At 34.2% G+C, this 72,089-nt stretch overlaps 6 protein-coding genes and 3 pseudogenes across 6 annotated transcripts in view; 5 read left to right on the forward strand and 4 right to left on the reverse strand.

Annotated features, from left to right (window-relative positions):
- The first annotated feature begins 4,829 nt into the window (after positions 1-4,829).
- Positions 4,830-6,955, forward strand: LOC11427334 (probable disease resistance protein At1g61190; annotated as a pseudogene).
- Positions 6,956-24,079: 17,124 nt separating this feature from the next.
- On the forward strand, positions 24,080-25,793 carry LOC11426778 (TMV resistance protein N-like; annotated as a pseudogene).
- A 647-nt stretch (positions 25,794-26,440) lies between these two features.
- On the forward strand, positions 26,441-29,094 carry LOC11432475 (disease resistance protein RPV1-like; annotated as a pseudogene).
- Positions 29,095-30,558: 1,464 nt separating this feature from the next.
- Positions 30,559-39,287, forward strand: LOC11427335 (60S ribosomal export protein NMD3). The gene is made up of 3 exons (XM_003617474.3): positions 30,559-31,012; positions 36,775-38,349; positions 38,737-39,287. The coding sequence occupies exons 1-2, from the start codon at positions 30,834-30,836 to the stop codon at positions 37,616-37,618; spliced, it is 1,023 nt and encodes a 340-aa protein (XP_003617522.2). The 5' UTR covers positions 30,559-30,833; the 3' UTR covers positions 37,619-38,349; positions 38,737-39,287.
- A 1,386-nt stretch (positions 39,288-40,673) lies between these two features.
- LOC11425860 (DEAD-box ATP-dependent RNA helicase 32) lies at positions 40,674-46,945 on the reverse strand. Its single transcript, XM_003617476.4, has 8 exons — positions 46,405-46,945; positions 44,968-45,243; positions 43,865-44,188; positions 43,293-43,487; positions 43,017-43,172; positions 42,453-42,874; positions 42,004-42,158; positions 40,674-41,375 (listed from the first exon to the last, which is right to left on the reverse strand). Exons 1-8 carry the CDS (start codon positions 46,798-46,800, stop codon positions 41,056-41,058), a joined length of 2,244 nt encoding a protein of 747 aa, XP_003617524.1. The 5' UTR covers positions 46,801-46,945; the 3' UTR covers positions 40,674-41,055.
- A 1,039-nt stretch (positions 46,946-47,984) lies between these two features.
- Positions 47,985-53,123, forward strand: LOC11435456 (heat shock 70 kDa protein 16). Its single transcript, XM_003617477.4, has 10 exons — positions 47,985-48,121; positions 48,359-49,625; positions 49,894-50,106; positions 50,460-50,555; positions 50,649-50,795; positions 51,078-51,278; positions 51,852-51,998; positions 52,071-52,199; positions 52,281-52,411; positions 52,779-53,123. Exons 2-10 carry the CDS (start codon positions 48,456-48,458, stop codon positions 52,867-52,869), a joined length of 2,325 nt encoding a protein of 774 aa, XP_003617525.2. The 5' UTR covers positions 47,985-48,121; positions 48,359-48,455; the 3' UTR covers positions 52,870-53,123.
- Positions 53,124-54,347: 1,224 nt separating this feature from the next.
- On the reverse strand, positions 54,348-58,756 carry LOC11442273 (uncharacterized). Its single transcript, XM_003617478.4, has 5 exons — positions 58,232-58,756; positions 56,509-57,490; positions 56,036-56,408; positions 55,146-55,208; positions 54,348-55,064 (listed from the first exon to the last, which is right to left on the reverse strand). Exons 1-5 carry the CDS (start codon positions 58,500-58,502, stop codon positions 54,990-54,992), a joined length of 1,764 nt encoding a protein of 587 aa, XP_003617526.1. The 5' UTR covers positions 58,503-58,756; the 3' UTR covers positions 54,348-54,989.
- Positions 58,757-62,857: 4,101 nt separating this feature from the next.
- Positions 62,858-64,825, reverse strand: LOC11431528 (bidirectional sugar transporter NEC1). Its single transcript, XM_003617480.1, has 6 exons — positions 64,777-64,825; positions 64,365-64,398; positions 64,047-64,257; positions 63,413-63,574; positions 63,151-63,270; positions 62,858-63,040 (listed from the first exon to the last, which is right to left on the reverse strand). Exons 1-6 carry the CDS (start codon positions 64,823-64,825, stop codon positions 62,858-62,860), a joined length of 759 nt encoding a protein of 252 aa, XP_003617528.1.
- A 2,963-nt stretch (positions 64,826-67,788) lies between these two features.
- Positions 67,789-72,089, reverse strand: part of LOC11432489 (uncharacterized) — a 4,631-nt gene continuing 330 nt past the window's right edge. Inside the window, exons 1-3 of the mRNA XM_003617481.4 lie at positions 71,847-72,089; positions 70,499-70,627; positions 67,789-69,761 (exon numbers count right to left, since the gene is read on the reverse strand). The exon at positions 71,847-72,089 is cut by the window's right edge and continues 330 nt beyond it. Coding sequence (XP_003617529.1) covers positions 68,202-69,761; positions 70,499-70,627; positions 71,847-72,089 — 1,932 coding nt within the window. The 3' untranslated portion in view covers positions 67,789-68,201. The remainder of the gene's footprint in view (positions 69,762-70,498; positions 70,628-71,846) is intronic.

Here is a 72,089-nt window from a genome sequence, read left to right on the forward strand (position 1 = left end):
GCAAAGAAGGCACTGTCACCTTGGAAGAAGTTCAAGCGGCTTTAAGAACCAAGGAGTTGACCAAGTCCAAGGACTTGAGAGCGGATGAAAACAGTGAAGGCCTTAGTGTGTCAAAAGGAAATGGTGGAGGTAGAGGCAGCCGAGGAAGCTCAAAGAGCGGAAACAAGGATAAGTATAAGTGTTTTAAGTGTCACAAGTTGGGACACTTCAAGAGGGATTGTCCGGAGGAAGATGATAGCTCCGCGCAAGTTGTGTCCGAGGAGTATGGAGATGCGGGTGCTTTGATGGTGAGTTGTTGGGAGGAAGGTGAAGGTGAGGGTTCTCACCTTGGAGTTGATTCCTTGTAGACGGTATGGTTCGTCTGGAGAGACGTTAAACACTCAACGTCAGCCTGGAGAGGCGGTGGTGAGAATACTCATGGTTAGTTTGGAGAGGCGGTGATAACAATACTCGTGATCAACCTTTGAGGTGGAGTGGCAAGGCGGAAGCATAGTGGAAGTACGCATTTGGAAGTTGAGGCAGAGAAAGCTCAACTTGAGGTGGAGTTGGTAACTCCGGGAATGTTACGGCTATGGAGGCTTTGGGAGTTTATGCTCTAGTGGTGAGCATGTGGATTCTTCATGAGGACGGAAGGTATTCCGGGGTTTGAAGAATGTATGGGGTGACTTGTGTGATTGCCTAAAAGACCAAGGGTGATCGGATGCAAGGTGATCTTCGAGGAGGCGGGAGACGTTCCGTAGTTGAAGATGGTTTGGTGAAGACTTGTGGAGCAACTTGGTGTAGAGTTGGATGCAAGGGAAAAGAAAGGGGTGGTTGATGGTTAAAGTGGCATCATCACCAAATTAGAAGTCAAGGTGGAGAAATGTTGAGATTGTCTTCAAATTTGTGGTCTGAAAGAACAGGGAAATCGTGCCACGATTTTGGAATCGTGACACGATTGGAGGTGCCGTGAGCTAGGGTTGCAGGGTGCAAATTCGTGACACGATTTGGGAAAATCGTGACACGATCGTGAAACTTGCTCGTTAAGTATCCTTGATAAGGACTGGTCGTTCCTTGGGACGGACGCAAATCGTGACACGATTGGGAAAATCGTGACACGATTGGAACAGAGGAAGACTAGTACTTAAGTGTTCTTGTGCAGATTTGAAGAGAGAGGTTGGAAGAGAGAGACTTGGGAAATCAAAGGGGAAGCTCTAGGGTTTAGGGTTCTTTGATTAGAGTATCTCTCGGGTTGAAAACATGGGAAACACCTTGTAGAGAGAATCATTGAGTGTCTTGGTGAGATTGGGAAAGGGGTAGAAGTTAGGGTTTGTTCATAGTGAACTTGTCAAGCTAATTTCTTGTAACCTCTTGTATCCCTTTTGTAAAGAACTCATTTGATAGTGGATTGGAGAGTTCAAACTCTCCTCCAGAGTAGGTCAAGTTTGGACCGAACTGGGTGAACAATCTCTTTGTGTTTATTGTTTTCTTCTTCCCTCCTTGTTTATCTTGTGATTGTTGCTTTGTGTTTCACACTTGGTTCCTAGATTAGATCTAGGTGGTGTTTTGTTGTTTCTTGCTTGCACAATAAACTTTGTTTGGTGGTTACCACTCTCCGCCGCTCCACACATCATTATTCTTTGTATTGGTGTGGTTCGATCCGGCCTTGGAGGCTCGGGGATTCACAACAGGAATCATCTTCGTCATCAGAAACTGGATCAAAATCGCTATCTCCATAGCGCTCTGATACCATGATATGAATCAAAGGATTACATTGTTCTAGGTCAAATGCAATGGAAAGATAAATTGTGTAATTCTCTCTAGGAATCATTACTAAGAAACAATTGTAAAAAAGATAATGAAATAGTATATAGGTGTAGCTTATTTATAGTGACTTGGAGTACCTAACTCCCTAACTAACTTTCTACATAGATAACTTACTCTCCAAGATATCTTCTTCACTATACTCTAATATCTACTACTAAACTACAAAAAAATCGTACTCTAAATTTTTATTTTTTTATAACTATCTTCGATTAAACTCAAAATCTTCTTAATTTTTATGGGTCCAATCACCATTTTCCAAAATAAAAAAATAACTTATTTATTTTTTGAAAATTTATTTCATGGGATGCAATGTTAGAATTTTTTTTATTACCTAAATGAAAGTGATACGTACTTGCAACTTTCTATTGTGATTTTTTGGTAATGCTATTTGGATTTGTTATTCTAATAATAAACAACTCTGCATTGTTTGGGTTGACTTCTATAGTATACTATAAAAAAATGGTACTCCACCAAAATTTTATAATCATCTTCGGTTAAACTCATAATCTTGTTAATTTTATGGGTCCAATCGTCATTTTTCAATATAATAAACTAACTTATATATTTTTTGAAAATTTATTTTATAAGATGGGATGCAATGTCAAAACTTTTTTTATTTCCCAAATGAATGTGATATGTACGATCCCAACTTGCAACTTTTTATTGTTTAATGCTACTTGGATTTGTTATTCAAATAAAAAATAACCCAAGGAATTGCTTGGGTTGACTTTATTTAAAAAATTAAAATTATGAGAGGGGATGTGGTTGACTTTTTTTCACACGTGAAATGACCTTCTATTTTCTTAATGCCTCTAATTAGATCACAAACCTGCGTTACATAAACGAATTGACTTATTTTACACACATATATATGTTGCTAACTTAGACCAACCTAAAAACATTAAGGACTAAGTTAGCAAGTGTGTATTTTTTATTTAGACAAAAACACTCATTTGTTACTTGTGTGAGGAAGCAAGATAGGGCCACCGACGATTTTTCAATAACATTATGATCGCACCAATGATCAACATTAAACCATTATCTTTTTACTTTAGTCTTGGATGTACTTACATAACATATTCAAGAGCTAGCACTGAGATGTATGCTTTTATACAGATCATGTAATCATACTTGAAGAGTTGAGGGAGGAATTGAACGGAAGATTGGAGACATAGAGACAAGCCTTAAAAGCGTATAGCTTCTACCTAAGACAAAGTACATGAAATGTAATTTCAACAAATGACAATATTTCTACTTTAGAAGTAAAAGTTGGAGATCTAATTATCATCCCACAAGTTACACAATGTAAATACTATGGGTCCATGGTACAAATCGACGAAGAAAGAGAAACATATGTAAATCATTGAATTCGAGTTGGGTGGTTGAAAATAAAATGTGCATTGATAATAAAAAGTCGTTTGTCCCCGTGAGCATAGCTCAGAGACATGCATTATTATATGCAGCGGCTGGGGTTCGAACTCCGGACACCCCACTTATTCACCTTAAAAAAGGTGAATTCTAGCCACTAAACTACTTAATAAAATAAAAAATGGTTTTGAATTTTTACCAAAATAATATACCAGTTTAGAAATTTTCATATTTGTGGCTTTATAATCCAGTTCATGATTTTTTTAGGGGAATTCAGTTCGTAATTTTTTTTTTTTACGGGATTCGGTTCATAAGCATAAAATTAGACAAAATTTGTATTTATATCTATAACTATAGTATTAATAAGAGGATACAATAATGTCAAAATAAAATAAAAATGATGATGATAAATAATTTTTTTTTCAAGTAGTTTAATGGTTAGAATTTCACCACTTAAGGTGAATAAGTGAAAAATACAGAGTTCAAAACTTTCACATATATAACATAATATCCCTATCGACTGAGTTATATTCATGATAATAATTCCTTTTTTAAAACTATAAGAATCTTAATATTATAAATTATCAAATAAAATTTTACAATTGTTTTTTATCTATAAAAGTGGAAAGACAGACATGTTAATACATATATATTGAAGCTAGTTTGAATAATAAAAATGCAAATTAAGTTATTGTCAACTTGTTATTGTCAACATGGTATTTCCTAGCTTCCATATCTTTGATGAAAATCCAACATGTATCATTAATTTAATTTTTAATGAAAAGATATAAGTTATTTTTCCTAAAAGAAAAACTTAGTATTTGAATTCAAATACTAAGTTGATAGGGTTCGAATCCCGGTCACCCCAATAAAAAAACTGTATGCAGCTAATATATGCAAAGTTTCTGACCACCACAAAAAAGCTAATACTCCCTCCGATCCTTTATACAAGAAACAAAAGACATAAAACATCAAGACCAAAGATATACATTGAAAATAGTCATCTTCATTTAATACACTTCTACATTTAAAAAATAATCCATGAATACCCCTAAATTAATTCCTCTTTATTCCACTAACTTATTTACTTTTAATTTTCTCTCTCATAATAAATAAGGGCACAAATGAAATTTAGCTTCAAACATACTTGAAACTTGGTCAATCTTCTTCTTATAAAAAGGACCAAAAAAATTCTCACTTTTGTTTCTAATAAAAAGGACCGGAGGAAGTACATTTGAATCGTTTAAAATTGAACAATTTAGAATTTAAGCATTTGGTTTGCTTTTAATTCTGAAATTCAAAATTAAAACCTAAAATGTTCAATCATGATCGAACGATTCTGATGTACTCCTAGTTAACAAGTAACAACATTGTACTCACGTGCTCCCAGCTGGACACGACAAACTCAATCCGTCAACTAGGCTTGTTTGGTCATTAAAGAATGGTACTCCTCGTAGTACTTATATATATATAATTCAGCTCATCATAATGTATACAAAGCACTTAGCCACTTTTTATATTTAAAACCAAATGGAGTAGTAGTTGATGTAGTTAATGCAAGGGAACAATTGAATTGTTCAACTTATCGTAATGTTTAAGAACCACTTGGCCACTTTTTAACCAAAACTTACGTTGACCTTATGATATTCTCAAGTATATATATAGATGTATAAAGTAAACTACGATCTCAAGCAAATAGACAATCATTCAAACTTCACTCCTTTTTGGTTTCAACCTAATTCTTTCTGCTTGCTGCAAATATGTGTGAGTTCAATTTCTTTCACTTAAACTCTCTTCTTTATTTGTTTCATATAATGCTCAACAAAAGTAAAATCATAACTCTGAATTTTATTTTGTCATAAGTTAATCTATAAACAAAGCTGAAACTATGCTGATTTATATGTTTCTATTAATAAAATTTTGCAGCTGGAAGAAAACCCTATGCTGTTGCTCAGTATGGCTGTCTTCTTGTAACTCATGCGGTAAAGAAGACGGTAGAGGAAGTTGATGGAAATAAATGTGTATCTGATTGGTTTGGCAAAGGCTATATGAAAGTTGAAAGACAAAAGAAGAAACTCATTTCAAATCGTGATCGTGTGCGTGCACAAGTTGAAGCAATTGACAGTAAAACTGAAAAGGTTAGAGATGTTGTGTTTGAGTGGCTAAAAGAAGCAGAAATAGTCATGCAAAAAATGGAGAATCTTAAATTACAATCAAAACCACCATCATGGATTGAATTTAATAAATTGCAGGAAAAAATTACAGCACTAAATAAGAAATGTAATTTTGAGCCATTTTCAACTACAATTCCAAGTTTAGAACACTTCTCTTTAGGAAATAATTTCGAGTGTTTCAAGTCGACGGAGAAGGCTTCAGATGAACTTTTGGAGGCACTGCAAGATGATAATTGTTGTATGATAGGATTGTACGGTAGGCGTGACTCTGGTAAAACTACGTTGGTGAAAGTAATGGAACAGAAAGTCCAATATTTGAATATTTTTGATGAGATTTTATTTGTCAATGTGACCAAAAACCCAAATATCACAGCAATGCAAGATGAAATTGCTGACTCCTTGAATATAAGATTTGATAGAAACAGTGAAGCTGGAAGAGCAAGAAGAATATTATCCACAATAGAAGATATGGATCGTCCAATACTTGTTATCTTTGATGATGTTCGGGCAAAATTTGACCTACGGGATGTAGGAATTCCTTCTAATAGTAATCGATGCAAGGTACTTTTGACCGCACGTCGCCAAAAATATTGTGACTTAGTTTACTGTCAAAGGAAGATTCTACTTGATCCCTTATCTACAGAGGAAGCTTCGACGTTGTTTGAAAAATATTCAGGCATTCTCGAAGAGGATCACTCCTCCTCATTTGACTTATTGAATGTGGCACGTGAAATTGCTTTTGAATGTGATGGGTTACCAGGAAAAATCATTAAGGCAGGGTCTTCCGTAAGAAGTAAACCAATGGAGGAATGGGAAAAATCACTAGACAATTTGAGACATTCAACTGCTCAATGGGAGATGTTTCTCAGTTTTAGAGGGGAAGATACTCGCTACTCTTTTACAGGTAGTCTTTTTCAAGCTTTATCCCAAGGGGGATTCAAGACTTTCATGGATGATGAAGGACTGCACACTGGGGACCGAGTTTCACCTTGTCTTAGAAATGCAATTGAAGCATCAAGACTTTCGATTATTGTTTTGTCTGAAAACTATGCAAATTCCACATGGTGTCTTGATGAACTTGTGAAGATTCTTGAATGTAAGAAATGGAATAATCAATTAGTTTGGCCAATCTTTTACAAAGTAGAGCCATCAGACATAAGGCATTTGAGAAATGGTTATGGCAAAGACATGGCTCAACATGAAAAAAAATTCGGAATTGACTCGGAGAGAGTACAAAAATGGAAGTCAGCATTGCTTGAAGTTTCTAATTTGTCCGGAATGACTTACACGACTGGGTATGAATATGAATTTATCCAAAAGATTGTAGAAGATGCCAATAATATTAAAAGTCGTTTGCAAATACGAAGCGTATAGACTATAGATTTGTCCTAGTGAGATGCCAATAATCTTATGTCAAGGATCTAACGGTGGTCCTTATTTTGGATGTAAATTTGCTTTGTAAATTGTATATTTTTCCTTTATAGTCTCTCTTGTAACTAGATTGAATTGCCTCTTTTATTACAGGATTGAATTACCTCTTGTAAGTTAACAGATTTACCAAATTGTACATTGAGAAAGAATATATTGACCCTTAATAGTTATATGGACTCATCATTATCATTCCTATGCCAACTCCAGAAGGCATGAGTAGAGTTACAATCTTCAGCTCACCGTGACCGAAAATGGTTTCACGGAATTCTGACCACTTTGGTCGTGGATTTATGTACCTGTAAACAACAATGATGTAAGAATACAGGCTGCGTGCATACCAATAAACAACCTTAATAGTTATATGGACAGATTTCAGACAGTAACCAATTCAGATAACACATTTTTATAATGTGTCTGGCAGATATTATTTACCTATGAGCTAAGCCTTCTCGGTTTCCACCATCACCAATAGTTATCTGGACGGCGCCACCAGGATCCAATCTTCCATTAAATTTCCATTAAATCGTGCTTAGAAATTAAAATAAAGGCTAAACTATAAAAGGTGTATCGAACGTTCATAAGCATGAACATGACCAGCAAGAACTAAATCAACACTAGCAGCATAAAGCAATTGTTGTTTTGTCTGAAAACTTTGGATATTCGACATGGTGTCTTGATGAACTTGTCAATATTATGGAGTGCAAAAAGACCCGTAATCAATTAGTTTAGCCAATATTTTACAATATAGAACAATCAGATGTAAGAAATGAAACAAAAAGTTATGGTAAAGCCATGGCAGCACATGAAGATAGAGTTGGAAAGAAATGTGAGAATGTGCAAAGGTGGAGATCGGCTTTGTCAGAAGTTTGCCTTACTTGAAGGAAGATTTAAGTTCATGTTACATTGATGCATTGTCAAATAAGGAACTAATTTGTCAATTCTCTGCAGAAGAAGCTTAATTTCTACTATAAGAATATGCTGAACTTGCCATTTGAGGAATACTTAATTGATCCGTTAACTATGATAAAAACTAATTAAAATAAATTTTAATGTTTACTGACCTTCCTTTTGCATTGGATCTCATGAGCGTTTTAGTTGTCACTTTTACAATCTCTACTTTCAACACTTACTAAAGTGGAATGACTTTTATTTTCAACCATCATTGCCCTGATATATTAAACAGGTTTAACTCTATTATTAATTGGTTTCTAAGTTACTTGCTACAAATTTATTTCTACATTGATCTATACCTGTTACAAGTGTTTGCTACAAATCATAATGCCTTGCTTTATCTGGCAAATATTAACTATAGAAAAATTAAATGCATAAACATCACTTACAAGCTGTTAATGTAAGGTTCAGTATTCTCTTAATACCGAAGTACTAAATTGACACTAGAAAAATGTTATAATCTAATGGTAGAAACAATATCATTTATGCAATGTACGTCATAAGCAGTAATTATGGCTGTCAATTTTTTTTGTTGACTAATTTATCTAAGTTAGTCTTAAAAAATCGAAGTTCTCTCAATTGTTAGCGTCTAATCTATATGTTTAGCAAAATCAAGAACCTTCATTCATTCAACAAAAGAAGAATATAGTGGTCGTTCGACACTCCGTCTCTTCAACTGCTGTCATCTTATCAACTGCAGGGTCATCCCTAAGAATTCGGAGGCTCGGCTCTGGGAATGAAAAGATGTCAGTGATAAAATCAATTTTTTTTTTTTTTTAAAGCAATGTTCTATTTATATTTTTTAAAAGATAAATATAAGGTGTCGTATATATGCGGTACATCCAAAGGTGAAAATGACTACCGTATTTATGAGGAACCCCCACCTAACACTAAAAGCAAGAGGACCTAATTCTAATAGGCCTAAAAGGCTAAAACAAGGGGACAGAAAATGGCTGGGGGTATTAAAAACAATTGGATGGCAATAGTACTAGTGGGTATTAAAAAAAATTGAGGTCCATGACTGAGGGAGGCCCAGGTCTGTTGAGCTGTTTGCACCCGCTCAGGGCCGGGCCTGTCTACCTCTCTTACAGATAATCTGGTTTTTCTAATTTCAATATGTAACATTTTTTTGCTGGATTCACAATTTTTAGTCCATAGACAACTTTGCGACACTTTTTACAACTTCACAATTTATAAAAATCTGACATTTTTTTAATGTTACTGGTAATACAAAAAATGTTACAAAAATATAAATATGTAACAGTTTTTGAATGTTACTGTGTTGGAACAAAATGTGTTTCACAATGAACCTTATTAAGTTTTGATGATAACAAGGTATTAAAAATTGTCAATTGGTTATTACTAATAATTGTTCAATTGTATAGGACCAAAGGCTACTCAAGTTATTTCAATAGGTCTTGGAAGAACAATGGAAAGAAAAAGAAATTCTGAGCATCTGAAGAAAACTGCTCCTGAAGCTGAAGTGCTTCTGAAGTGATGACGTCATCAGAAGCAGAAAGTCATCAGAAGCAAAAGTTTTCATCAGAAGCAATATCGTCACCAGAAGCTACGTTTGATCCTTTAATCAAACTGAAGATTCAAAGTAGCTGATTCTCAATTTAGTCTTATCCAAGAAGAACGAAGAATTGAAAGGGAGGTATCAACGGATATATGGATAGCACTAAGCAATTGTCTCTCGTAAATAGAGTTGACAAAGTACAAGTGTACAACCACTACCTCCACTACTCTGTTTTCTGTCTACGCTACAAGACAAAACAACAGCCATGCCTGCAGAATTTGTACGTTCAAGATGGGAATGAATTTGAAGCTTATTCTTCAAAGGACTACACCCAAATCAGGCAAAGGATCACTGGTGGATAATCAAAGGATTTCAAACGACTCTTTAGACGTGCTGATTATCTCAACGTCTCTTTCACGCCTCTATATAAAGGAGTGAAGACTTGAAGATTGAAGATAGAGATACATAAGTTCAAAAGCGCCAAAACTCTGTCAATTTGATTCTACAAAGCACACTGAATTTCTGCACTGATTTGATACATCTTAGAAATTCAAAGTCTAGAGTCTTTACTGTATTGTATTGTGAACACCACTGATTGTATATCAAGTGTTCAACTCAAACTCAATTCTCTGTATTTTTGTTTGATTAGAAGTCTCTTGCCTGCGTGCTTGAGCATTAGAAGTCTCTTGCTTAGTGCTTGAGCATTGGAAGACTCTTGCGTGTGTGCTTGAGCATTTTTGTGAAGTCTCATACTTAGATAGTATTGAGCATTTGTAATCTTTGTGATTATAGTGAAATCTCCTTGGAAGTGCAAGGGGGACTGGACTACTTCCGTGTTGTGGAAGGAACCAGGATAACTGCTTGTGTCTTTGTCTTTCTTTTCTCTGCTCTGTTCTTTTCCGCTGCAATCTGACTCTGATCATTTCATCAGAAGCAATCAAACTGCTTCTGAAGTTTTATCAGAAGAAGTATTTTTTAAGAGAAAAAGAAAACACAATTCAACCCCCCCCCCCCCTTCTTGTGTTTTTCACCTTCAATTGGTATCAGAGCTTGCTCTGTTATCACAGCACTTAACCGTGTTACAGTTTAAGATCTATTAGAAAAACATGTCTGGAGATGAGGAATCAGTTACTACAAAATACACAAGTGTCAAGCATGACTATGATACTGCTGACAAGAAAACAGACTCTGGAAAAGCTCCAAAGTTTAATGGAGATCCAGAAGAGTTTTCATGGTGGAAAACAAATATGTACAGCTTTATCATGGGATTGGATGAAGAGTTATGGGACATACTGGAAGATGGAGTTGATGATCTGGATTTGGATGAAGAAGGAGCTGCTATAGACAGAAGAATACATACTCCTGCTCAGAAGAAGCTTTATACGAAACACCACAAGATAAGAGGAATCATTGTGGCTTCTATACCTCGCACCGAATACATGAAGATGAGTGACAAATCTACTGCGAAGGCTATGTTTGCTTCTCTATGTGCAAACTTTGAAGGCAGCAAGAAAGTGAAAGAGGCTAAAGCTTTGATGCTAGTTCATCAGTATGAACTTTTCAGAATGAAGGATGATGAGAGTATAGAAGAAATGTACTCAAGATTTCAAACTTTAGTTTCTGGATTGCAAATACTGAAGAAAAGCTATGTTGCTTCTGATCATGTTAGTAAGATTTTGAGAAGCTTACCTTCAAGATGGAGACCCAAAGTAACTGCTATTGAGGAAGCTAAGGATCTAAATACTTTAAGTGTTGAAGATCTTGTTAGCTCACTCAAAGTGCATGAAATGAGTTTAAATGAGCATGAAACCTCTAAGAAGAGTAAATCCATTGCTTTACCATCTAAAGGAAAGACCTCAAAATCTTCCAAAGCCTACAAAGCCAGTGAATCTGAAGAAGAATCACCTGATGGAGATTCTGATGAAGATCAATCTGTAAAGATGGCTATGCTGTCCAACAAGCTTGAGTATCTGGCAAGGAAGCAGAAGAAATTTTTGAGCAAGAGAGGTAGCTACAAGAACTCCAAGAAAGAAGATCAGAAGGGATGCTTCAATTGTAAGAAGCCTGGTCATTTCATTGCTGATTGCCCTGATCTTCAGAAGGAGAAGTTTAAAGGCAAATCCAAGAAATCAAGCTTCAGCTCCAGTAAATTCAGAAAGCAAATCAAAAAGAGTTTGATGGCGACCTGGGAAGATTTGGATAGTGAATCTGGTTCTGATAAAGAAGAAGCTGATGATGATGCTAAGGCAGCCATGGGGTTAGTGGCAACAGTATCATCAGAAGCAGTATCAGAAGCTGAATCAGATTCAGAAGATGAAAATGAGGTATATTCCAAAATTCCTAGACAAGAACTTGTTGATTCTCTAAAAGAACTTTTATCACTGTTTGAACACAGAACCAATGAGTTGACAGATTTAAAAGAAAAATATGTTGATTTGATGAAACAACAAAAGACAACTCTATTGGAACTGAAAGCTTCTGAAGAAGAACTCAAAGGGTTTAACCTCATATCAACAACATATGAAGATAGACTCAAGATTCTTTGTCAGAAGCTACAAGAAAAATGTGATAAAGGTTCAGGCAATAAACATGAGATTGCCTTGGATGATTTTATTATGGCTGGAATAGACAAAAAGCAAAGTTGCTTCTATGATCTACAGCACATACAAGAACAAAGGCAAAGGGATTGGATATACTGAGGAGAAATCCAAAGAATACAATCTCAAGAGCTACTGTGATTGTATCAAGGATGGATTGAAATCCACCTTTGTGCCTGAAGGTACAAATGCTGTAACTGCTGTTCAGTCAAAACCTGAAGCTTCTGGTTCACAGGCTAAGATCACATCAAAGCTAGAAAACCTTAAGTTCAAGGTTATGACAAAATCTGATCCTAAGAGTCAAAAGATTAAAATTCTGAAAAGATCAGAACCTGTTCATCAGAATCTGATTAAACTAGAATCTAAAATCCCAAAACAAAAGGATCAGAAGAACAAAGCAGCTACTGCTTCTGAGAAAACAATACCCAAAGGTGTTAAACCTAAAGTATTGAATGATCAGAAGCCACTCAGCGTTCACCCTAAGGTACAAGGGAGGAAAAGTAAAACCTCCAAAACTAACCCAAAAGGACCCATGAAGATATGGGTACCTAAATCTGAATTGGCTAAAACTGCAGGTGTGCCTAAGGGCAAGAGAGAAACAAAGGTCATGGTACCTAGACAACGGATGTTCAAGGCACATGACTGGAGAGAAAGCTTTGTTCCTTACCCTTACAATGAAAGATGGAGGAGAAGTGAAGTTTGGTGGCAACCAAACTGGAAAGATCATTGGTACAGGTACTATTGGTAATTCCTCCATCTCAATTAATAATAATGTGTGGCTAGTAGATGGTCTGAAGCATAACCTATTGAGCATTAGTCAATTTTGTGACAATGGGTATGATGTAATGTTCAGTAAGACCAACTGCACACTAGTCAACAAGGATGACAAATCCATTACATTCAAGGGAAAGAGAGTTGAGAATGTCTATAAAATAAATTTCTCTGATCTGGCTGATCAGAAGGTAGTTTGCCTTCTGTCAATGAATGATAAAAAATGGGTATGGCATAAAAGGTTGGGACATGCTAATTGGAGATTAATTTCTAAAATTAGCAAGTTACAACTGGTCAAAGGATTGCCTAACATTGATTATCATTCAGATGCACTTTGTGGTGCATGTCAGAAAGGGAAAATTGTGAAAAATTCTTTCAAATCTAAAGACATTGTATCAACCTCCAGACCCTTAGAATTACTCCATATTGATCTTTTTGGTCCAGTTAACACTGCATCTTTATATGGAAGTAAATATGGATTAGTCATTGTTGATGATTACAGCAGATGGACTTGGGTAAAATTCATTAAAAGTAAAGACTATGCATGTGAAGTGTTTAGCAGCTTCTGCACTCAAATACAATCTGAAAAAGAATTGAAAATTTTGAAAGTCAGAAGTGATCATGGTGGAGAATTTGAAAATGAGCCATTTGAACTTTTTTGTGAAAAACATGGGATTCTCCATGAATTTTCTTCTCCTAGAACTCCACAACAAAATGGGGTTGTAGAGAGAAAGAACAGAACCTTACAAGAAATGGCCAGAACCATGATCCATGAAAACAACTTAGCTAAACATTTCTGGGCAGAAGCAGTTAATACTTCATGTTATATTCAAAATAGGATCTATATCAGACCTATGTTGGAGAAAACAGCATATGAACTCTTTAAAGGAAGAAGACCCAATATCTCTTACTTTCATCAGTTTGGATGTACTTGTTACATCTTAAACACTAAAGACTATCTGAAGAAATTTGATGTCAAGGCTCAAAGAGGAATCTTTTTAGGTTACTCTAAAAGGTCAAAGGCGTACAGAGTGTATAATTCAGAAACACATTGTGTTGAAGAATCTATGCACGTAAAATTTGATGATAGAGAGCCTGGAAGTAAAACTTCAGAGCAAAGTGAAAGTAATGCAGGTACAACTGATTCTGAAGATGCATCAGAATCTGATCAACCTTCTGATTCTAAAAAGTATACAGAAGTTGAATCTAGTCCAGAAGCTGAAATCACTCAAGAAGCTGAGTCTAATTCAGAAGCAGAACCTAGTCCAATAGTACAGAATGAAAGTGCTTCTGAGGATTTTCAAGATAACACTCAGCAGGTTATTCAACCTAAATTCAAGCACAAATCTTCACATCCTGAGGAGCTAATCATTGGAAGCAAAGATAGTCCTAGAAGAACAAGATCATATTTCAGACAAGAAGAGTCATTAATAGGATTGCTTTCAATAATTGAGCCTAAAACTGTTGAAGAAGCTCTCTCAGATGATGGATGGATATTAGCTATGCAAGAAGAGCTAAATCAATTCCAAAGGAATGATGTGTGGGATCTGGTACCCAAACCTTTTCAGAAGAACATTATTGGAACAAAATGGGTATTCAGAAACAAGCTGAATGAACAAGGAGAAGTAACCAGAAACAAAGCCAGACTTGTTGCTCAAGGCTACAGTCAACAAGAAGGCATTGATTACACTGAAACATTTGCTCCAGTTGCAAGATTGGAAGCAATCAGGTTACTTCTATCCTACGCAATTAATCATGGCATAATATTATATCAAATGGATGTTAAAAGTGTCTTTCTTAATGGTGTCATTGAAGAAGAAGTGTATGTTAAACAACCTCCTGGGTTTGAGGATCTTAAGCATCCTGACCATGTCTATAAACTTAAGAAATCACTATATGGCTTGAAACAAGCTCCCAGAGCTTGGTATGATAGACTAAGTAATTTCTTAATTAAAAATGATTTTGAAAGAGGACAAGTTGACACAACACTCTTCAGAAGGACTCTTAAGAAAGACATTTTGATTGTACAAATATATGTTGATGATATAATATTTGGTTCTACTAATGCATCTCTTTGCAAAGAATTTTCTAAGTTAATGCAGGATGAATTTGAAATGAGTATGATGGGAGAATTGAAGTTCTTTCTTGGAATTCAAATCAACCAAAGTAAAGAAGGAGTATATGTTCATCAAACAAAATATACAAAGGAGCTTCTGAAGAAGTTCAAGCTAGAAGATTGTAAAGTGATGAACACTCCAATGCATCCAACCTGCACCTTAAGCAAAGAAGATACTGGAACAGTAGTAGACCAGAAGCTATACAGAGGTATGATTGGTTCTCTGTTATACCTCACTGCATCTAGACCTGATATTTTATTCAGTGTATGCTTGTGTGCAAGATTTCAATCAGATCCTAGAGAATCTCATTTAACTGCAGTTAAGAGAATCTTCAGGTATCTGAAAGGAACAACTAATCTTGGACTCCTGTATAGGAAATCCCTAGATTATAAGTTGATTGGATTCTGTGATGCTGATTATGCTGGTGACAGGATTGAAAGAAAATCAACCAGTGGAAATTGTCAATTCCTGGGAGAGAATCTGATATCCTGGGCAAGCAAAACACAAGCAACTATTGCTATGTCTACAGCAGAAGCAGAATACATTTCAGCTGCAAGTTGTTGCACACAACTACTTTGGATGAAACATCAGTTGGAAGACTATCAGATTAATGCTAACAGTATTCCCATCTATTGTGATAATACTGCTGCTATTTGTTTGTCAAAGAATCCAATTCTACATTCAAGAGCCAAGCATATTGAAATCAAACACCATTTTATCAGAGACTATGTTCAAAAAGGGATTTTAGATATACAATTCATTGATACTGAACATCAATGGGCTGATATATTTACAAAACCTTTATCTGTTGAAAGATTTGATTTTATTAAGAAAAATTTGAACATGCATTTTGTGTCTGATTGAAAAATTGCTTGCCTCTGAATAAGAAGTTTGGTTCTGAAGTTTATTCAGAAGCATCTGGTCCATCAGAAGTTCTTAACTGAGGTTCTGAGGAAAATGTGCTTCTGAAGATGACGTCAGCACTAAAACTTCAGAAGTGATATTCTTTGCTTCTGAATAGCAAGGTTAGTGGGAACGTTGGCAGTTACTTTTTGTAACAGCTGTCTCATTACCCAAAAGGTAGTTTTCTGAAGAGTCTCTGACGTGGTCTATTTGTATTGGAGTATAACAAAAAGGGCAATGATGTTTTATTCGCTTTTTGACATACTAACACGCGCCCCCAATTTGTCATTAATGTTATGTTTGTTTGTCTCTTCTGAATTGCAAACGTTTTACTTAAAAACACTAAGTCAATTCACACACTACTCACTTCACAACAAACACTTTCTATTTTCTTCTCAACCCTCTGCGAAAGTAAGCGCATTCACTCTTCCTCTCAAAACACCGTAGAACCCTAAAACTCCTTCAAATCAATGGAAAGCTCAAGTTCTGCTGGTGGTTCATCATCAAATATGGAAATAGATATTCCGGCTTATGAGATTAAAGGAAGAACCATGTCTATTGAAGAATGGGAGTTAATCATTCAAGCAGAAAATCCAGTGGATTTCGCCTCCTTAACTCACCATGGATGCGACTTAGTAAAGTTCTACAAGAAGCAAAAGCTGATGAATTACTTTAGTCTTCTCAATGGTCCAACATATGAAGTTCTGGTCAGACAATTCTGGGTAAGGGCTTCAGTCTTTGACATTGATGCTGCTAGACAGGAAGAAGCTCAACTGATTCTGGTTGATCCTACTCTGAAGGGGAAAACCAAAGAAGAAATGGGTCTACTCTCCTTCACCGGTACAGAGATTAGATCAAATGTCATGGGAATTCCTGTAACCATAAATGAGCAGGTTATTGCTCAAGCCATGGGAAGGGATACCTCTGGCAAGTACTTTGGAGAAGAGATTCCTAATCCAAGAACCAGCTCTTGGAAGGAAATTGTCAATGAGACCATTTATGGGTCTAAGGTTGCTCAACCTTACAGCACTTTGAGCATTGAGAAGAAGTTGCTGCTGAAGATTCAAAATGAGAATATCTTTCCCAAAGGTGGAGGAAGTGATCAACCGTCACTTGGTCACAAGGTTTTTCTGCATCACACCATCACTCAAGAGACCACGATGAATGTTCCCAAGTACATGTTCAAGTACATGATCAAGGAACTAAAGAAGAGTCAGATGGAAAACAGAAAGTTTGTTCCTTATGGAAGGTTGCTCTCTGTAATCTTTCAAGAAGGAGGAATTCTAAGTGCCTTGAAGGATGTTGGCATCTATGATAACCAGAAGCTGGGAGCAGTAACTGGGAAGATAATCAATGCATCAACTCTTGTGAAGATGAAATTGATTCCAGCAAATGCTCACAAGAAACTAGATTCTGATATGCATGAATCTGATGCCATATCTGATCTAGTCACTCATCACATCCCTATCTGCAAGAAGGATCCCCTGGATGTGCAAAGGGCCTACATCTTGGACTTCTACAAAACTTACAAGAAGAAGATCAGCTTGAAAGATGTCCCTGAGGAGATGTATGGTGGTGATTTGCCTGTGACAAAAGGCAGAAAGTCAAAGAAGAAGCAGATCACCAAGGAAGAATATCTTGCTGAAGATGCTACTGAGAAGGGTGCTCAGAAGCATCAGAAAGCTAAGAAGGAAAAATCAACTTTGTCCACTATTCAAGAGGAAGTGGAGAACTTGGATGAAGTCCCAATCATCAGAAAAATGACAAGGAATGCTCAAGAAACAGCAGAACAGCTTGCTTCTGAACAACCTGCTTCTGAACAAGCTGCATCTGAAGAGCCTCAGAGTCCTAAGAAGAAAAGAGAAGCTGCTCTTCAAACCATCAAAAGGAAGAGATCTTCAAGGAATCTGAAGACAGCTGAAGGACGAAGGGAAGAAATGTTGGAAGAACTGCAAGAAAACTGGGATGAAGACTCAAGTCCCAAGAAGGCAAAAAAGACTATAACTTCTGAGACTATAGTCATGCCCAGTTTTGAAGCTTCTAAGGAATTAAAGCAATATGCTAGGGAGTATTCTGCATCCAAGATAGCATAAAGGAAAAGGATGAAGGAATTGTATGAGAAGCAAAGGGATGAGCGTCTCAAGGCTGCAGGGTATGTGCCTACTCCTGACATTGCTGCTTTAGCATCTGAGTTAGAGCAAGAAACAGTTCAGTATGGAGCAACTCTGCTTTCACAAGCCTTGAAGAATAAGCAAGCTTCAGGAGCTACTTCATCAGAACAAGTTTCAAATGCTCCAGAAGCAGTTCATCCAGAAGCTCAATCTTCAGGTAATTCATCCAAACCTGACATCTATACTCAGATTCCTTCTCTACCCTCTTCACCCTCATCATCATCAACTGAATCAGATGACCAACCCCTTAGTCAACACATAGACAAACTTCTAAAAACCAAACCTACCAAACTAACAGAATTTGGAACACTTGACTATAAGCAAACTCAAATAGAATTTTCTAAGAATAGGATTAAGCTTTGTGAGAAATTCAACTTGCCTGCTACTCATCCACTTTATCCAGAAATTCCAGAACCTGTTAGTGTACAACACCCTGAACCCAACCAAGAACCTAACCAAACAAACCCACAAAATGACCAAACTCCACAAAGAGCCTCTGAAGTAGTTTCAGAAGCAACTACTTCAGAAATCCCCCAACAACAAGAATCCTCAACCCTTCACAATCTAGAAAAACACTTAGGTGGTGAAATGCAACCTACACCTACAAAGGCCTCTAAGACAGTCCCTGGAAAGATTGATTTAGAAAACCAACAAACAGAAACCATCCCTGAGCAAACTGTTCCTGAGCAAACTGTTCCTGAACAAGCTGTTCCTGAACAAGCTGCTTCTGAACAAGCTGCTTCTGAACAAGTTGCTTCTGACCATCAAACAACAGAACCACAACAACAACCAGAACCACCAATAATTGACCTAACCTCTTCTGACAAACAAACAGCCTCTGACCAACCCTCCACATCTCATACAACTCAATCTGAACCTTCAACCATCCCTGACTCTATCCTTGAATCTGAGTATATAGATGAACAGCTAATCAGACTTAGTGATGGGATTCAGACACTGATTCTTCGCAGAACAGTTCATGTACCTCCTATTCACTATCTTGATCCGTGGATGGATCTGAAAAAGAGTTTTGATGACCTGCTGGATCAGCTAAGTTCTAAGTGCGTCTCATCTCATTCTGCCATGCTGCAAAAGATGTTGGATGATATGCATGAAGCAGCTAGAGTGAAAGAGCTGAATTTTGTGCCTCTGCTGGACATCACTCCTTTCTATCCAGAAGAAGAATACATTACAAGGGCTGCAAGAATTCATGCTGGGTATAAAAGAAGAATGAGAGAAAAGGATGAGCTACTTAAGAAGAAGGATGAGCAAATTAAGTATCTTTTGGAACAGATGTACAAGCAAGCCCAACCCTAGTTGCACACCAATTTTTTTTGCTTGTTTTAATCTTTATTCTAAGTACTTTAGTTGCATTGCATTTGTATCTTAACTTTTCTATATATATATATATTATCATTGTTTCTGGATCTTGTGCTTTTCACCTTCAATGTATTGTACAAGCTTTAACTCTGATGATATTTACTGTTTTTAATGCTGTGTACTCTGATATAATGTTTTTTTTAAGGTTATATGTTTATTGCTCTGATACTCTTTCTTTTGTTTTTTATTCTTTTTGTTGATGACAAAAGGGGGAGTAAATGTATAGTATTTTAAGGCACTGAGCCCCACTATAACCACTTCTAAACTTTTTTAAATACTTCTGATATTATTTTTATGAGTATTTTATTGAAATTTAATTAATAAGAATAGAACTCAGGGGGAGCTTACAAACCTCACCTTAAAGATCTATTAGACTCAGGGGGAGCTTACAAACCTCTATCCCAGTGGTCAACTTATTAATTAGATCAACAACAATTGAACATTTTAAATATTATTGTTTGTCATCATCAAAAAGGGGGAGATTGTTGGAACAAAATGTGTTTCACAATGAACCTTATTAAGTTTTGATGATAACAAGGTATTAAAAATTGTCAATTGGTTATTACTAATAATTGTTCAAGTGTACAGGACCAAAGGCTACTCAAGTTATTTCAATAGGTCTTGGAAGAACAATGGAAAGAAAAAGAAATTCTGAGCATCTGAAGAAAACTGCTCCTGAAGCTGAAGTGCTTCTGAAGTGATGACGTCATCAGAAGCAGAAAGTCATCAGAAGCAAAAGTTTTCATCAGAAGCAATATCGTCACCAGAAGCTATGTTTGATCCTTTAATCAAACTGAAGATTCAAAGTAGCTGATTCTCAATTCAGTCTTATCCAAGAAGAACGAAGAATTGAAAGGGAGGTATCAACGGATATATGGATAGCACTGAGCACTTGTCTCTCGTAAATAGAGTTGACAAAGTACAAGTGTACAACCACTACCTCCACTACTCTGTTTTCTGTCTACGCTACAAGACAAAACAACAGTCATGCCTGCAGAATTTGTACGTTCAAGATGGGAATGAATTTGAAGCTTATTCTTCAAAGGACTACACCCAAATCAGGCAAAGGATCACTGGTGGATAATCAAAGGATTTCAAACGACTCTTTAGACGTGCTGATTATCTCAACGTCTCTTTCACGCCTCTATATAAAGGAGTGAAGACTTGAAGATTGAAGATAGAGATACATAAGTTCAAAAGCGCCAAAACTCTGTCAATTTGATTCTACAAAGCACACTGAATTTCTGCACTGATTTGATACATCTTAGAAATTCAAAGTCTAGAGTCTTTACTGTATTGTATTGTGAACACCACTGATTGTATATCAAGTGTTCAACTCAAACTCAATTCTCTGTATTTTTGTTTGATTAGAAGTCTCTTGCCTGCGTGCTTGAGCATTAGAAGTCTCTTGCTTAGTGCTTGAGCATTGGAAGACTCTTGCGTGTGTGCTTGAGCATTTTTGTGAAGTCTCATACTTAGATAGTATTGAGCATTTGTAATCTTTGTGATTATAGTGAAATCTCCTTGGAAGTGCAAGGGGGACTGGACTACTTCCGTGTTGTGGAAGGAACCAGGATAACTGCTTGTGTCTTTGTCTTTCTTTTCTCTGCTCTGTTCTTTTCCGCTGCAATCTGACTCTGATCATTTCATCAGAAGCAATCAAACTGCTTCTGAAGTTTTATCAGAAGAAGTATTTTTTAAGAGAAAAAGAAAACACAATTAAACCCCCCCCCCCCCCCCCCCTTCTTGTGTTTTTCACCTTCATATTGGAATACTATAAAATGTTGCTGAAGCTTTTTAGCAACACAGACTTTACCTAACAATTGTTCAAACGTAACTAAATTTAATTAGTAACATTTTTCTTTATTTAGTCACAATGTTGTAGTGATTAGACCCTCCTCCTTTGTACAAATAAAAGAGACATGATAAATTAATTAAAGATGAAGAACCTGAATTAATTTGAAAGTTTAATTACAGAGTATAAATAAATCTAAAATTGCAAATGAAGGAATAATTGAAAGTAAAACTACATTTGAAGACAATGTTCTAGAGAGAGCTTCTCTGCCTTCATTCTGAAAACCCCACCACTCGCTCTTAACAAACTGCCGTCACCACCAAGCTCTTGTTCTCCCACATCATCCAAACACTATTCAGCAAGATGTAGCCACGGTGTTAGTGGTGCATTTTCCTCACCGTCGTACCACCTTAAACCCCATTGAAGTGACAAATAATCCAAATCTCGAAGTAGTTGGCTCGCACTAAATTTAATGAGCTCCTCTATCAACATTGTTTTTTTTTTTTTTTTTGGAGAACATGAGAGTTTAAGCCCAAAGCGGAAAACTAACTCCTAATTAAACGAGGTGTAGAAACATCAATACTATTAGCTAAAAATAATTAACTAACTCGAACAGAATATTGCTCATAGATAATTAACACAGATTTTAACTATAGTAATGATTTTAACTCTTTTGTTTCCAGTGAGAAAAAACTACAATAATCTAAGTTTGGTTGGGATATAAATTAAGAGTTCTTATATTTGAACACCCTTAAATTTCTAACACTCATTTAATACATAATTTTCTTTTTATCTCTTTCTCATATCACATCATCAATAAAATAAATTATTTGGGTATATACGTAACGTGAACAAAAAAACAAAGTTATTTGGGTACGTATATCGATGATTTTCCAAAAGTTAATCATGGCCACGGCTTGTTCACCCATGTTTTGAGAAGTGATAAGGAAATACGAGTGAATCTGCAAGGAAGTTGGGCAAAACAGAGAAGGTCCCGCTTCAAGGATGAATAGATTATTTATTTATTTTTGACCAAGAACCTACATAATAGATAGATTACTTATTTTATGAATAATAATAACACACTATAGTTTTAATATTCTGCTTGTTTCTTATGATATATGATGGCAGCTACATTAATTTGCTGGTAATCATGATCATGAACTTGTCACCATCCTTGACTTTATGAAGACCAGAAACCAACTTGTTTGGCCTATTTTTTACAAAATGGAACCAACAACCATAAGACATCTGAAAAATAGTTACGAAAAAGCTATGGATGAACATGAAGAAAAATTTGGAAAGGACTCTGAGAAGCTGAAAGCATGGAGATCAGCTTTGTTTGAAGTCGCAAACTTAAAAGGACGGCACTTGAAATATGGGTACATAGTATAATTACAATTATATTTTTGGCTAATTTGTGTGACTCACACCTATGCTACGTTTTCTATCACTGGTTGTTTGTCGAGTAGTCTTGTGAGTGGACTCACATATCTGACGTGTGAAAAAATGATGAATAGGTTTGAATCCAACTCTTGCATATCAACGTTCTTGCAACTACTAATTGAGTTGTATATATTGAACTTAACAACATGATTTCTATCTTACCATAAGAACTTGATCTTTAATTACTACTATGTGTAAATATTTATTACTCAAACTTGGTTTTATTTTGATTGAATAAATTCAGAGTATTATTAGGAAGATAATGAAACACTTGTATGGATGAATTTAACGGCCTTGAACTTTTGCAGGTATGAATATGAGCTTATAGAAAAAATTGTGGAAATGGCCATTAAAATTTGAGCTGCTTGTAGTAACTATTGTCAAGTCCTTGGTCGAGTATATCAACTAGAAAGAAGATTTGGAAGTTTATCTTGCTATATAGTGTCATGAATCAATTCAACAAATGCGTTGTTTTGTAAGCATAGCACCGGTTGAGCAATTGATGTTTGATACTGGTACCAGTTGTTGTAATAATTGAAAGTTGTGATTGTGTTGGACGCTTATTATGCACTTGCAATAAAAAAATGTACTTCAATAAAATAAAGGTAATTTTTTTATTTTTAATTTTTTTGGTCGAGTAATGGCTAGAGTTTCACACATATTTTAATGTATTGTTCATATCAACTGAATTATGTTTATGAGGACATAATATATATATATATATATATATATATATATATATATATATATATATATATATATATATATATATATTTATTTATTTATTTCTATAGTTGAATTGAAAATCATTTTGGCCTGAAGGGACACGAGATCCTTTAAAAGGATTATTATTTCCGACAAAATCCTAATTCTGATCCTCTATTTTTTATATTGTACAACTTTAGTCTCAATTTTGACCATCCAATTTAATGACGTGACAATATATTAGATGACTTGAATGAAAACAAAGGGCATAGTTACCCGTAAATCTTTAAAATGGGGTGTCTTGAGTCGTAATCAAGCATACAATGCCTAGAATATCAATTGAAATGATACAATGAATTAAGAGTGAACAAAATATTATCATGTCATCAAATTGGATTGTCATATTTTTTAAAATGGAAGAGCAGAATTGTACAATTAAAAATGGGGACTAATATCATGTAAAGCTTATTAGCTACTGCTATTGGAGAAGAGTATTTGTTGTTGGGATGCAAGGCTTGCATAAATGTTGTTCCATTGCATTCAAATAAAAAGCTTCTTTCATCGTATTTCAAATAAAAAGTTAATACATGAATTCAACATTAAAAATATTAGTATGAGATAAAATTGTGGGATCTAATATGAGTTTTTTTTAAAGTTCACCATTTGAGAAAAAATTAGTGAGTTGCTCAACAATGATATGGTATAATGGAGGAATCCGCAAAATAACAATTGTTTGAGATCATCATTGGAGGTGCTCTAACAAGATATATCACTCTCACATAATGTTTGAATTTTCGAATAGCCTTGTTAGTGTGAACTGAAAAGTGTGTATAATATTAGTGTTGATTAGTATTCAAACACATAACATGTATATATAATCTAAAAATTAAAACCGACTAGTCTTAACTCTCTAGGTTTATAACACTTTTGTTTATATATTTTTTATTTTTTTTAGTTTCAAACATCACATCCTACTAGACACAATTAAAGCCTTTCAGTAATTGAAAGACTAGCCATAATCTTATCCTTTGGTCATGGCCATGTTGAATGAAAAAGGTTGATGGCTGCAGCTACATGTACGATGTTTTTCTATGTTTTAGAGGGGAGGACACTTACTGTACCTTTACAGGTAATCTCTATCATGGTTTGAGCAACAAGAGAATCAAGACCTTCTTCTTCCCACATCAAATTCAAAATGATTATAATGATAATGAGCAACTTCAACATTCACCTATTCTCAAGGCAATTCGGGAGTCAAGGATTTCAATTGTTGTTCTCTCTGAAAACTTCGCATCCTCCACACGTTGTTTAGATGAACTTGAGAACATCATTCGGTGTAGGAAGATGTACGGCCAGCTTGTTTGGCCAATCTTTTACAAAGTATATCCCTCAGAAGTCAGGCTTCTGAGTGGTAAGGTTTGGTGAAGCCGTGCTAAAGTTAGAAGAAAGGTTTAGAGATTACCCTCACAGCAACAGGTTGCAGCGATGGAAGCAAGCTTTGTCTGAAGTCACAGTCATTTCTGGATGGATTTACGAAACTGAGTATGTACTATAATATTCTATACTTTCAAGGTTATGCTCTTTTGAAAATTAGTCCTGTGCTTGAAAAACTCGATAAAAATTTCAATAGTGACTGACATGTTGCCTTTTGAAAGTAGAAGCTTAAAGTTTTCCTCATCCACATGGCTGAGATTGAGAATTTGACTAGCTTGACTGATGTCAGTTTTGACTTATGACAAATTCAAGGATAGACAAATATATGTGCTTCAAAACTAAATTTGTATTCGCTTTTTCATGATTTTACCAAACAGACATCGATCATATCACAGTCGGTAGTAAGGCGAGAGGACTCTAGACTTGTAAACTTTTACTTCTAAGGACCAACTATTAGCAGATCCACCTTGTTTTGTTAGGCTTTAGAACTCTTATATTGTTTATGTTTGCTAATATGCTTGAATACAAGAATAGTCCATGGTGTATCATCTCAATCATAAGAGTTTGACTCTTATATTGTTTATTCCTCGAGAGACGGTTGTAAAACGTTAATCGGTGTCACTTTAATTAATAATAATTTTTCTCTTCCCCAATTTTTTTAAAAGGATTTGTTCATTCACAGGTATGAGTACCAATTCATCCAAAAGATTGTGGAATTGGCTGTCCAATCGCTACCATGCTATGATGTTTTTCTCAGTTTTTGCGGGGAAGATACTCGCTACTCCTTTACAGGATTTCTCTACCATGCTTTGAGTAATGAGGGATTCAAGATCTTCATGGATGATGAGGGATTGGAGGGTGGAAACCAAATTTCACAAACTCTTCTCGAAGCAATTGAAAAATCAAGGCTTTCAATTGTTGTTTTGTCTGAAAACTTTGGATATTCCACGTGGTGTCTTGATGAACTAGACAAGATTATCAAGTGCATGAAGACCAAGAATCAATTGGTTTGGCCTATTTTTTACAAAATAGAACAATCAGATGTAAGCAATCAAACAAAAAGTTATGGCAAAGCCATGACAGCACATGAAGATAGATTTGGAAAGCAGTCTGAGAATGTACCATCTACTAGTTGTTTTAATAATTCAAAATTGTGTTGGACGTGTATCATGTACTTGGGATACATGCAATTTCTAATCGGTAAATAACACATCAATACCTTCTAGTTTGTAATTAAACATTGATCTCTCTTTTTTTTTTTTTATTCAAAATCATATACAACTCCCTTCCACTTAACACCACCGTTGGTTAGTTCTCGGTTATACAAAGAAGTTAAAGCTCGCCAAAAAAATGATAAATTCAATGGCGGAAAAATTCAAGTCATAATGTAGACGGGGGCGTGCTTCAATGCGGCTGCGTGCACGGGGACTGACGTGTTCCCTCATGTCACAATGCCTCATTCAGGGTCTACGTGCCTTCATATGATGGACTTTCTAGCGGTCCAGAACAATATATAAGATTTAAAATAAGATAATGTTGGGAGTTATGTTTAGAATAATTTTAGAATACTGGTTTAGAATGAGACTTTTCCATTTAATTATTATATATTGCATCGATTTCCAGCAATTGTTTCACAACTTGAAATTTTTTTCATTGCTAATTGAATTTGTTATTCTAATCAAGAACAACTTGACTTGTTAGGATTGGGTTGATTTATTCCCATAAATTAATAAATATACTTTCATGAATCATTCATCATTGCGTACCTAAAATTATAGTTTGTCATTTTCATCATATAATAATTATAAAGGAAAGAAAGACCTTGACCAAAAAAAAATAAAAAGGAAAGAAAGACAAAAGAGGGTTCTAGGACAAACCGCATGAATTCATGGCATTTTGTTGCTTAATTTTAGATGTTTGTGACATATTGTACATTGTCAATGTTAGAATTTTTTTCATAGCCTCATTAGTATCGATTAGTGTTCAAACTAATTAGTCTCAACTCTTCTATGCTTTTGCAACATCAGATCCTACAAGACACTATAGTTATGTTCATTCAGTAATTCAAAGACTAAAGAAAAACATGATGAATAAAAATCAGGTTGATGGCAGCTACAAGTACGATGTTTTTTTATGTTTTAGAAAGGTGGACACTTACTATACCTTCACAGGTAGTCTCTATCATGCTCTGCGTAACAAGAGAATCAAGACCTTCTACCCACATGAAACTGATATTAAGAAACTTCAACCTTCTCCTATTGTGCTCAAGGCAATTAAGGAAGCAAGGATTTCTATTGTTGTTCTCTGAAAACTTCGCATCCTCCACGCGTTGTCTAGATGAACTTGTTAACATCCTTGAGTGTATGAAGATGAAAAATCAACTTGTTTGGCCAATTTTTTTTAAAGTGGAGCCTTGGGAGGTAAGGAATCAGAAAGGCCGTTTTGGCGAAGCCATGTTGAAGTTAGAAAAATGGCTTCAAAATTATCCTTACAGGATACTGCAATGGAAGAAAGCTTTGCATCAAGTCTCCTTGATTGCTGGATGGAATTACGGTGCTGAGTATGTACTACTTTTCTATATACCACTAGTAGCAACCTAGTACTAGGGTTGTTCCAAAAAAAAACAAAAACTGAACAGAAGTGCTAAACCAAACCAAACCGCATCGGAAAAAAGCAAACTGTGACTAACAGTTTTTGAACTGAACTGAACCAGTGAGACATTGATGTGATTCAGTTTGGTTTAGCGTTTCGGTTTTTAGTTTTTTTAAACATTCATAATATTGACTTGGTTCGTTTTTTTTCCTACAGTTCTAGTTATGAGTTAATGATAGCACTTTGGTATCATTCGGTTTGAAAACGTACATTAAAATTTTTATAAAGGTAGTTTTGGTTCGGTTTATAACTACAAAACAGTTGTACCGAACCTCTATAATAAAAGTTCGTTCAAGACAAATCAATAATTGTTTAATTCTTTTTTTCTGAGCTGTAGAAACAGTTCAATTAAATTAAATTCAGTTTTCTTTTGGAACTCCAACGGTCATAGACATCACCTTTTGGAAGTAGAAGCTCACATTTCTCCTCGTCTTCACTGTTAAAATGATCATTTGACCAATGATGGATTGACAAAAATAAGATAAAAAGAATATTCATGTCTGGAAACTCATCGAACATACACAATTCAGGTCTCAACCATAAGGACCGTGAGATTCTGCATCCGATGAGCGTCATTCGAGTGATTTTTTAAGTATCGATCCACCGTAAACCAACTATCAATAGAACCCGTGTTGTTTGTTGGGCTTTAGAAATCTTGTTTGAGACTTTGTTTCAGGTTGTCAATATGCTCGAACACAATAATAGACTTTATGAATTAAAATGATCTGTGCATTCATAGGTTCGAATATGAACTCTTCAAGAAGATTGTGGAGTCAACGGTACAATCACTGCCTCGCTACGATGTTTTTCTCAGTTTTTGCGGGGAAGATACTCGCTACTCTTTTACAGGATTTCTCTATCATGATTTGCGTCATGAGGGATTCAAAATCTTCATGGATGATGAGGGATTGAAGGGTGGAAACCAAATTTCACAAACTTTACTCAAAGCAATTGAAAAATCAAGGCTTTCAATTGTTGTTTTGTCTGAAAACTTTGGATATTCCACATGGTGTCTTGATGAACTTGTCAAGATTATGGAGTGCAAGAAGACCAATAATCAATTGGAATTGACCAATATTTTACAAAATAGAACGACCAGATGTAAGCAATCAAACAAAAAGTTATGGTAAAGCCATGGCAGCTCATGAGGATAGATTTGGAAAGGAATGTGAGAATGTGCAAAAATGGAAATCAGCTTTGTCAGAAGTTGCCTTACTGAAAGCAGACCATATCAAAGAAAATGAGTACGTACTAGTGAATACTATAGATTACTTTTAGATTGCATTAACGTTGGCTAATCCCTTAAATCAGAAACTGCTCTTGCCATAGACAAATTAAAGTTGTAGAGCTTTTGTAGGTACGAGTATGAATTCATAAAGAAGATAGTGGAAAGGGCCATTGAAGCTGAAAATCACATGTGATACCAATAAGTCCATGCAGAAATGACAGAGAAGGAAGGTTTGAGTTCCTCTTACATTCAAGCATCATCAAATCAAGATCTAGGAACACTTGTGCAGAAGAAGGTGAAGTCACTTATATTTACTGTATATGTGGTTGCTTGATGCCTACTAAAAGAATATGCTAAACAAGAATTGCCAAAGGTCCCTACAACTTGATTGTTGATCAATTTGGTTGTGCAATTTCTTTTAGTGGTAGAGCAGGATCGAATAATTACAGGGGCAAGAGGCAATTATATTTCTATCGAGTTGGACAGTGTTTAAAAAGACCTGTCAAAACTATAATGCTGGCAAGAAAGTGTTAAGAGAAGTTTATATACATAAACATCAACTTACCCTTAAATATGAGTCAGTATTCTTTTAATGTTAGAAACAATATATTTGCATCCATTGTATCAAAATAAATCTTTACATTTCCAAGGACTGTCCATTGTTAATTATGACTCTTCTAAAGGTTGTGTTTATTTCTTAACCATGTTTGATTAAATTAGCACTTGATAGTTGACTCACTATAAGAAAAAAAGTGACAGAAAAAACCTGAGGTGTTTGTTTACATGTACAAAGTCATAACCTTGTAAAATTCAATACGGTAACAACTGATGAAAAGATTCATAAAATATAGGGTTTTTGATCCACTATAAACAGCCCCAGACTAGATTCTCTATAAAAACTAAAGCATTCCTCAAATGTGCTTACAATATGCCAGCTACTATTTTTCTGCATATAATGAATCAAAGGAATAAAGCAATAAATACACAAGACAAAATGAGCAAATTTTTGCTCTCCTCCGAAAGATGAGGAATTTGGAAGGGAGATCATATTTGTTTCATATTTTAACTTGAATAACCTGATCTGATCTAAATCTAATCTAAATCTAAGGGGGTGTATTGGATTGAGATTTCAATGGATTTTAAAAGACTTTTTTGTTTTATAAAAGTCTTGTGGTATTCAATCAAGATTTTTAAGGAATGTAAAACATTCTTGTGGTATTCAATTAGGATTTTCATGATTTTTTAATGAGTCCAATGAAATCTAGTGGTATTCAATTGAGATTTTGCATAACTTAAAAATTGTCTACTCGTATTCAAAACTCTACGGATTTTAATGGATTGTTGTGAGTAATGGATTTTGTGAGATTGTTTAGTGTAAAATGTACCTACTAACAATCTCACACCTAGACTTGAGACTTTTCTATCTCCCACACATAGCCTTGAAATTTTGTAATACTTTTCCAAATTCTTTTTTTTTTTTTTTTTTTACGTTTCTTCCAAATTCTTTTCTATTCTACTGTAACAATGACAGGTTATATATTTTGTTTGGCAAACTTATTGTCGAAATCATCATGCCTCTAACTTGCACTTTTCTTAACATAACTTTTACGTTCATTAAAAAAAAGAATGTACTGTATAATCTTGTGGTTAATTTACCATCTACCTATATATCAAATTATTATAAAAATCACAACTTTACGTTCATTGGTATTATAATAATTTTTCTACTTGCATTTTTCAATCAAATTATTATATCTGTACTTTTGTTTTTGAGAGATTTTTTGGTCTGTACTGTATCTTTAAATTTATTGACCCTTTTAAAATCTTTAAAATTCATTAAAATCCTTTAAAATCTATATCATGAATCCATTAAAATCTTGCAAAGAATCTTGATTGTAAAAAGTCTTTCAAAAAAAGTCTTTTAAAATCCCACAAAATCAATACAATCCAACAAAGTCTTTTAAAATCTTCAAGATTTTTTTCTATCAAAACAGTCTTTTAAAATCTCAATCCAATACACCCCCTAAATCTAAATATTATAATGATGAAAATAATAATTTTATACTTTCCTTCCATTGAAATCACTACTCTCCCTTCAAGGAAACACATGATTTTAAAATCTCGCCCCCTCCTGTCTATTCTTTTTTTGAAACGGCCAATGTTATTAAGCAATACCCGTGCAAGAATGATCGTGCACCAACAACCATAGAAAAAATATAATGCAAATAAAAATCTAGGACGCAGGGAGCCAAAAGTTAGGTGGGCCCAACCCACGATTTAGAACTGAAAGTTTTGGCCCAACATAAACAAATAAATGTTTAGATAGAAAAGTGAGTGTGGAAACGTATTGCAATTGCAAAGAAATTAGGTCAAAGAGTGGAGAAGATGGAGGAAGGGTGGTGGCGTTCTGTTGTTGTGAATGTTCGTCAACAACATGTTTGTCAGCTGCGTACTTTCTTTCATTTGGAGCAGATCAGCGTTTTGAACAATTTTGGTACCGTTCGTAAAGCTAAGATAATCAAATACGACATTGATGAAGGTTTTTCTTTCTGTTTCCGTTTAACATCTTATGCTTGGGATTTTGTGGAACTTATTGAGAAAATACTTCCTGTGTCAAGTTTGATTGGGATATGATTCTTCCTGAAAGTGAAATATACCTTTTTCGTGTTAAACAATTGTTTGTATTATAATATTACCTTTTATACACGGATTCATTCCTGTGCTGGATTGAAATATTTTGTGGATCTGTTACATTGTTTTTTATAAATATATAAATAAATAGTTCACTCTATTTGTTCTTGAGTTCTGATTAATCTACTAAGTATCGTAAGAAGCAAAACTGGCAAACCATCTTTATTAGGAGATTAATCTACTACTCTATTTAACTTTACATAAATAGTTGAAAGTATAGTGTGGCTGCTTCTCATACATGTCCTTTCTTTCATTTGCTGAAGCATGGCGGTGCCAACTGCTACTGTTGTGTGAATCAAATTGAGGTATTTTATAAAGGAACTAGTTCCTGGCTACTAAGAATCTCTTTAAAAGATAAGCAACTTGTTTTTTCTTGTGATACATTTGTCCATCAATTATGAGATTGCTGATTACAATTATATGATATTCTGAGGTGTTCAGTTATATCAATATCATTATAGGCTATTGAAGTTGTTGCAACTTACAACATGAGCTTGAAAATTATTGTCTTAAACCCCTCTCAGGTTTAAATCTCAAAGCCTTAGGGATGTAGATTTTGCAGCAAAACTGGTTTATACAACTCTTGCATTCAAACATGGCTAGTTTCGCTTCTCTTCACTTGGAATTAGTAGACTAGAGTGGCACCCAAGCTATATTAAAGTGTGATATTTGCATCTTCACCATGCTTCTGTAAAAGTCTATGCAGAAAACTCTTCCCTAGGCAGCTTGGCGCCAGTGTGATCGTATATCTCTCCAATACTGGTTTTTGACCTTCATTATGCGGTTAACAATTACGCAACTAATGTGCATTCATTGGTTTGATTTTCTTGTATGTAAGTCTCAGTTTTATAAACCTAAAACAGTTGGTATGGTATTATATTTTTTTCTGCGTTCATCTGGGTGTTTGACTCAAATATTTTGTGGATTTGTTATATGATTGTAGATATAGTTTATTCAGAGCAAGCCATCTATTGGACATTTGGACTCTGGTTCTGATTAATCCATTATGTTAGTAATAAGAAAAACTAGCAACCCATTTATTAGGAGATTTCCAACTACATAAATAGTTGAAAATATATTGTGGCTGGTTGGTATTTGGGGCTTATTCTTACTGGAAACTTTGCTCAAGGCTAAGTTATCGAAAAAACAAGATCCCTTCCTTTATATTTAGAATGTAGTTTTGGTTAACAATGCTTATCAAGGCTGGGTTCATACACGTCATAGTATGTCCACAAAATCCAGTCAGTGGAGCTCAGGGTAACAAATCGGGTTCCATGCCATGGTTTCGTTACATTAACACCCTTACGTGAGTCATATCTGATTTAAGGTGTTGTTTAAACATGCTGGGAAATTTTTGTTGTGTGAAAAAATATTTTACTGAAAAGTACTATGAAATTAAATCCCATTTATGAGAAAACAAAAATGTGACACCTCTAGTTTGAGAGAGGGATAGGGAAAGGGAAGTACAAACATGCCAAGTTTGAGAGGCATTTTTAATTTTATTGATTGTGTAATGAGAAAACAAAATTCATTTTGATAAGTTACTAGTGGGCATGCATCTGGTCACATGATACGACGACACAACACATGAAACCACTGATGGTTCGACCTACTTGTCATCAAACATATTTCATGGGGGGTCATTTGAAGAAGAGAGCAGCCAACGATTAAATATTACCCTAAACCTAAGAATGTACTATAAAATATAAACCATAATAAGTGCCTTCTTAGCAGAACATGCAAACCTGAGGTGGGTTGATAATAGGGGTACTAAAAAGACTGCCGTAAACACCACCATTTGATATTGTAAGAGTGCCTCCAGCCATCTCATCAATTGATATAGTTCCAGCATTAGCCTTCTTTGCAGAGTTCATTTTATCCGCATTACGGATAACCAGCACAGCAAGTCCCTCGGTAGGCAAGCAAAAAATGCAAACATATACTTAATTAGCTTAACTCCTTTAACCCAACCATTAAACATTTTCAAACCAGTCATGACAACATCAATCGACATAGGTCAATGACATGGGTTAAGTTTCACCAAAAGTATAATAAACCCAACACTATGGATTTTTCTACACAATAAGAACAGTAGTAAATAAGTGAAGGTTGAGGTGACTGATGAAAACCTTCGGAGTTCCCACAGCTATGCTGATGTCAATATAATCTCTGTATATAATATCATCCCCATCAATGACCGCATTTACAATCAGTTGATATTGAAAGGGCGTTGACAGCAGTTTCAAATTTCAATACACCTTGTGCCTGGTTTGTGTTATATTATGTTGATTTTAAAAATAAAAAATAAAACAAGAAAAGATTAATCATAATCGTATTGATATTGCAAGTAGCTCATAAAATTTTCCAAATGTAAGCTATATTTTCCAAAGAGTAAGTTACTTCTAAATTAAGTTTCTTAGCTTTTTATAATGAAATTAAAAAAAAGCGAATATTTTTAATCTTAATTTACTTTTTATATAGAAAAAATATTTTAAAATACCTTCTTAATTAAAGTTTATTTGTTTACTTTTCAATTAAGTTATGGCCAAATGATAATACCTTCATCAAAATATTTTTTTTATCGATCTGCCTGATCCCTCTACCACTTATAATATTGATTTTCTTATATAGAAAAATATTTGAAAATACCTTCTCAATTAAGTTTGTCCTGTTACTTCTAAATTAAGTATACTCGGGAAACACCATCTTTAAATATCTTCATCAAATATTTTTTTTTTTTTTATATAAATTAAATCCAAATCCTAATAAACAACTCAAAAAAATAATAATCCCAATTAACAATCCTATTTTGCGTTTGAGATCGCTTAATCTCATTTGCATCCGCTTTAATATTCCAATTTGCAAATGGGGAGAAGTCAGTCCCATATACGTGACGATCTTTTCAACTCTATTCTCCCAAAATTACCTATCAAATCTTTGAAGAGGTTTGGATGTGTATGCAAATCATGATCGCTTTTATTTGATAATTCATATTTCATGACTATGTATCGCAATAATCTCTTAACAAGAGAACATCCTTATTATCATGATGTGTCTGTTCTACTACATCAAACATTTACTCCTTTTGATGGTTATTATCTAGATGGCCAAGTGTCAACTTAGATCCTATATAACTATATCAATAGTGTATATATATATAGTAAGATTTTTTATGCCACATGTCCCTTCCACGTTTATTCTCAATATTTATATTATTTTTTTATTTTTTAAAACCAATATTTTATTTGACATAAATATCTCAACAAACTTTTGATCTTATCCACTCAATATTTTATTTAATTTTTTATTAAATTTCTAATATTTTATGTAGCATAAATATCTCAACAAACTACGTATAATACTTTTAACAAAGTTTACATATATGATCTTTTTAATGATTAAAAGGCTCCAATTATTTTTTTTAGGAAAAGAAACTTCAATTAATTACTAACTAATCTTTTAGCATTGTATCATTCAATTAATTTTTCTTTTTGAAGAAAAAAGGTTTCGACTTGCTATATGGTGCGAAAACATTAAAGCACGACATAGGCACAATAAAAGCCAAACAATGCTTTAATATTTTTTAAATAAATAAAAGTAGAACATGGTCAGCAGCAAAATGAGGCGAAAATTAATAAGGGGATCATATTGAAAACTCATAATTAGTTAAGAGACCATTTGTATAATCAAGCCTAAAAAAAGCACGTGGTTAAATGAGGTGGTCTTAGGACCTGTTTGGATTGAGCTTACGTAAATAATTAAACTTTTATCTTAATTCATAAGATCTTACAAACAAAAATTGTATATTCTTAAGTTGTTTTTTCATGAACTACCTTAACAAACTTATAAATAATACATTAATGTTTAGTTATTTGCATAAGTTGTTTTGCATAAGCTCTATAATAAATCAATCCAAACAGATCTTTAGTGTTGAATTATAAAATGGGTTTGTTACATTTTAATTAAGAGTTTTACACTAAAAGTTCATGAATGAGCTAAGCTGGTAAAACTCTTGCAAGATGACATGCTTTTTTCATTAGACTCAACCATGTACACCATGATTTTTTTTTTCAATTTCTTAGAACTTTCTTAGAATTAGAGTGTCTAGTACTGGAAGGGGCCAGTAGCTTCCTTGAGGATCTACTTCGTAACATCTTAAACAGCATGAGTGTCATCCTATACAACCCGACAAGATGCCAAGTCTCTAATACGCCCGATCGTGGGATCAAGTATGTTGGTAGACCTCTATGATCTTCTCTCGCTGCATCTGCAAGGGCCACTTCTTCTTCAATTGCCCTCTACAACTTTCCTTCGTGTAAGGATGTTATATCTAGAAATACCATCACATATATCCAAATAATGTGTCTCATGGATGGCTAGGAATATAATCTAAATATTGAGCTAGCATGCTCCAAGTTTACTATAGAATGGATACAATTAGATGCCACGATCGAGAGAGATAGTCTGCATGTATCTAAACTGGGGAGGATAACATACCATCTAACGAGCATCGCGTTTGATCCATCCTAAATAGAACCAATTGGCATGTAAGGATGTATGTGGCATACATACCCCTCCTAGTTAGAACAAATTAACTAGCACGAGGATCCTCCCATCGTATCTAATCTATCATATTCCTAGCCACTTACCACGAAAATGCTACAAGATCCATGCCTTCATCAAATATACAAACATCATCAGAGTGGATGAAATGATGTTATATATTTTTAACAAGGTAATTAGGTAAACATTCCCCCATTTACAATCATTAATCATGTGCATATCCTTCAAGTACTTTATGTATGCCACATCAACGTAAATGTCACTAGAGATAGGAATAGGTCAGGCCGACCTACAAGGGCCTACGACCTAGCCTACGACAGGTCAGATCAGGCCAAACTTTTTTCTTAAATAGAGAAAGTTTGGGCTTTTTTAGAAGCCTATTTAACTTAAAAGGTCAGGCCGTAGACCATTCAAAAAGCTTCTTAGGCTTATTAACTGGCTTATTTAAGTAAATTTAATAATATTATTGATTATTATATTATATTTTATACTTTAAAATAAAATAAAAATTTATTAACTTTTACAGTAATTTAAGCTTATTAGCATACATTATTTTATTTTTTGCATATTTTAAAGTATTATTATAAACTAGAATTAAAATATGATACAATATTTAGTTAAATTATTTAAAAACTCATGTTGATTATATAAAGCGAGTTTTTATCTAATTGATATATTAGTTCACTAGTCTATTTAAACTTCGATCACATTGCTTATTTAAAGATGTTCATATGAAATAGGCTTTTAAACAGGTTAGCAGACCGTATCAGGCTTTCAGAATGTCAGATTCATGCCTAAAAAGTAAACCTATGAAAGGCCACAAGTCAGACTTAGGGCTCAAAAAAATTTGACAGGTCAGGCTTAGGCCTTGCAAAACCTAGCTCGGCCTAACCTACTCCCATCCCTGCATGTCACTTTTATTGGAGAAAATGTTGAAGCGAATCTAGTGGCGAGGTTTGTCAATCTAGTGTCAACAATGACATTTGTGAACCACCTTTCTTCTACGGTCGTCGATCTTTTTTCCATTACTAAAGCACTTCAATGTTTCATGCAACTAAACTACCCATTTAACATCTTTTGCTTGGCATTTTGTGAAACTTATAGGGGAAATACTTCCTGTCAGGTTTGATTGGGATATGATTCCTCCTGAAAGTGAAAGATACCTTTTTCGTGTTGAAATCGTCCCCATTTGCTGCGGGGATTTGATCTTTCTGCCTCCTAATGTTGTTGCTTCTTTCGGTGAAAATATTGGTCCTATTGTCATTTGCACTAGGGTTGCCAAAACATTTACTTTGCTTGATCCATTTACCTTGACCCACTGTTTCTTAGATGCTCATCAGTACTGGAAAGCACCATTCACACATTCATTCAATAGGACTCAGTTAGTCGAATATGTTGTTCTCGATACTGTCCTCCTCCAGGATAACCAAGATGAAGAAGAAGAGGAGGATAAGGAGAAAAAGAAGAATTATGATGCTGATGCTGTTGCTGCTGCCAAAAAATATTGTTTAGCTGATGCTGTGGTTGCTCGTGTGAAAGATATTGGAAATAATGACACAACTTTTCAAATCAGGACTCATCTTGGTCGTATTTTAAAACCCGGTGACCATGCTCTTGGTTATGACCTGTCTGGAGGAGAAGGAGGAGCTGACACCAACATCAATATCAACCTTCCTGCTGCCATTTTGATCACCAAGATTAGTTATGCCGAAGAGAATGGTAGAGTTGTTGCTCTTCATGATAAGTGGGAATCTGATTATCAACTCTTCTTCAATGATCTACAACAAGACACTAAACTCCTCTTCAACGTAAGAGCAGCCTACCGAGATCAAACCAAAAGCTACACATATGATGGGCCCTTCGTAATCCCCCCTACCAGACCTTTTGTTCCATTGGAGGACTTGCTTGACGGATGATCTAGTTACTAGCTTAAACAAAAATCACTTTTGTTAATGTTTTGTTTGTTCCAATAACAACAAAAATCAAGGAAGATGCTTTTCATTTATTAGGTTCTTTCTATTTGCAATTTTTGTTTCATGTTTATGTTTATTCCAATGACAAGAACAAGTGCTTTTCACTTAGGTTGCTGCAGTTTGCAATTTCTGTTTGATATTTATGTTTATTCCGATTACAAGAACAAGTTACGTGTGTTGATCGTGCTTCACAAACCATGCCTGTCATTATATTCGGCATAAAAAGTTCCTTTCACCATTTCATGTCTTCCATGTGGTACACTAGAAAGCTTACAGATACAATTAAGCAGCTAATATGCATTGGTTCGATCTTCTCTGCTACGTAAATATCTGTTTCATAAATCTTTAACAGTTATTTGTAGTATCGTATTACCTTTTATATTGATTAATTCCTGTGCTGAATTGAAATATTTTGTGGATCTGTTATATAGTTATAAATAGTTTACTCTTTTTGGACTTGAGCTTTGATTAATCTATTACATACACTAAGAAGTAAAACTAGCAAACCATCTTTATTAGGAGATTCCACCTACATAAATATTTTTTTTTTAAAAGAACTACATTAATTGTTGAAAGTTCAGTGTTGCTGCTTCTAATATGCGTCCTTTCTTTCATTCGCTGAAGCATGGTGGTGGCAACTGCTTCTGTTGTGAGAATCAAACGGACGGATCAAGGTATTGACTTCTTTTTCTGTAGTTAAAGTCATGCTCAAAAGTAGTTTGTGCATTGTATAAAGGAACTAGTTCTTGGCAACTTGTTTCTCATGATACATTTGTCCATCAATTATGAGATTGCTGAATTTGCTGATTGCAATTATACGACATTTTGAGGTGTTATTATAGGCTACGGAATTTGTTACACCTTGAGCTTGAAAACTATTTTGTCTCAAAGCCATTCGCAATCTCATTCTTAAGTATATAATCGTGTCTCAAAGCCTTAGGGATGTAGCAAAACTGGTTTATATAACTCTTGCACTCAAATATGGCTAGTTTTACTTCTTTTCACTTAGAATTAGTAGCTAGAGTGGCCAAACTGTATTAATCTGTGATATTAATTTACAGCTTCACCATGCTGCTGTGAAAGTCTGTTATGCAGGAAACTCTTCCCTAGGCAGCTTGGCACCAATGTGATCATATATCTCTATTTTTGTTTCACAACTTGCAAAGGCTGCATTAGGTGATGATTTACCGTGGAATCTGCAAACTCTTCGAAAAATCTAATACTGGTTTTTTACCTTAATTATGCAGTTAACAGTTCAGCAACTAATGTGCATTGGTTTGATTTTCTTGTATGTAATGTAAGTCTCAGTTTTATTATAAATCTAAAACAGTTCATACAGTGTTACATTTTTTTTTTTCTTTCTGAATTCATCTGCAAGTTGGATTCATTTAGTGTTGGCAAAGCTATGGGAAGTCATGAACCCTCTAAAGTTATCATATTCTCTTGGCAAATATTACTCTGCCACTACCAACAAAAGAAAATTTTACTAAGCGAGGAGTTTTTGAGGGAGGGGATGAGTCGATGTGTGAGTGATGTCCAAGAGAAAGGGAATCAAAAGACCGCTTGTTTATCAAATATTATTTCACGAGTGCCATTTGGTATGAGAGTTTTTGATAATAATAGTTTTTGAAATAAGACTTTTCCTTGAACAAGAGTTTAGAGACTACTTGTGTATCTCTATAGGTTAGAGACTAAATTTATGAGAGAATGATAGTTTAGTGATTGATTGTTTATTCTAAAGTTTTGTTTGTCGGTTTCATGTACTTTTGTAATTTTGTGTCACAATATGTTCTTGTGCATGTAGATCGCTGATATTAGTTTCTTTATAACATTACTTGATAGTGAAGTAACAACAATTTTGATCAAAAGTAACAGAGCTCAAGTTGATGAATTATAAGTAATAATTCATGTTTAATTTGATTAAAATATTGTGGATTCAACAATACAATTGTAGCCTCCTCAATACGATGTTTTTCTCAATTTTTGTTGAGAAGATACATGCTACTCCTTAATGGGGAATTCTCTATCATGCTTTGGGCGGTGAGGGATTCAAGATCTTATTGGATAACAAGAGATTGAAAAGTGAGTCTCTTCTCAAAGCAAATTGAAAAACCAAGCTTATGACCAAAACTATGGATATTCTTCATTTTTTTTCAAGTTTATGACCAAAATGCTTCACTTTTCAAATTATTTGTCTATAAATTGTTAAATCAGGCTTCATGCAACTGAGTTCATTTCAGTTCGACAAAACTACACTTATTAAAAGCAGAGACGAACCCCGTGGAATTGAGTAAACTAGCCACAAATTAAGTAAATTTCCATTCTTGACTGGTTTGGAAAGAATTGGAATTTGACTGAGCTAATTAATTAAACTAAAATACATGTGCTTAGATATCTCGATGGCCATTAGTTTATGAAAAGCTAAACATGAGAAACAGGGATGAAGTAGAAACAGAACCTTATAAATTGAGTTTTTAACATTTTATAATCTGGTGTGAAATTAGAGAATTGCCAAATCTGAACCATGTAATAGATTGAATGGTTGGGATTTCTTCAACTGCGTCCTCTCGCTTTCATAACTCAATATTTTCTACCTTCACTCAATTTTGGAGACTTTTTTGTTGATGTAGCTATGAAATGGTTGTACAGATTGATTATTGAGTGTCGTTTAATGATGATGCCATATCATAAAAAATAAAAAAATTCCAAAATTGAGTGGGGTAGAAATTGTTGAACGTTATAAAATAGGGAACCTAAAATAATTGGAATAATAAAAAAACCAACCCAAAAAAATCAAAACATCTTTTTTTTGGTACAACAGAGGAGCAAAAGCCCTATTAACCATCTTAATTATTATTAAAAATGACACAAAATTGACCAATTCATTCACAAATTGTTACTGCATCCGATTATTGGGATAAGATAACTATAGAGAAAAATCAATGCGAGAATGAAACTCAGAAAACGGATCTAAGATGTCGAATAAGGGAATGAATAATTAATGTTGTTTAAAATGAAGTGCTTTTGACATTAAGAACCAATTTGCAGCCAAAATAGAAATACTTTTGAACTAGATCCAAGTACAAATTTTCACTAAAACCGTCATCGCAGTCCCAGTTACATTCATCAACAGGTCCTCAACCAAAACTCAAAAACTGTAAAAATCAAAATTGCAACCAGCCCCAAATAGCCGGTAGTAACTAATCTAGACCACTGACTTTTTTAATAATAAATCTAATGGTTAAACATAATATAATTTGCTTACCATTGAATGGCTATTGTTCATTGAACTTCTGCAATAAGTTCAAACTTCCCTCCATTTCTCACATTTTTGCAGTGATTAAACGTCATATATGTGTATTATGTATCCTATGCTTGCATCAGTGCATGGATTGTAACAACTTCAAAGCCAACTCTTCTTGATCTTCCGTTTGTCTTCTTGAAGCTTCTTTTCTTTGACCCTCATCACTGTCACTGTCAAAGTATATTTTACTCTTTTTATGACGTCTATTTATCGGTTCGTCTCCTTCTGACCCAGAGGTATCATCTTGGTTGTCCTCTTCTTCCTCATTACCAGCCTTCCATTTCATTTTCTGCTTAAATTTTTTATCTCTAAGTCGCTGACGCTCCACAAGTTTATCTTCCTTGTCTGCCTTCTTCAAATCCTCTCGCATCCTTTTATAGTATTCAGCTTTTTGTTCTGCATGAAGATGAGATACTTAGATGCCAAAATAAACAACATATTGCATGCTTAATCAATGATAACATATAAACAAATACAGAGTCACAAAATATTGTAAACAGATCGGGTCTGGCCACGATTAGGTTCTTGAAGACTTGAACTCAACAATGATCACATACAATGTAATAGCAAATACGAAAGCGATCAGGGATATCATACTACCATATATAGGAATTATATTATATCTCGGACTCTATAAGGAACTAATGCCTGTCTAACTGTGCTATTATACAAAGGCAAATGTCCTTATTCTTCACTTGTGCATTTAAGTTAAAGTTTTAAAGCAATTTTTATCAATTTATATAAGGAAAGAAATGAAGCTAAGATGCTAGTTTACCATAACTGAATCCTTGTCAAATTTGGCCTCCCGAATGAAACACCATAACAATTAACATTTAAGTTACATATTGAAGTTCTGAATAAGCTTGAAAAAGAAAAAAAAATAAATTGGAAAGGAAGAAAATTTGGCATTCACGTGCATCAAAATTTTAGATAATGCAATCAATAGCTTTACACATATACAGACAAGGATTACATTTTATAAAATGGTTTTTACTATTCAAGATTTGGCTTCAAGTGCACATACCTGGATCAATCAATGTTCCATTGCCACTTTGTGGGTCAGCAATCCTGGCTAGTGGAGGAAGTGTGTTGCCTTCATCGTCGAATACAACCCGACTCCCCAGTGGTCTATGCGTGTTAATCTTGAGCTTTTTTTTCTTTAATAAACGAGTTGCTGGCCTGCACGTGAAAAATCTAAATCAGTAAAAAAAGAAAGTAGAAACTCAAAGCTCCACGCCAAATGATTTCCAACAAGAAATGTCATAAATCCTGCTTCATAAATAGTACTGATTTAGAATTTTTCACAAGTCATCATAAGATTTTATAAAGAATCTCCAATTGTCTCAGCAATTTGAAACTGCAAGACTTGTCTGCCCCATTTGAAAATTATTATAAAATACCAAAGCAAGAGTTCAGAACAATTAAGTAAACTTCTTTCACTAAACTACTGAACAAACATAAAAAGGGACGTACATTAACTCTCCAATTTCAGCTGACTTCACGTCGCCTTCATTTGAGGTATCAGCCACATGAAGAAGATCGTTTTCAATTTCCTCGTCTTTGAAAACAATTGTGTCTATCTTTTTTCTTGAACCTTCAAAAACATTTTCCTTTTTTGGAACCTCAGGTTCAACTAAAATTGATTTTGTTGCCACAGCTTTAGATTTAATTTTCTGGTTTAGAAAACGGATTTTGGGGGTCATTGGCAGACCTAATGATGCTGAATACTCATCAATAGGAAGTTTCAAAACATCAAAGATCTCTTTATCTTTTTGGAGGTGGATGGATCTCAAGTATGTGACAAATGCCCTTTGGGCCCGCTGCTGAAGTTCTGGGTACTTGACCAGTAAAGATGCAAGCAAACTGGACACTGGTTGCAGCAGTTCTTTCCTTGGCTGAATAATCGACAAATAAGGCACAGTAAGCAAAGCAAATATGTCAGAAAACATGAGACAGACAGACACCAAGTCATATAAGAAAATGACATCCTTAAATCTGACACCTCGATGTTCAAATGCATTTGCAGAGCAAATTTACCTTCTGACAATGAACTGGAACCTTTGCTGCTTTTAACTTTTCATGCATCATAGTTTCTGAAGGCAATAGAAATAAAACTGACTTTCCAACAGAGTTATAACGAGCAGTACGACCAACTCGATGTATGTAAGATGCTACATTCTCGGGACAATCTACCTAAATAAATGTAAGAGAAAGGTTAGATTCTAACCATAATAACACACTGTCACATTCCAATACCCCCACCTCAAAGCCTTAAGACTTGCTCTAAGACAAGAAACAGAAGCAAAGACTCACCTGAACAACCCAGTCGACTGCCTTATTAAAATCAAGGCCTCTTGCAGCCACATCAGTTGAGAAGAGAACTGAGCGCTTCTCCTCACAGAACTCGGAATATATTGCCATTCTTTTTTCCTGTTTCATCCTCCCATGAAGGCACTTCAACGGTATGCCAGGGTGAAGTTTCTTAAATACCTCAAACACAAACTTTACCTATTAAGCAAGGATGTGAATGTTTAATGTTATGGAAGATAGTTGAACTCTAAAGTGGAAACTAGCATCAAAAACACACGGTGAACACGAAACCTTTTCAGATAGAAATAATTTCTCACTGTTTACATGTAAGAATAATCAACAATTCGTCCTGCAAATCCTTTAAAAGCCTTCCAATTACAATAACCACAATCAGCACGGCTAAAAGGCCAGAACCGAAGTTCAGCAAATGCAGACTAAGGGCCTCTGATTGATTGTGTTCTTAATTTTTCGTTTTGGCAAACTGTTTTATAAAATAATTTGAACTATTTTCAAGAACATGTGATTTGAATCAAGTAAAAAAATCTTCTTGATAAAGGACAGAGAAGTGGAGTTACCTGTTTACAGCTTGATAGAAAGACAAGTGTTTTTGACTGTAGATGTCTCTTTATGAAAGTCCATAGCATATCTAACTTTTGATCCAGGGGAACGATCATCACCGTTTGCTTCAAAAGAGTAGGAGTTGCAGTCACAGACTCTTCGTGCACACTTATATACTCTGGGTCCTTCAAACTTAGTCTTGCAAGATCTTGAACCGACTTTGTTTGAGTTGCCGAGAAAAGCATGGTTTGTCTACGCTTTGGTAACTGTGAGATGATTGCATTTACTTCCTTCTTGAATCCACTATCAAGAATACGGTCAGCCTCATCTAGTACCAAAACCTATAACCAAGAAGTCCACTCAATCATCAGCTATTTTTGCAAAAGACAAATATATGTGATCAAGTTCATCTAACAAAACAACAACCTACTTACTTTGGAAGATAAAATAGAGCCATTTTCAATCAACTTCTTAACAAACACTCATTGAAAAAAAAATTAAAAGAATCTATCTACGAGTTTTTTTATGAAGTTAGATATATCTATAGTATTTTAAACCAATAGTTTCTTGTGTAAGATGAAACTAAATTGAATCTCTCTACTTTAACTTTAAACCAATATATTCCTTTGAAAGGAAGAACCATAAACTTGTTTTATTTGAGAATTTCCTATAACTCTATATAGGTTAGAAGCTAAACCAACTGGGCCATGAATAGCAAGGTTACAAAAGAGCTCAACTCAAACCACATACAAATCTAGTCACATATATACTGTGCATCAAACCACAGTTACTAACTCAAATAGTAAGCTGCTGGAAGAAAAAAAGTTAGAAAAACGAAACAAAACAAAATTTGACGACTATTCAGGCCGGTAAAATTATGTTATGTGTTAGCGTGTGTTTGGAACCACATCAAGCGGCCAAAAAACGCACGTTTTTTCTGAAGCTACAAAACATAGCTTCACAAATTTCACATGAATGCTTCTTGGGACACGAGAAATGGCTGTGCAACATGTATCCAAACACATACTTAAAAGAAATTTGGAAGCCAAATTTGAGAAAATGAATTAATTGTTATTCTCATTTCATCTATTTCCAAATAGTAAACAAATATTATATGGACCTGCATCTGTGAACAATCAAAATTGGGAGTTTCATCCATGTGTTGTAGAAGGCGACCGGGTGTGCAGATCAATATGTTTAGCTTGTTGACACATTCTTTCTCAATGGCAACATCCCCACCACCACCAATGAGGAGGCCAGCACTAAAACGATGGTGCTCCCCAATAGCATTCAACACGCCAAAAATCTGACCAGCTAATTCTCTTGTAGGTGATATGATTATGCTCCCAACCCCATCTTCCGTTCCCCATCTCTCTCTATGCAATTTCTCCAACACCTATCATTCACAAAATAAATCCCCAAAAACCGAATAAATATTAACTTAAAAAAACAAAAACAAAAAATGAATATCATTTTGATCTCAAACTTACAAGAGTCGACGATTAAATTTTGAGAAAAACATTAATTTAGTACATCAAGTATCAATCTATCTCTTATTAAGTCCCTAAGCTATATGAATGTAATAAACAACCCTTAAACTATATAAACAAACAGTCCTTAAACAAGCTTCACTCTCTCGTATTTTCATATAGTTTAGAGACTAACTTAGACAAATTTCATATAGATTAAGATCTACTAATTGTTTTTATATACTTTTAAGGACTAAGTACAGGAGAGTGATACTTAGTTACTGTTTGGATAAACAACTCATTTGCAGCTTATAGCACAAGCACTTATCATGATAAGCATGCACTTATATACAAGCTTACATGAGTTATTTTATAGCAAAAGATAAAATAAAGCTAAATTGTTTTTGTATTTGCTGTAAGCTGTTTCCGTAAGCTGTCTTGGAGAACTTACGAAAATAAGCTTAAAAAAGCTTATGAAAAATGGCATAAGCTGTTTTCATAAGCACCCCCAAACAGTCTCACAAAATTTATGTCATTAGATAAGCTCAAATAAGTCAACCAAAACAGGCCCCTAAAACTAAATCTAAATTGATGGTTTAGGCTTTAATTATTATAACTTTACGAAATGACAACTAAATCCCTAAAAAAATGAACACTTTCAATCAATTGAGAGACTAAATTAATCAACAAACACAATTTCTATTAGCAAAATACTAAATTAGTGAGTAACTAAAAAAACATAAATAATCAAGCAGACAAGCACCAAAATCATTCAAATTAGTCTATAGGGGGCTTTTTGGATTGGCTTATCTACTAACATAATTTAGTCACTTGGCTGATTTAAAGTGTACATTTTTCATAAGCTTTTTTCAGCTTATTTCGTAAATCCCTAAAAAATGTACACTTTAAATCAACCAAGTGACTAAATTAATCAACCTATACAATTTCTAGCAGCAAAATATCAATTAAATTAGTGATTAATTAAAAAACCAGAAAAAATCAAAGTATAAATATCAAACTTTCACCAAAATCATTAAAATTTCAAAAACTAAAACCCTAAACCCTAGTATACTAATGAAAACACTCACAGGAATAATGAAAGCAAGTGTTTTTCCAGAACCAGTTTTGGCGGCACCAAGAACATCACGGCCACAAAGCGCATGAGGAAGAGAAGCTCGTTGAATTTTAGTCATGGAAACGAATTTCGAATGCAATTCGTCTTGGGTTTTCTTCGATATCAATCCGTCTTTGGTTTTCTTCGATATCGGTAACTGATCAAACCGCACCACGCCGGCATAGCGTGAGAACGTTCCGTCGGCGAGGCGGCCAACGGGGGAGTTTTTGGGGAGAGGTGGAAGAGACATTGGGTTTGAACCGGAGTCTGGTTTTTGAGATTGAATCCATGAATTCAAGAGGTTGATTTTGTCTAGTTCTGAGTCGCGTTGTTGTTTTCGAAATTGCTTTGATGGTTTAGGTTTTCTCATTGTTAGAGAGAGTAGTTAAGAAGCTGAAGGTGGAAGATGGATAAAACGGCGTCGTTTAGGTTTAGTTTGCGGCAGAGTTTCAAAAATGAGGACGCAAGGTGTTTGTTTGTTATAACGGGTTGTTTGTTGGCAAAGGGTGGGTAGGGTTACTGTATTACCCCAAAAAATACTTATACTAGTCAATACCCGTATTCATACTTTTATACGTAATTTAAATGGAATAAACAAAAATATATTGGTGGTTGATAAGTTTTCTATAGAACTATATTTTTAAGTTTTATTTTAAGATAAATATATATATATATATATATATATATATATATATATATATATATATATATTGTTATGCTAGTGTAAATGATTTTTTTTTGACAAATAGTGTAAATGATTTTTATATTGTCGCTACGTAAAAATTAATTTATCAAAACTAAGATGGTAGCGGTGAAAATGCATTCATCTTTTCAATTGAATTGGATATGAGTCTTCTTAGAAAGTTGATCTTCTCCGAGAGACTATGTAGTTCTTTCTTGGTACGTGGGGTCTATAACAAAAGAGTCTTGTAAGAATCTCAATTAATTAATCAAGTTAAAATATACTCTCTCCTCCTTCAAAAAAAACATACTCCTTCCGTTTTTAAATATAAGCAAAATTGACTTTTTAGATTCATTTATTCAATGATAAATGTGGTTTATAAACGATATTACAATATTCTTTTTTTAAGGAACAAGAGTTTTATAAACGATGTCATATTATTTTTTAGACAATAATAACATGACATTTTTTAAATTGAACCAAAAAAAAAAAAGTTAAAGTGCACTTTTCGCCCCCTATGTTTCAAAATGTTGCGATTTTGGTCCCCTATTAAAAAAAATGGCAATTTTGGCCCCCTTCGTCCCAAAATTGCTGAGAAGACGCCACGTGTCCCAAAAAAGGGGTCATAATCGCAATTTTTTGTAAAGATAAGGGGTCAAAAAGCATATTTCCCTTATGTTAGGAGGTCAAAAGAACATATTTCCCTAAACACAGGGGTGACTTTTGCCATATTTTTTAATAGGGGTCAAAATCGCAACATTTTGAAACTTAGAGGGCGAAAAGTGAAGTTTAGCCAAAAAAAAAAAAAAACATGACATTTTTAAAAAAATAATAACATAAAATAACATTGTATGTTTTTTTTAGGAGGATAACACTGTTATGACATGTTTTACATGGTGTGTGACTTGTTTGTGGCTTGAACGAGTGAAGTGGCGATTTTGTCTCTCTGCCATGACAACGCAACCATGCATTGCATTGCACTTCATCTTTCTCTTCCTATCCATATCAGGTATCTTCTCATTCTCCCTTCTTTTTCATGTTTTTCATTGCCTCAACTTTTTTATTTTTCTACTTTCTTCTAGTTATTTATTTCATATTGTTATAGCATTAGAAATGGAGGAAAAATCAATCACTAAATGGGTTTAGCTTAAATTATTGTTTTTTTTTATTTATAATTTTACTTGTGATATCAATGGCAAGTTCTCATTTTAATGTGTTTGTTTCCAACTTTTATTTCTCTTAATAGTTCTGGATGAAGCTTATGATTCTGGGCCAGCTTTGTTGTAGAATATTGTGAAGGTTTTATATTTAGGGTTATTGGTAAAGGGATTCAGTGAGTTGAAATGAGTGTAGTAGGGTTTGACATTGGTAATGAGAATTGTGTCATTGCTGTAGCGAAGCAAGGTGGGGTTGATGTTTTGCTGAATAATGAATCGAACCGTGAAACCCCTGCTGTCGTCTGCTTCGGAGAGAAGCAACGATTTTTAGGGTCTGCTGGTGCTGCCTCTGCTATGATGCACCCGAAATCGATAGTATCTCAAGTCAAGAGACTAATAGGAAGGAGATTTGATGACCCTGATGTTCAAAATGACCTAAAAATGTTTCCTTTCGAGACTTTTGAAGGTTCAGATGGTGGCATTTTGATTCACTTGGAATACTTGAATGAGACTCATAAGTTTACACCGGTTCAAATATTAGGAATGCTCTTTGCTCACTTGAAGACTATAGCTGAAAATGATTTGGGGTCTGCTGTTTCGGATTGTGTTATTGGAGTTCCATCATACTTTACTGACTTGCAGAGACGAGCGTATCTCGATGCGGCAACAATTGTTGGGTTGAAGCCTTTGATGTTAATTCATGATTGCACTGCAACTGGTCTTGGATATGGTGTTTACAAAACAGATTTTCCTCAAGGAGATCCTATTTATGTTGCATTTGTTGATATAGGGCACTGTGATACTCAGGTTTCTATTGCAGCATTTGAAGCTGGGAAAATGAAGATGCTTTCACATGCTTTTGACAGAAACTTAGGGGGTAGAGACTTTGATGAGGTTCTATTTAGACATTTTGCAGCAAAGTTTAAGGAACAGTACGAAATTGATGTGTATTCTAATGCCAGAGCGTGCAATAGGCTGTGTGCCGCGTGTGAGAAGTTGAAGAAAGTTCTGAGTGCAAACTTAGAGGCACCTCTGAACATTGAGTGTTTGATGGATGAAAAAGATGTTAGTGGATTTATCAAGAGGGAAGAATTTGAGAATCTTGCATCAGGATTATTGGATAGAATTTGTATTCCTTGCCACAAAGCATTGGCGGACGCGGGCTTGACTGTTGATAAGATTTATTCGGTTGAGTTAGTTGGTTCAGGTTCAAGAATTCCATCTATAACTGGATTATTAACCTCTCTATTTAAGAGAGAACTCAGCCGAACACTGAATGCAAGTGAGTGTGTAGCTCGTGGTTGTGCTCTTCAGTGTGCAATGCTCAGTCCTGTTTTTCATGTCAAAGAATATGAGGTTCGAATTTAAACAAAGCACTGATGCTTATCCTATCCATATGATATATATTGCATACTAGATTTTTGAGTTTATAGATTCTAGAGATGCAATACTTTGTTAACTAGGTTTATTTTCTGTATTTGAATTACCTATTTCTCTTTCGTCTATTCAAATGGAGATACAGCCAAGTTTAATTTCATAAACATATTATACCATTTTTGTAGTATTTTCTGTTGTCTTGTATTCCTCTCCATAAAAATTTATGTAATATCTCTTATTTATTCAGGTCCAGGATTCTATTCCTTTTTCTATTGGACTTTCCTCGGACGAAGGTCCAATTTGTGAAGAAACAAATGGTGTACTTTTCCCAAAAGGCCAACCCATTCCTAGTTCTAAAGCTCTTACACTTCAGGGCAGTGATTTGCTCCATTTGGAAGCATTCTATGCTAATCCAGATGAAGTACCAAAGGGGACGTCTCCGAAAATTAGTTGCTTCACGGTAAGTGTTCTTTAGAACTTGTGCTGCAAAGGAGTCCAGAATTTTGATTCTTGTGCATATTTCTATGTGATATACTGATTTATATTTTCGGTTCCCATCCCCTTCTATATTTTCCCCTATATTTTCCTGCTTCTTGTTTTGTTTCATGAAAGGCCTGTCGTGATGCCTCCGAGTTTTTTTTGTCATCTTAATTTCGCTGTTTGGCACTCAAACTCTTATATAGTGACGTTCTACAGAGAAAAATATGTGGTTACGTAGTAATAAGGTTATATCAGTGATTAAAAAGGTTGATGTATTCTGCATGCCTATACACTGTCATGATGCTTATACATCTGTTTGCCACTTCTATTCAGATTGGTCCTTTTCAAAGATCCGGTGAAAGTAAGGCGGTAGTTGAAGTTAGAATTGACCTAAATTTGCATGGTATTGTCAGTATTGAATCATCTACAGTAAGTAAGAAACCTAATTTTAATCTCTTCAATGTTACATCATCAGTTCTCTCAGAGATCTAGCTACATACATGAACCTTTATTTGTCTTCAGTTGATCGAAGATCGTGTGGAAGATTCTGTTACACCGCGTGAGTATCAATCCAATTCTGAAGCAGGAGATGTTGAACCCATTTCTGAGACGGAACAAAATGACAATGAACATAGTATCAATGAGAAGTGTGGATCTCCACATCGTTCTGTAAGTATGCTGTTGATGAACACCTTTTTTAAATGGAATATCTCAGATGTTAAAGATTTATTGCAAATCATCCTTCAAACATGAAAACCCGTATAGCTAAATTTTATCTGATCATCTATGATGTTAAATTATATACAGTCTCTCAGGCTATAACAACTGCTCTTCAATATATCTGATAATCATATATGTTTATTTTTATTTTGTGAAGATTGTTTTGATTGCAGATATGATTCATGTTGGTGATTTGAGTAAATAAAGTGTTACTATCATGCCTTTTTACAGTCTGATGGTACAAGAAAAGATAAGGCCAACATAAGGGTTCATATACCAGTGAGTGAGAACGTCTATGGTGGAATGACCAAGGCTGAAGTCACGGAAGCTCAAGAAAAAGAACGCCAATTAATGCAGCAGGATATAACAATGGAGTTAACAAAAGACAAGAGGAACTCTTTGGAGTCTTACGTATACGACGTGAGGAATAAGGTATAGATTCAATATCTTAATAAGATGCAGACATGGTTTTTGTGACTAGATAATTTCTGCTGTCACACATTTCATATCTAGCTTTGATTTTTGCTATGGTAATATGAAAGTATTGAATGTTTCAAATGTGAATGAGAAAAGGCTGATCTATATTCAATAATGAGTTTGTTTTCAGTGACTTGATGTAGTAAATGTTAGGTAAAACTAAGATAATGAAGTTAGTGCAGTCACACATTTCATATCTAGCTTTGACTTTGGCTTTCGTAACGTAAAAGTGTTGAATGTATCAAATGAGAATGAGAAAAGGCTTCTGTATATTCAATGATGAATTTATTTTCAGGGACTTGGCTGTTCTGATTCATGAATAAATGTAAGGTTAAACTAAGATAGTGAAACTGGTGTCTAGGGATATTGTTTTATTCTGCTTTGTATCAAATCTGCATATGAAATGAAATTAAAATCTCTATCCTTCTTTATCCTTTATGCCAATTATTTAATACACGGCTTTATGTGTGTATGTTCTATATTTCCTGATGGCTTGGCATTTAATAATTTGTGCATTTTTATGAATAGCTCTTAAACGAATACCGAAAATTCGCAAGTGAACAAGAGAAGGATGGCATATCCAGGAGCCTGCTAGAGACTGAGGAATGGCTTTACAGTGAACGTGATGATGAAACAGTACATGCTTATTTTGCAAAACTAGAAGATCTAAAACAGGTTATCTTTTTGTTCTCCGATCTCCATGTTTCCTGTGCTATACTTCTTGTTCTCATTCTACACTTTATATAGCTGGTGGATCCAATCGAGAACCGGTACAAAGATGAAGAAGAAAGAGTGCAAGCTACCAGAGATTTGTTAGGTTGCATTGTCGAGCATCGCATGTCTGCGGGTTCTCTTCCACAAGAAAATAAAGAACTGGTACATTAAATAGGAGAATAAATATTATTTTGAGATGCAGCTCTTAATATCAGCTTTCAAGTAACAACTTTCATGTTTTAGATAATCGATGAGTGCAATAAAGCAGAACAATGGCTAAGACAAAAGACGCAACAACAAGATGCTTTGCCTAGGAGCTCTGATCCAGTATTTTGGTCAAGAGATATCAATAGCAAGACACAAGATTTGAACTTGTATGATTTTACTCCTCTGTTTTTTCTTTTCATAAATGCATAATTATAGGGTGTTATGATACACCTGCTGGTGTGACCGTGTGACACATTGTTCATCTGGTGCAAGTAGTGTTGTCAAATAGCTGCTATGGCGCCATGGCATAGCAGAATCTGAACAAAACAGTATTGTTCCACGATACATTATTTAGTACAAAGTGTTGTCAAATAGCGGTGGTATAGAACTGTAGTGTAGTGGAATTTGAACCAAACGATATTTTCCACAATCCGCGATTGACAAGACCGCCTGTTATTAACACTTTATTCATTACATCCATTGATTTTATCTCTAGAATAAAACTAATGAATGTTTTATTTTGATGGGTTTTAGAGTATGCCAAAGCATATTGAGCACCGAGGGTTCTTCATTTCCAGAAGAAGACGTAGGGGAAGACAAACAGAATACTTCTGAGCATCAATGAAGTCAGTGATGATGGTGATACTCTGTGAACAGAAGATCTAAATTTTCATTAGCTGTTTAACTTCACACAAATGTATATTTTTTTTCGGATTAATAGACTTTTACCTCCTGTAATATAGGGCACTTTTGATTTTGCCCCTGTAAAAAAAAATTAGATTCCGTCCTTGTAAAATAAAGATTCTTCAGGATTGCCCCCGAGCTCTTTGAGTCAGCAGAATCTCGAAAAAGAAATCTAAATGTTTTTTAATTTTTGAATTTCGATTTTTTTATTTAAAAAAATAATTTGAATTTTTTCAGATTTTTTTAAAAATATTTTTCGTTTTTTTTTAATTTTATATTATTTTTTAAATATAAATGACGTGTAAAATATTTTTTACGTGTGGCAAGCAAAAAAAAAAAAAGCCACTTAAGTGCCACATCAAAGATTCTGCTGAGTCAATGGGCTTAGGGGGCAATTGTGAAGAATTTCATTTTACAAGGACGGAATCTAAAAAAAAAATATTACATGGAGCAAAACCAAAAGTATCTTATATTACAGAGGGTAAATGTCTATTAACCCTTTTTTTCTTAGGTTAATAGACTTTTACCCCCTGTATTATATGGCACTTTTGATTTTGCCCTCTGTAAAAAAAAAAAAAATTAGATTCCATCCTTGTAAAATGAAGATTCTTCACGATTGTCCCCTAAGCCCATTGACTCAGCAGAATCTCTGATGTGGCTCCTATATGTCTTTTTCTTTTTCTTATTCTTTTTTTTTCTTGCCACGTGTAAAAAATAGTTTACACGTCATTTATATTTAAAAAAATTAAAATATAAATAAAATTTAAAAAAACGAAAATCATTTTTTAAAAAAATCTGAAAATTAATTTTCAAAATTTTAAAAAATCTGAAAAAATTGTTACTTTTAATTACTTTTAACACGTGCAATATTATATTTGTTACACAAACCCTAATAAAAAACACTTAATCATACTATATTGTTTACGTAAGAAATCCAAATCAAACAGCATGTTATTATAATTTTAAGACCGGGTAATTTTTTACCTCAAACCCAAATTGCATAACACCAATAATATGTATTTTGGTGGGAATTGATTTTCTGAGTGCTCCACGTAAGGATTTGGTGTCCAGTATTTCCAGATACAATTCCAATCCAAAAAAAATTTATCTAGAGAGTTTCACATGATAACACAGTTCAACAAATTACTTGCGCTTGAATATACTTTTTCATTATGTGAAAAGTCAAAAAGGGAACCAGAGGTAAACCTTGCATAAACTAAAATTCAGGAACCTTTTTATGGCTGGAAGGGGTTTGAAAAATATAAATAAAACTCTCCTAATTTCCGGATTCATGCATGCATAGTCTCGTGTATATATGCTGCAAGCTTCGCCACTTATATTTATAATGTATAGGGTATAGCATGGTCCATATCTACTTTGAAACGACCACCAATCATATTATATATAATAATTTGATTACCATTAACTATGTTATAATATACTAACGGTTATTGAACATCCATATTGTAAACCAAAACTCAATTGAATCATACTATACAGTATACACATCCTAGCACACATCATTTAGAAATAAACATTCATTCATAAAGCCAGAACACTTGCAGTTCCTTGTACACTCAACTCGAGATAGAAAGAAGGGTCTTCTCAATGTCTTTTTTTAACTTGAACCATCTTATCCTTCTTTTTATATCTCTCATTTACAAATTGGGATAGCACTAAGCGAACCAAGTGGTGAATCAATGCTTGGTGAAAATAAAAAGTGAATCGATATCTCAAAGCTACAGTTTCATGGTATCAATATCTTAAAGCTTAATGTGTGCACTTCACAGAACCATCTGGATAAGCTTATGACAGTGTCAGATTGTTTTGCTTTGAAACTTCACTGAGCAACAAAAGCCCCAAATCATGTGACCCTACATGCTAGATTGGTAGCTTCTTTTCCCCATCCAGAAATAAAACAACAGAAGTTTATGGCAATGGAACAGAACCAAACCTATCGGGTAATACTAGCCATAAGACCAATCATTAGTAATTTACAGGATGCTGTAGAAAAGTAATTTACTGTGGACCTGGCAGGGAACAATGTGTTGCATCAAAGGCTTAGTTTCCCTTCTTGGCGTTTGCTTTCTTAGCACTTGTTTTCTTTTTGGATTTCTTGAATCCTGTTCCACTCTCCTGTAAGCATAAAAGGAATTCAGTGACATATCCCGTTTAAATATACCATAAAACAACAAAGTTATTTGCAAGTAAATGTACCTTCCGATAGTGTTTATAAGCATTTCGGCCAGTCAACTCCTGTCCACTTTTGCTGACATAAACCTACAATGTGAAGATAAAGATTCAAATTCTGATCAATTGATACAATATGCAAAAAATGTGTTTACTCCAGCTAATTAACAAAAGGCTCAAGACAATCATATGGACTGTAATGTGGGTGAATGCCAACGGTAATTTGCAATATTGCTATTCATGTCCATTGCTAGAAGATAAAAGGATTTGGGGAATCAATTGCCGTTTGCTGAATCTATTAAAAACCATCAACTTCACACTTTGGTTATGAGAATGTTGACTACAAAAACAAAAACACATTCGGGCATACCAAAAAGAGCTTTTAATCCTTTGACTTCTACCATGAGATGTAAAGCACTGATATTTTGTGTGTTTAAGCTGTTGCAATGTCTAGAATGATATGGAAATATGGAATACAATGACAGTATAATTATTATAATTTGAGAGTATGACAGATATATTTGTATTACGATTAATATCAGATATAGTATCTTAATCGTCGTAAAAAAAAAGATATAGTATCTTAACGCAACTATTTATCTTATGGCATGTGATGCTCATTTTATCATAAAAATATGTATCAAGAACCATATTAAAAATACAGAAATTTGAGTTCAAAGCATACAACAATATCTTGTCAAACGGAAAAGAAAGGCAATACATAATAGTGTGATAATTTAGCTTCCATCTGCATCTGTAAAACACTCAAATAATATACTACCTGGGTGGTTTTTGCAATTTTCGTTCACAATATAACACATTGGTTCACAACTTCTTATGATCAGCATCTGGCTATAAGAGTAAATAAATCAAACCACTTAATAACAGTTAACGTTCTTCAGAAATTTTCAACATACCTTTCTTCCATCTGATCCTGTATACCAATGACCAGCAGATTGACTGCTTGCTTGTACACGCCTTTTACCTGCATCTTTTGGCATACCGGCGCGGCTCTTGGGTTCCACCCAATTTCCCGAAACATTTGAAGGGTTTAATTTGCATTGTGCATTTTTAGCTTTTGACACACTTCTCTTAGTGTTGTTTCTCTTTGTTGTGTTCTTTCTACTAGATGTTCCACTGCCAAAAGGAGAAATGATTTTTGGATCCACCCAACCTTCAGAAGCATTAAAGGATTCCTCAACATTCAAATTTGTTGATTTGCTTCTTCTGCTTGTTGAGCCATTAACACGTCCCGGTGTTTTAGAAGCTCCTCCATTGTCAAATTGTCCCCTGAAATCAACACAGAAAACATAAGTTGATTAGATTTCTTCACTGTTATCAATAGATAAAATTGGTTAAGGAAAGAATATACTGGAAAGTTACTTCTTACATATAATCGATATGCGAGCCATTTTGTTGCTGATTAACACTATTGACACCTAATGGAAAAAAATTACAAAGGCGGCTGCGAACCAACTGCTGAATTCTTGGATCCTCGTGTAAAAAATAACGATGAGCAGGAGGAAGAGGACCCGCCACCTCCCATATCTGTTCATCCTGCTGGTATCCAGAACTAACCCCACAATACGTCTCATTGTAATTTTCTGACATGCCAATCCCTGATCTCGGCACTTCTGTGCTCTTTCTAGAACAAAAGTACTCTTCGAACACCTCATTGAACACGGGTGTAGGAACAGAAAAATTCTTCATGGGAGAAAAATCTTTCCACAAATCCTGATTTCGGTTCACATCAAATTGTGTCTTTCTATCTTGTTCCGAATAAGTCAAAGGCGTATTTCGGTTACATGTTTGCCCCGATGACGAAGAGGGGCCAACTTTATTCTCACCACCAACATCCTCACCAAACAGATCATCGTCGTCATCATCAGAATCAAGCAATTTAAACCTAGGTATAGGACTAGTCACTAACTTGGGAAACACGAAGCTACTCTGACCTGTTTCCAACCCAACAGAAGCTGGGATATCAGAAGCATGGTCTCTTTTTTGGGTCGCATCAAATTGCGTCTTTCTATTTTGTTCCAATGAAGTCAAAGGTGTGCTTTGGTTATATGCTTGCCCCGTTGATGAGGATGGGCCAACTTTATTTACGCCAAAAACATCCTCACCAAACAGATCATCATCATCAGAATCAAGCAATTTACACCTTCGAATAGGACTATCTGCTAAATTAGGAAATATGAACCCACTCTGACCCGTTTCCAACCCAACTGAAGCCGGGACATCCAAACCCTGCTTTCGTTTTTTCCCCATTGAGTTACTACATGAATGTGAAGTTAAAACTCCAGCTCCTTTCAATGAGACTTTTGAGCTGCCGCATACAGATCGATTCTGAACCGAGGAATGCGCAGATACTAATATCACAAAACAGAGACATTTATTTCAGAATCAAAATAAGAGAATAAATTCTACGCACTGATGGTGTAAAATGTCTTTACACATGCATCCAATCAAATCATGTCAAATAGATATTTGTAGAAATATTCTAGCCTAGGAACTAGCCTAAAAAAGTGACATCACCATGAAATGAGTTAATTGAGCAAATGTCGGTGTACAAATTAACTTCATCAAAATAAACACTGTAATTCAATCTATACTACTAATAATTCTTGAGCAGAAAAAAAATAATTATTTTATAAAAGAGTTCACAATAATGAGATAATAATTTGTTTGCTATATATTTCTATCAGATTGAGGGCCTCTTTGGATTGGCTTATTTGGGCTCATCTACTGGCATAAGTTTTGTAAAGACGTTTGGGAGAACATTTGAAAACAACTTGTGACATTTTTCATAAGCTTTTTCAATTTATTTTCATATGTTCTCCAAGATAGGTCATGAAAACAGCTTATAACCTACAGAAAATCAATTTAACTTTATTTCATAATTTTTTTAATAGAAATAGCTTATGTAAGCTTATACATGAGTGCCTATCAAGATAAGCGCTTGTGTATAAGGTGCAAATAAGCTGTTTATCCAAACAAGCCGTTAATTCTGATTCAATTTGTACTAAACCCTAACCAATTAATTTATTGTTATTTTTGTAAATTAGGCATTTTTAATTAATGGTAAATAAGATAAGAATTAAGAAACTGACCTTGAAGAGGTTCCTCTTGGGAAGAGAACTCCTCGATATCATCCTCGTCGGGATCAAAGAACGAAGGCAGTGATTCCGTTTGGGAGGAGGAAGGGGGAGCACGACGGAGACGTTTGAGGATACGGATTGGTGGGTCGGGTTGAGATTCTGGATCGGAATCGGGGACTTCTTGTGGGACCGGGTCGTGGTTGGGGGAGGTAGATGGAGAAGGTGGTGGTGTATCGTCAAGATCGAGACCTAGGGAGAATGATGGAGCTTCAAATTCAGCCATGGAAATTGAAATCCAAGGATTGTGATCTTGTTTTGGTTGATAAGGTTGTGTAGTATAGTGTGGATTTTTAAATAAACTGGATTAAAATTTGGTGCAACATTGTAAATGATTTTGGCGGGGATTTGAATTTCAGGGAGGGAGAAGGAATTGAGTGATTATTTATTACATCCGACACAGATATTTTAGGGTGGGTACTTTACGAATCTGAGTTTCATTAGTGTTTTAGTTTACCCAAACTAAACAATCTTCATCGTTAATGCAAAATCGAACGGCATATATTTTGACTAAACTAAAATGTTTAAGATCAATTGTTTCTTAATAGTATATGTTTGTATGTTATTCATCAAAAAAAAAAAAAATTAAAAATATGTTTGTATGTTAATTTCTTTAGCATTTTTTTTATGTTAATGATATTTGCATTAATAAAAGTCTTGCAATAAATCAAAAATTAAAGGTGTGGAAATAGAATGTGGAATCTCTTCAATCTATATGAAATCGTCTTACCTAGTTAACCATCGATCTCGACGTTGGTTTGTATGAATATTGTGCCTTGATAAAAGCTCAATTGATCCCAAGAACCAATAATGACTCTTTCACTCTAAACCGCGTCAACGAAGAATCTATCAGAAATCAAAGTCGTCCTCCTTGTCACAATTTGTCTTCAACTCGCATATCAAAGGTTGAGTTTCCCCGTTTTGACGAAGAAAAAAAAAAGAAAAAAGGTGTGTCTGGTTATACAAATGTGAGCAATTCTTCCCCTTGGACGAGATCCCTCAATAACCTAGGGTTCGCCTAGCATCGATTCACTTTGATGGTCTTGCCCTTCAATGACACTTAAACTACATGCGGGCAAGATACGATACTCCTCCATGGCAAGAGTATGCTGATGAAGACCCCTGGCTACTTTGATTCACGTCAACAACAAGGTGGGAAGATGCAAGAGTACGATGAAAAATTCGAACTCGTTTTAACCCAAGGGTCAATACTTCTTAACATTCCCTTATCATTTTTCTTGTTGGTTTGGAACATAGCACACATATGCATGTGCGTATGTTCAGCCACACTTCGATACAACAAGCTGCAAGCTTAGCTTGTCCCTATAAATCATCCAAACATGCACCCCTTAAACCCTTCAATCACCCTCCCTATTCACCTTTCAAACCTCCATCCTCAAACACTAAACCTAACCCCACCAATACCACCACAACCAAAAACTTACATGTGACCACACCTATTCCCTCAAAACCTTTATTCATTATATCCAATCGAACTTACTATGCAACAGATTAGCTGACCAGAAGGCCAATCACCTTTGCATGTTTTGTGATGAACCATTTACACCTAGTCACCAACTCAAACGCAAAAAGTCTCGATTATTAGTGTTGGAATTAGATAAGGATGATGACGGTGAGGTTAATGATGAATAAATTGTCATGGAACATCGAGATAGTGCGTCTATACTTAACCCTCAATTTCACAATCCCCATCTCTCCCTTCAAGCCATAACTGCATTGCAAATTACTAACCTGTGTGAGTTTTGGGAATGCATGACAAGAAATCATTACAAGTCTTCCTTGATAGTGGTAGCACCCACAACTTCTTGGACTTGGAGACAACTAAGAAACTATGTTTTAAGTTAGAGGTTATTACTCCTATGTAGGTTACCGGAGGGGTAGGGTGTAGTCAATTAAATGCTCCCTACATGTGTAGTGGTTTTCACTGGTATCTTCATCAAATTGATGATTTTTATTTAGATTGCATTCAGACAAATGAGAACTTTTGTTAGACATCAATATACTGTTAATTTATCTCTGAATTTAGTTTTTGGTTTAATTTATTTCTTATAAAGTGCTAAGTTCGAAAGTTGGTTATGTATTCTGTTATTGTATTAAATTATTTTTGGGTGAGCCTGTTCGTCGTAAGAGTTTGTAGCTTGAAATTATTGATGATGCTCCATAAGTTTTAGTACACTCTTGAATTTGAGACTTCCGAGTTTTATGCAGTAGCCATCCTAATTGCTGTACTGAATATTTTTCGCTAATTTGGTCTGATTCAAAAGTAGTAGGTTCAGAACTTTTGGCCACTTGGTAAAATAAAATGTTCAAGAAAAATGATGTCTGAAGAGCATAATTCTTTTGTCTGATATTTTTTGCCTCTTAGTAAGTGATTTTTGAAGTGAATATGTGAATTTGGTGATCTTTAAATTGAGCAGGGTAAGATTAAATAAATATAGTACTATTTATTTGATAGAAAATATTTATGGCTTCCACTTTTTTTTTTTTTTTTCAGAATTGTTTTCGCAAATCTTATCTGGTGGAGCTTAATACTTAAGTCACTTTTGATGAAGATTGGAAATAGAGGAGCTTTCTATCTGTGAGTATGAGGTATATGTAAATCAAATGCTAATAATGTTATTGCTCCTTGGTCGGTCATGCATAGTCATCTAACTGGTTTATATCCTGCATTCTGGTAGGTATCTCTGCATTCTGCATTATAGAACCTTTGGTAGGTTAAGATTCAAGCTTTGAAACACCTCGACTCATTATCATTGCTTGATTATACTGATGCATCTTTACTTGCGTACAAATTTTCTTCACAAAATTTTAATGAGTATACAAATTTTCAAGCACACGGAGTATGATAGAAACTAAAAGTGGAATCCACTTGTCTTAACTCTTATCCCTGGAATCTGTAGGCACAACACAACCACACAATCTTTTACCAACTTGATCAATATTTTGGACATCCTTGTGATTGAGGCACTGATTACTTTTCTATGTCCATACATGTTCATTGAAATTGTTCCTCTTATCCTAAGCCATGAAAACAATATCTATATAGACTTGCTAATTTTTCAAATGAGAAGATAGCTTGGCTTCTAATTCCATAAATACCATGTGCCCATGCTTGAGGGTGTTGCTTTTCTGTTAGTATCTGTTGTTCTTTTCTTCCAACTTAGTGCTGCAATCAAATTTGCAAAATAAAAATGCAGGATCTGAATATAGTTGTAAAATTAATTCATAAATCTTACCACTAACTCAATGTAAGAACTGAATGACAACTTTTACCAATTTTGAGCGAATGGTTAGAACAAATAATATGTTAATATTCACTTGTACTTTTATCCTTGTGGTATTTATATGATTTCTATGCAAAATAGTTATTGAGATATTTTAATATCAAAGTGTGGTTATGTGCATAATGATGCAAGCTTTGGCGGAGAAACTCCATTGCCACTTCAACAGATGCTGCAAGATTATGATGAATGGGATCTTGGCAGGAGGGAGAATCTTGTGATGTTTAGGAAAGAGAGGGAAAATGAATAGTGAGAAGTTTGTTTATAGAAAGTTTGTGTTAAGACTCTCCATGTAAAATCACTGTATGCATGTAAAATCTCTGAATACATTTTATTAAGTCTTGGTTGGACTGATAAATCATGAGTAGGAATGCAAAATCATATTCAATGATACAAGAGCAAACAATCCATTTTCTTCTACTGTGATATTTAATGTTTTAACGGTTGATTGGGTGGGTGGGACCAAAGTGTTTTAACTTTGATATAAATTAATTTGTTGGATACGAAAGTCTTAATATCAGGTTATAACAAATGGATTATAAATGGTTGTAGTACAGTACATCGAAAAACAATGTTACATGCACACTTCTTACAATTATCTAGCATGATGTTTTGAGAACTCACATATTCATGGAGTCTATTGAATTGTTCTTCCAATCCCATGATTTCCCACTCCCAGTTCGACTGTTCCCATTTGCGACGGTGAGGGGGAAATATGGAATGGAATGGAATGTGAGTGGTCTACATCAAATTTGTTGTGCCTTAGTAGGGAAAAGTTGTGCATGGTATATTGTCACATTAGAAATTACCATTTATTTGAATCAAAAATGCAAAATTTGCAACACACAATTATCTAGCATGTCACCATTTAATTATCTAGCGTAAACACTATAAAACACGTTCAAAATTTTGGATTTTATAATCCTAATAGGATACATGAGAAAGAATAGGGTGGAAAATAACAATGTTTTATTATATATACTTTGGAATTGGTTAGCTTTTTTTATTTTATTTTGGAATCCTTTGAAGTTCAACATGCACAGCTACATTTTTGGTAGTTTATATATATATATATATATATATATATAATAATGTGTTCGAATAATATATTTATTTGCTACATAAAAACTTGACAAAATGTTTGATTAACAGAGACAAACTTGAACTAGAACTGTAGTGATAATTAGTCAAAGTATGACAATAGTCCCTATTAATACCAATATAACATAATAACTAGATAGAGATTAATTAAGCCTATTAAATACAATGCAACATCAAACTAAACTATATTGATCTCTTTCATTTCAACCACTGTAGGGAAAATCTGATTATTGCCACCATCACAACCATGTTCTTGGAGCTGATTAGTTGAACTAGCTTCTACATTATTCTTAGCATTCTTGTATATGAGGTATAAGATCATTTGAGAGACGCCTAATAAAAATCCCAACCCATTTGGCAGCTAATAATAGAAAAATACAAAACATTAATCAGTTTTATTGCTTTCAGCCATACATCATAAAAGAAAAATTCATTAATAGGATGAGTAAATTAAATATATTTTATACTTACCATAATGTACTTATCCTTGTCAAAGAAGCCATAGAAAAACCACATGGTGGCACAGATAGTAAGAAACAATGACAATGGAAATGGCATGTACTCTACACTTCTTGTTTTTATCACCTTCTTCTGCAATTCATTTACAAATTTTAAAATTAAATCTCCTTTCATTCAATGAAACACACGTACATAAAAAGATCGCGTCACTACTAAAAAAAATGGATAAAAAGATTGCGTCACTACTAGAAAAAAATTGGATTAGAACAAATACCATTATACTTAAAGGAGCAGCAAACATTCCAATGTTGAAAATAGTACAAATCATCCCCACAACTTGAACATGGAAAGAACCTTTCACAATGAAGGTGGTGATTATCATTGTCAAGCCAAAACCTCCCATGTCAACAATAAGTATCAAAACCAAAGTGGATATCTGCAATTCATCAAAACATTAATTAATTTCCATCCTACATACTAAGGATTCATACAAACACACACGACAGACACGACCCTGACACTAACATGTTGATATCGATAATAATTTGAAAATATGGAATTATTTAATATAACCACATGTGTCGGAGTTGTGTTAGGGTACAACTGAGCCTTAAGTCGGTGCTACATAAGTTTTCAATATGTTGTTTAGAACACTCTTAAGAGCAATTGCATGCACTCTAGAGGCCATAGAGAAAATAAAAATAAAAATTACTACTAACAAAGTTGAACTTCTATCACAAATTAGAGATGAAAAAAAAATTATTTGTTGTTAACTATTGGAGATGTTAAAATTGGAGAACAATTTTATTTTTTTCCGATCTTTAATTTTGGTAAGTAACTCAACTTTTTCTTATAAAGAATGAAGAGACAAAAGTAGGAAGAAATATTATTTTTATCATGGTTTTTACCTTGAGCTTCTTAGGAGCATATGTTATGTACATTATTAGGTATGCAACTTCCATAACACATCCAATAGAATTGATTGTGATAAGAAAAATGGCATTGGTCTTTAGGAAGCCATAATATACAAATAACAACGTACTAAGAAGTGTAACCACATATGGGATTGAATGAAATCCTTCAGATGATTTTTTCTTGTAAATTGAATAGAAGGTTGGCCTGCATGAGACAAGGTAACAAATAAGATATTTGTAGTATTGCAAGTTATGATTGACATTTTCATATCGCAATTATATATTATTTAATTTGTTTGAAGGTAGACTTACAATGGAGCTAAGAACGACATGAATGTCACAATGCCTATAGACAGAAAAAAAAAAAGAGAGAGAGAATCAGAACAAAATATAAAGTAGCAAACAAAATTTAAAGGTACTAGTATTAGTAGACAAAATTTTGTTAGAGAGAACATGCAATACAAACCAAGAATAATGTGTTTTCAAACACTTTGTTCAAAAAAAAAATGTGTTTTCAAACACAATGAAAACCATGTTTTGACATTTTAATTTTAAAAAAAAATACTAGATCTAATTTAAAAAATTGTTAAAGGAAACAAAATATGGAAAGTAGATTTTCCTAATTAAATCATCTTAAACATTTCCATGACATCAAAGTTGAAAATGGTGTAGTGAAAAGGTTGGAATAAGAATAGAACTAAAAATATAGTTTTATTTGATATACCTAGGAAACCAAAGAGCAAAACCATCTTGAGATTAGAAAAGGGAAACATTTTAGAGATAGAGGGGTTTGCTTGATTACAGGACAATGTGTGCTTCAACCAAGCTTGTTAGCTTCCATATATATAGTGGATAGCACAACACTTCACAACCAAGCTTGCATGTCCTCGTGAGTTTAACTCAGTTGATAAGGACAATGCATAATATATGCAAGGTCTGAGGTTCAAATCTCGATCACCACAAAAAAAAAAAAAAAAAAAAAAAAAGACTACAAATTGCATACCATTTTATCTCTACACTCACAAAACTCCTCTTTTTAGTACACTAATAAATTATCATCCAAAAAGTTTACCAAACCAAACATAAAAAACCATAAGGTTGGTAACTTATAACATTTGTTCATCCTCTCATTGTGTCTAGCGTTTTGTCTTTATAAACTCCTATTGATTTCAAGAGAAATAATGACATAATTTATCAGCAAAAAACTTTATGTTTTAGAACTAAAGAAACCTTAATTTTTTTTTAGAGAAAAGAAACCTTAAATATGTTTACAAAAACAAAAAATTTAAATATTGGAAGAGAAGGGTTTTGATAAAGTTGCTTTTCGTAATTAACAAATTAATGATTATTTTTGTCAATTAAATAGTTATTTGTAAACTTTTGTAGTTAAAAGGAAAAAAAAAACATTTCATAGGATACAATACTATTTCACTATTTATTTAATAATTTTCTAAATTTTGCTTGAAAAATATTATTCAACTTTCACTATTATAAAAAATGTTATTTCATTGACCTTTTTTATAAATGATAATTATAAGTTATTATAATTTTTTAAATGATATTAAATATATTTTTTTTTAAAAATAACTCGTTTGCCTCTTGATTTAACGACAAAGATATTAGTACACATGAATTGACGCATGTACGGTAGAAATTCTCATATATTTCACAAATATTCAATTCTTTATGTTGTAACAAAATACTTTTGATTTACAAAAAAAGCTTCACATTAGTTAGAATTGAATTGCTAAGAAAAATTTATAAACATTCACACTCTTAAATTCTTTAATTTGTCTTTTATTAAAGACAAAACCGTGAGAGCTAAGTTACATAATCAAAAGAGAAACCTTATGCAACATACTTGAGTTTAGAACAATTTCTAAAGGGGAAAACAAAATAATGACGTAATAATGATTATATGGACCACACTACTTTATGCAAGATGTTGAATTTGAGGCAAGTGTTTTTAAATAATGTACTTTTTAAATATACCAACTTTTTCCTTCTTGATTAGAGTTTTATTGAAACGGCTTTCTATTTTAGTATTAGTATAAATCAATGATCAATCATAATAGGCTTCCACAATCTCTAAGCTAATTTTCTTTTTTGACAAGATATATTCTAGTCACTAGTCAGTATACTATTTTAGTTCATAAAATCATTAAAATATTATAATATGAAGTTTTAATCTAACACTATTTCAGTATAATAAAGTCATTAAATTGTACACCATACTATTTAAGAAGCCTATTGATTATAATAAAACAGAAAGCAGTATTAGTATACCAACAAATAATTATACTCCTCCGCTATGATAAAATCAAAAACAAAATTACACTGCTTCCCCGAAATAAAAAAAATTATACTCCCCTAAAAAAACAAATAATTATACTTTCTGGTAAGAAAACAGATAATTATATTTTTCGTGCTATTTTTAAAAGGGTGGCTTAGATTTTTATTAATAAATTGTAAATTTTTAGCTTGATTTATTTAGCTTATAATTTAATAATTTTCTTTAGTTTTTTTATAACCATATGATGCAAACTATTTATCAGCTCTGCTAATGATTGAACTTTAATGAAATATTTGGCTAATTATCTTTGGTGGATCTTCTTCTCTCGCAATCAAGTTTTTCAATATTTATATGACTCAAACATGAAATTTTGTTTAAGAGATTTGAGTCATTCCACACTCGGACCAACACGGTGTTGATTTTAATTTATACATATATTCTTAATATTTTGAGTTTATATAAATATTTAACCCCTGAAAATAATATTTCTATAGTATCATTGATTTTGCGACTAATGAATACGCAAGATATATCTAGGACAAAGGAATAAACTCAACAAGAAGATAGAAAACCTTTGTCAAATCATTCATGGGGAAAATAAGTAAGTAATACAAGAACGAAGAGAAAAAAGGGTACAGACGAGAATTGTCCATGGAGATTTCATTGACTTCATTGGGATCAAGCCAAACCATTTTCGTGACCATGCAAAAGAGAACCCTAATTCTTTTGGTTGGAGTTGTTTGAAAAAATTGTTACTTCGACATGTGACACTGTTTTGACATCAATATTTTTAAAAGAAAAAAATTGATATCAAAATATCATTTTTCTTGATTATGATAGTGCGATAGTGCACCGTGATTTTAGTAAATAAAATCCTCTATATTTTACCAACAATTTCAAGGTAAGGTTGAGCCGGCATGGATGTTTAAAATATTATAAAATATCTCCCAAACAAATATAAATTTTTAAAGAAACATGAATTAAATAAGAATTTTTAAACACAAAAACATACAAATTCATATTTAATTTATTCATCGTTAAAACAAATCATATTCGCATCATTAACTTGTTGATCTAGTAGGTGATTAGTCTGAGTTTAATAATGATACATTGTAGGGATGAAAACGGATCACACAATAACTAAGGACTCGATCTTTAATTTAAAAAAGTAGACCATACTTAAGTTAGACTGAAATTATAACTATGGAGAGTGGATTTTCGGGTTCTCAAAGTCTAGTGGAGTTGCTTCCAATATTGTGGTCGAATTACTTGTTGTTTGTTCTTAATGTTATTTAAATCTACATTTGGAGAAAGGTTGTACGACCGTGAAGAATCATAGGACTTATAGTGTCGTAGATCATTCTCATAGAGAAGAGAGAGCATTCGTTTCTATGCCAGGACCACATCACCCTTATAAATCTTCTACAACAAAATCCTAAGCAATGACAGAAAATCAAAATCTAGAATGCTATCATCTATATTTTATGACAATTTGTTTTTACTTAACATTTGCCCTATGACTAGAATTGATACGATACAGCACGAGCTACATGCTTCTCATGATTTATCTCAAGACCCTATGCAATGTAGTAAGACCAGTTACAACATATTACAAAGTAAATCCTTCCCCAACATATTCCATTGTTTGAGTTATATTATATTTATGGCATATGGGAAGGAAAATATAATGCTTAAAGGGGTATGTGCAATCCATTTATGGCTTCTCATAATCTGAGCAATTTTTTTTTCTTTTTTACATAAGCAGCACATTAGTATCTTCTTCACAATCTAAAATGAACTGCTTCCCTTAAGTCATTGCAGAAGGAGAATCCGTGCAATGGCTCTATTGCTCAAATCTAAATCTTCTGTTTAAGAACATGACGCAACTGAACCTTCTGGCTCTCCATTCTGGCCTCCAAAAGTTTAGCTTTCAAGCTATGCTTCTGTGCACCACGAGGAATGCATCCTTTCATACCCCGTTGTTTATGTGGACTTGTGGACTCAGAAGGACTAAACTGGTATTGAATGTCATTAGGGCTCAGCCCCCCTTTATCTGATCCTTGGTCAGGAGACATGATGCTCCCGTTGGATAACCTTCCATTTGAAAGCTTCCCATTCATTCCCTCCACAGAGATTATCTTGTAATTATCTTCATTGGTTGGGCATGACCTCCAAAGTCTCGTAATGGATGATGCCTTTTTTGATTGCTTAGTTGGTATAGAGCACACTTCATTAATTTCAGTTATTGGTGTCTCCTCGCCTGCATTTTCTTCCCATTCAAGTACACTTCTCCGGGAAATATTACTCTCTCGATGGTTCCTGTTCAAAGATTGGACACACTCTTCAGGAGAATAACTCGAGCCTTGATCCTCAGCTTGGCTCACAGTCTCCCATCCACTTTCATCACCCTCTATATCACCATTGTCATCCATATATACATCGGAATGCCTCGGAATGCCATCCTTATACATTACATTTGCTTCAGGACTCACTGTGTGAATCTTGGAGGCATGACTAGGAGGACTGTGAGAAACACACTGTTCAATCTCCCTCTCATTGTGCTCACCAAAATTTAACTCTTCAAAAATGGCATAGATATCATCCGACTTGGGGGGTTCGTATGAAAATTCCTTAACATCTTCAATGTTCATTGCAGCTGCAGCTTGTTTAAGTAAATGTGCTTCTTTCCTCTCCGTTGTGTTTAGATCCGCATTTTTTGACTTGAGAAAAGTTTCTAAATCTGCAACAAGTTTATTCATCTGTGAATACTTCTCGTCAAGAGCAACTTTTGCATCTATCAACTTCATTTGAACACGTTCTTCACGCCATACTTCAGCCATCTGTAACATCTTTCTCTCCTCTTCCAGTTCTTCCCTAAGTTTCATAGATTCCCTCTTCAATGCTTCAACCTCAGCCTTGTCTTCTCCAATTTCCTTGGCAAGCTCATCACACACTTCCTCAACCAGTTCTCTTCCCTTCCTCTCCTTATCATAATCCTGCATGTAGCGCTTTGCTGATAGTTTCACATCTGCCAACTCATTTACCAACCTCGAATTGATAATTTCAATCCTCTGGCGACTTTTCCTTTCTCGATTCAACTCTGTTTTAATGTCATCAATGTACACACGGATTTTCTCATGCTCTCTGCTTCGCCATTGGGCCTTTTCCTCACCAACTTTCTTCAGAAAATGATCAAATTTCTTTTTGGAGGAGTGGTGTTCAGTCTCAAGCTCCTGAATGCGTGCACGTGCCTGCTCTAGTTCAGCTTCAAGAGCAGATACAACAGATACAGTATTTACCTTTTGGTTAAGAAGTTTCGCATATATATGTTGTGCCACATCTGCTGTTTTTAGACATACAGGATCCCACTTTGTTGCACCCTCCATTTCAGTATTGAGCAACTGGAAAGGTTTGAGCTGAAGAACATGGTACACAGAAATTAAAACCTACTTGTTTATTCCTTCACTTTAAAGCTTAAACCCTTAGCTGAGCTAAAAAATTTAAATGCTATTTTCAACAAGTGGATGTGCGTGAATGAAAAATAACAAGTGTTTTGTCCAAGTCAGAGTACACAAATATCTACATACATAGCATGGATCTATGCAACAATCATTATTATCTGGTAACTACCAAGGCAAGCCCCATGACCCAACTCATCTATTGTTTTATTTATTATAAAAAACATAGGTAAATGAGTACACAATTAAAAAATTAAAAAATATACAATGTGATATAAATCAACAATTGAAATCATGTTTTAAACATATAGGTTCTTCTGGCTTGAATAACATTGCTATTTATTTATTTATTTCAAAGTTCAATTAAGCCACCCTCTGGGAGGTGGGGGGTGCTGGCCACATATATTATTAAATATTTCCACTACTAAATCACAAACATGTTGGCCATGACTATAGTATGTTGATATCTACAGCCTCACTTTATAAAACCATACCCCCTTGCAGTAAGATGAATAAATCATGAAAATATGTAAATTGCATAAGTAACCAGGTAACAACAACAAAGAAAACCATGCAGTACAGGATATAATCTTAACTTGGGTCATTTACATGTATAAGACCTAAATTCAATAATCCTTGATCATGAGAATGTAACACTTGTATTGGTTTGATTGAAGTAATAAGATGAACCATACCTCACAGTTGTGTCCACTCTTTGTCCCAAAGACAGAACGGGGACTTTGAGACTGATTCTTCAGATCAGGATCATGAGTCATGCAATTTGGACGACCAAGGAATGGGAGGCCTACATGGCCACTTCCATTCTGCAGACAAGTGACATCAGTAACATGCTAAAACTAAACTACAAGCCTATCAATTTGATAACGGAAACCAACTACCAATATCTGAAAATGAAGAGAATGGCATATGAAAGCTAATAAATGTTCAATTCCCTAATTCAACTGGATATCACAAATACCTAATAACTGAATATCGTACATCAAAAAAACATAAATCACCAAATCCAAATAAAGTCGCAACTTATTTATAAACAAGCATAAAAAAATGTGGCTTCACAATACCAGCAAACCTACAGATCACCATGTTTGTTTAAAACTCTGCCAAACATGACCCAACAATAAATTTAGTCTGGGCATATGCTGTCTGATCAACAAGTACAGTATACGATAAAATAATGTCACTTATCTATCTACACAGACAAACCCCACTCAACTCATTTCTACAATTATTACAAAGAATAATTTTAACTATACCAGGTTGCACGTAGAGAACTTCATCATTCATGAGTAAACCAACAAAAGCAAATATTCAGGTTTAAGGCTAGTTTGAATAAACAGCTTATTTGCAGCTTACAGCAAAAGGGCTTATGTATAAGATATTTCTATAGCAAATAATAAAATAAAGTTAAATTATTTTGGTTTAAGCTATAAGCTGTTTTCATCAGTTCTCTCAAACAGTCTCACACAACTTATTGCAGTATATAAGCTCATATATGTCAATCCAAAAATGCCCTAAGGACCTCTTTGGATTGGCTTATTTTTGAGCTTATGAAAAATAGCTTATGCAAATAAATAAGCTATTATGTTTATTCATAAGTTCTCACTAACGAAAAATTATATCTTCATAAGCTGTTTCTTCATAAACTACCTTGACAAGCTTATGAATAATGCATAAAAGCTTATTCCTTTGCATAAGCTCGAAAATAAGCCAATCGAAACGGGCCCTAATCTAAAACTTAACTCTAAACGCTCAATCTGAATTCCGTGCAATGATGATAAGGGAATCAAGGGTAAGATAGAATCTCAAAATCCACACTTCAAAATCAAGCAACAACGAAAGATTAAACTTCAACAATAAGCTAAGCTATTTTATCCCAAATGGAGGGACCTACAAATCACAATACAATAGTATCAAATAGCATCAAAAAATCAAATTTTGGAATCAGAAATAAGGGATCTCAAAAAAAGATAACATTTTTATTTCATTTTTTTTCAAAAAAAACCAAAAAGGTTTAAACTTTACCTGAAACCCAGACCATTTCTGACTACCACCAACAACCACTTCCGGCTGCTGCAACCTCCACAACCCCGCAGCAAGTCTCCGTGCCGAAAAACCCAATTCCGTCTGCTTCTTAACATTCCTACCTGTTCTCCGACTTAACTTCACCGGCGACGACGGTTTTTCTTTCTCTTCAATTGAATCATTGATTTTATCATGGATCTTCCATTTCAACAAAGGGGTTTCTGGTCTACTCCGTTTACCATT

The sequence above is a fragment of the Medicago truncatula genome, chromosome 5 (assembly GCF_003473485.1).
Source record: "Medicago truncatula cultivar Jemalong A17 chromosome 5, MtrunA17r5.0-ANR, whole genome shotgun sequence".
Lineage (NCBI taxonomy): Eukaryota > Viridiplantae > Streptophyta > Magnoliopsida > Fabales > Fabaceae > Medicago > Medicago truncatula.

Bases quoted from the DNA above. Each gene is read 5' to 3' on its own strand.
- LOC11427335 (XM_003617474.3), top strand. From the start codon at position 30,834: ATGGAGGAAGGGTGGTGGCGTTCTGTTGTTGTGAATGTTCGTCAACAA. The intron at 31,013-36,774 runs ATCTTATGCTTG...TACCCATTTAAC, and splicing joins TCTTTCTGTTTCCGTTTAAC to ATCTTTTGCTTGGCATTTTG.
- LOC11425860 (XM_003617476.4), bottom strand. From the start codon at position 46,800: ATGAGAAAACCTAAACCATCAAAGCAATTTCGAAAACAACAACGCGAC. The intron at 45,244-46,404 runs GTGAGTGTTTTC...TGTGAATGATAG, and splicing joins CACTTGCTTTCATTATTCCT to GTGTTGGAGAAATTGCATAG. The intron at 44,189-44,967 runs GTCCATATAATA...TCTTGGTTATAG, and splicing joins TTGATTGTTCACAGATGCAG to GTTTTGGTACTAGATGAGGC.
- LOC11435456 (XM_003617477.4), top strand. From the start codon at position 48,456: ATGAGTGTAGTAGGGTTTGACATTGGTAATGAGAATTGTGTCATTGCT. The intron at 51,279-51,851 runs GTATAGATTCAA...TTTTATGAATAG, and splicing joins TATACGACGTGAGGAATAAG to CTCTTAAACGAATACCGAAA. The intron at 51,999-52,070 runs GTTATCTTTTTG...CACTTTATATAG, and splicing joins AACTAGAAGATCTAAAACAG to CTGGTGGATCCAATCGAGAA.
- LOC11442273 (XM_003617478.4), bottom strand. From the start codon at position 58,502: ATGGCTGAATTTGAAGCTCCATCATTCTCCCTAGGTCTCGATCTTGAC. The intron at 55,209-56,035 runs GTATGTTGAAAA...TTCACATTGTAG, and splicing joins CAGGATCAGATGGAAGAAAG to GTTTATGTCAGCAAAAGTGG. The intron at 55,065-55,145 runs GTACATTTACTT...TTATGCTTACAG, and splicing joins CTTATAAACACTATCGGAAG to GAGAGTGGAACAGGATTCAA.
- LOC11431528 (XM_003617480.1), bottom strand. From the start codon at position 64,825: ATGTTTCCCTTTTCTAATCTCAAGATGGTTTTGCTCTTTGGTTTCCTA. The intron at 63,575-64,046 runs GTAAAAACCATG...GATGAATTGCAG, and splicing joins ATGCTCCTAAGAAGCTCAAG to ATATCCACTTTGGTTTTGAT. The intron at 63,271-63,412 runs GTATTTGTTCTA...AATGAATTGCAG, and splicing joins CTGCTCCTTTAAGTATAATG to AAGAAGGTGATAAAAACAAG.